Raw genomic sequence first — 72,089 nt, 5'->3', positions numbered from 1 at the left:
TGGATACCCCAACACACCAGAAAAACAAGAGTTAGATTTAAAAGCACTGCTAAGGATGCTGTTAGAGGAACACATGAAGGTCATAAATAAATCTCTTAAAGAAATTCAGGAGAAAAAAATGATTAAAAGCTAGAAACCCTTACAAGGGAAACACAAAAATCACTTAAAGAAATTCAGGAGAATATGGGTCAGAAGTTAGTATCCAATAAGGAGGAAATGCAAAAATCACTTAAAAAAATACAGGAGAAGTTTGATCAACAGGCAGAAGTCATGAAAGAGGAAACACAAAAATCGCTCAAAGAATTAGAGGAAAACACAAACAAGCAAATGACAGAACTGAGCAAAAACTTCCAGGATCTAAAAACAGAAGTAGAAACAACTAAGAAAGCACAAAGGGAGATAACTTTGGACATAGAAAACCTTGGGAAGAAATCAGGGACCATAGATGAAAATATCAACAAGAGAAACAAGAGATAGAAGAAAGAATCTCAGATGCCGAAGATACCATAGAAACCATGGACTCAACAGTCAAAGAAAATGCAAAATGCAAAAAGCTTGTAACCCAAAACATCCAGGAAATCCAGGAAACAATGAAAAAGCCAAATCTAAGGATTATAGGCATTGATGAGAGTGAAGATTTACCACTTATAGGGCCAGCAAATATCTTCAACAAAATTATGGAAGAAAACTTCCCTAACCTAAAGAGAGAGATGCCCATGAATTTACAAGAAGTCTACAGAACTCCATAGAGACAGGACCAGAACAGAAATACCTCCCATCACATAATAATCAAAACCCCAAATGTACTAAACAAAGAAAGAATACTTATGGCCATAAGAGAAAAAGGGCAAGTAACACATAAAGGAAGACCTATCAGAATCACACCAGACTTCTCAGAAGAGACCATGAAAGTTAGAAGATCCTGGGCAGAGCTCATGCAGACTCTAAGAGAACACAAATGCCAGCCGAGACTACTATACCCAGTGAAACTCTCAATCACTATAGATGGAGAAAACAAGATATTCCATGACAAAACCAAATTTACACAATATCTTTACACAAACCCAGTCCTACAAAGGATAATAGGGGGAAAACACCATTACAACAAGAGAAACTATACCCTGGAAAAAGCAGGATATTAAACTTCTTATCCAAAAGAAGATAACTACACACATATAAAATTAAAATAAAAAATGATAGGAAGCAATAACCACTACTCCTTAATATCTCTTAACATCAATGGACTCAATTCCCCAATAAAAAGGCATAGACTAACAGACTGGTTACGTAAACAGGACCCTACATTTTGCTGCATACAGGAAACACACCTCAATGTCAAAGACAAAAACTACCTTAGAGTAAAAGGCTGGAAGACAATTCTACAAGCAAATGGTCCCAGGAAACAAGCCGGAGTTGCCATTCTAATATCATATAAAATTGACTTTCAACCTAATGTCACTACTTGCTGGTCAAGGGAAAAATCCAACAGGAAGAACTCTCAATCCTGAACATCTATGCTCCAAATATAAGGGCACCCTCATTCATAAAAGAAACTTTACTAAACCTCAAAGCACACATTACACCTAACACAATAATTGTGGGTGACTTCAATACTCCACTCTCACCAATGGACCGATCAGGAAAACAGAAATGAAACAGGGAGACAGTGAAACTAATTGAAGCTTTGGACCAATTGGATTTAATATATATATATATATATATATAACTTTTCATCCCAAAGCAAAAGAATATACCTTTTTCTCAGCACCTCATGGTACCTTCTCCAAAATCGATCATATAGTTGGTCACAAGACAGAACTCAACAAATATAAGAAAATAATCCCATGCCTCCTATCAGATTACTATGGAGTAAAAGTGGTCTTTAATAACAATAAAAACAACAGAAAGCCCAAATACACATGGAAACTGAATAATACTCTACTCAATGATACCTTGGTCAAGGAAGAAATAAAGAAAGAAATCAAAGATTTTTTGGAGTTTAACGAAAATGAAGGCACAACATACACAAATCTATGGGACACAATGAAAGCAGTGCTAAGAGGAAAACTCATAGCTTTGAGTGCCTCCAAAAAGATATTCAAGAGAGCATACACTAGAAGATTAACCGAACAACTGAAAGCCCTGGAACAAGAAGAAGCTAATTCACCCAGGAGGAGAAGACAGGAAATCACCAAACTCAGGACTGAAATCAATCAAGCAGAAACCAAGAGAACCATACAAAGAATCAACAAAACCAAAAGCTGGTTCTTTGAAAAAATCAGCAAGATAGATAAACCCTTAGCCAGACTAAGCAAAGGGCACAGAGAAAGTATCCAAATTAACAAAATTAGAAACGAAAAGGGAGATATTACAACAGAAACCGAGGAAATTGAAAAAAATCATCAGATTCTACTACAAACGCCTGTACTCAACACAACCGGAGAATCTGGAGGAAATGGACATTTTCTGAGACAGATACCAAATACCAAAATTAATCCAGGATCAAATAGACCATCTAAACAGACCCATAACCCCTAAAGAAACAGAAGAGATCATAGATGATAGCCTTCTGACCAAAAAAAACTGATGGTTTCAGTGCAGAATTCTATCATACCTTCAAAGAAGACTTAACACCAATACTCTTCAAACTATTCCACCAAATAGAAACAAAAGGAACACTACCCAACTCCTTCTACGAAGCCACTATTACGTTGATACCAAAACCACACAAAGAGACAACTAAGAAAGAGAATTTCAGGCCAATTTCCCTTATGAATATTGATGAAAAAATACTCAATATAATTCTTGGCAACCGAATCCAAGAACACATCAATACGATCATCGACCATGATCAAGTAGGCTTCATCCCAGGGATGCAGGGTTGGTTCAATATATGGAAATCCATAAATGCTATCCACTACATAAACAAACTCAAAGAAAAAAACCACATGATCATTTCATTAGATGCTGAAAAAGCATTTCACAAAATTCAGCATCCTTTCATGCTAAAAGTCTTGGAAAGGACAGGAATTCAAGGCCCATATCTAAACAGTAAAAGCAATATAGAGCAAACCGGTAGCCAACATCAAACTAAATGGAGAGAAACTTGAAGCAATCCCACTAAAATTAGGGACTAGACAAGGCTGCCCCCTCTCTCCATATCTTTTCAATATAGTTCTTGAAGTCCTAGCTAGAGCAATTAGACAACATAAGGGGGTCAACGGGATACAAATTGGAAAGGAAGAAGTCAAACTATCACTATTTGCAGATGATATGATAGTATACTTAAGTGACCCAAAAAACTCTACTAGAGAACTCCTACAGCTGATAAACAACTTCAGCAAAGTGGCTGGCTACAAAATCAACTCAAGCAAATCAGTCGTTATATACTCAAAGGATAAGCAGACTGAGAAAGAAATTAGGGAAATGGCACCCTTTACAATAGCCACAAACAGCATAAAGTATCTTGGGGTGACTCTAACCAAACAAGTTAAAGACCTATATGACAAGAACTTCAGATCTCTGAAGAAGGAAATCGAAGAAGATCTCAGAAAATGGAAAAACCTTCCATGCTCACGGATTGGCAGGATTAATATAGTTAAAATGGCCATCTTGCCCAAGGCAATCTACAGATTCAATGCTATCCCCATAAAAATCCCAACCCAGTTCTTCATAGAGTTAGAAAGAGCAATTCTAAAATTCATCTGGAATAACAAAAAACTCAGGATAGCTAAAACTATTCTCAACAGTAAAAGAACTTCAGGGGGATTCAGGATCCCAGACCTTAAACTTTACTACAGAGCAATAGTGATAAAAAAAAAAAAAAAACCTGCATGGTATTGGTACAATGTCAGGCAAGCAGATCAATGGAATAGGATTGAAGATCCAGAAATGAACCAACACACCTTTGGTCACTTGATCTTCGACAAAGGAGCTGAAAGCATCCAGTGGGAAAAAGATAGTGTTTTCAACAAATGGTGCTGGTTCAATTGGAGGTCAGCATGCAGAAGAATGAGAATTGATCCATTCCTATCTCCTTGTACTAAGCTCAACTCCAAATGGATCAAGGACCTCCACATAAAACCTGGCACACTGAAACTAATAGAAAAGAAACTGGGGAAGACCCTTGAGGACATGGGCACAGGGGAAAAGAACACCAATACCTTATGCTCTAAGATCAATAATTGACAAATGGGACCTGATAAAACTACAAAGTTTCTGTAAGGCAAAGGACAGTGTCAAAAGGACAAAACATCAACCAACAAATTGGTAAAGGATCTTCACCAATTCTAAATCCAACAGAGGGCTAATATCTAATATATACAAAGAACTCAAGAAGGTAGGACCCAGAGAACCAAATAACCCCATTAAAAAGTGGGGGTACCGAGCTAAACAAAGAATTTTCACATGAAGAACTTCGGAAGGCTAAGAAACACCTTAAGAAATGTTCAGCATCATTAATCATTAGGGAAATGTAAATGGAAAAAACCATGAGATTTAACCTCACACCAGTCAGAATGGATAAGGTCAAAAACTCAGGAGACAGCAGGTGTAGGCAAGGATGTGGAGAAAGAGGAACACTCCTCCACTGCTTGTGGGATTGCAAGATGGTGCAACCACTTTGGAAATCAGTCTGGTGGTTCCTCAGAAAACTGGGCATGACACTTCCTGAGGACCCTGCTATACCACTCCTGGGCATATACCCAGAGGATTCTTCAGCATGCAATAAGGACACATGCTCCACTATGTTCATAGCAGCCCTATTTGTAGTAGCCAGAAGCTGGAAAGAACCCAGGTGTCCCTCAACGGAGGAATAGATACAAAAAATGTGGTATATTTACACAATGGAGTACTATTCAGCCATTAAAAATAATGAATTCATGAAATTCTTAGACAAATGGATGGAGTTGGAGAACATCATACTAAATGAGGTAACCCAGTCTCAAAAGATCAATCATGGTATGCACTCACTGATAAGTGGATATTAGCCTAGAAACTTTGAATACCCAAGACATAATCCACATATTAAATGAGGTCCAAAAAGAATGGAGGAGTGGCCCCTGGTTCTGGAAAGGCTCAGTGCAACAGTATAGGGGAATACCAGAGCAGGGAAGTGAGAAGGGGTGGATGGGGGAACAGGGGGAGAAAAGAGGGCTTATGGGACTTGCAGGGAGTGGGGACCCAGAAAAGGGGAAATCATTTGAAATGTAAATAAAAAATATAACAATGAAAAAATTAATAAAAAAGAGACATTGATTTATTAAAGTAGTAGCATCTATCAGAGTTGCAGCACATACACGGCCTCAAAATCCCAGAACCTGTTCTTTCAGTGAGTAGATAGCATTTGTCAGATAATGGGTCACCTTGAGAAAAATTTCTGACACCTGCCAATTAATTTAAAAATAACACATTGGGTAGGCTGAATCTTCTTAGTTGTTCTTGTAATCTTGATGTTGTTATTATTAATTGGTTAATGATTTCTAACCTTCCTGTTTCTAGGATTTTCACTTTAGAATGCATTTTAATTCATTTTTCTTGTAATAATGTAGTGTCTCTAGTACCCGTGGTTTCCAATAGTGCATGCCTTGTGTCCACTTTCCCATCTTTCATTCAAAGAGTATGCCCCTCACCTACCATTCAACCACATGCTATGCAATGTTAAAAGCATGCATATTTAATTGATGATTTGTTTCTTTAAAATTTGTGGTGATTATCAATCTTCTGAGTATTCTCCACTTATAGTCCTACTGTGAATTTTTTAGAAGGTAGCAGTAAATAAATTTTGGGTTTTGTTGTCTACACCATAGAAAGTATCTGAAAACTTTCTATGTTTTGTGGTCTTTTAAGATTTAGTCTTACATTGATGTAGATATAGAAAATATAGCTGAAATGTTACAGAAACAAATACAGTGATCATAGGATTATACAAATATAGGAAATGTAATTGCAGTGGGAAAATGCCAGAGTGGTAAAGATCATTTTTCAACATTAATTTCAAACCTATTTAAAAATAATTTTTAGTCTAGATAAATTTCAATCTAGATAGCTTAAAACTTTTTAACAACAGTGCAACCATACAATTAAAATATTCTTATTATCAGTTGAATATCTTACATTAAGAAATAAGTAGGTGTGAACATACCCATTAGGGTTTTTTTTTTTTTTTAGAAGAAACACAGGTTTTTTTTAGGATTCTAGATTAAATCAATATTTAATACTCAAAAAGGAGTTGTGAAATTCACAAAACATAGCCTACACCATCTAACTCAGGACTTTTGGGTATTCTGCTTCTCCACCTTGGCTCTGTGCTCAAGTTCTTCCTGTGCTAGGAGGGACCCACCAGTCTTCTCACTAGTACTTTAATCACTAGAGCATCATTAGTAGTGTGACCACTTCTCAAAAATCACCTCAATGAGATCTCAAGATTTTAAGTGTAATAAATGAATAATTTAGAAAGGAACTTGGTTTTTGGTAAACCAGAGATGGTAGAAATACTTAATTGTGAATTAGAGTACAACACATGTTATGTTGCTTTCTATTTAGGCTTCAGGAAATGTGCATGTCTTGTGCATTTGTTTTCTGTACATTGTTGTACACTCCTATTATGATAAAAAAATCATTGATTCTGTTTATAAAAAAGGAAAGATGTCTGAAGAGATGTCTGAGTGATTAGAGCTTATACTGGTCTTGCCTAGACCCCAAGTTAAGTTCCTAGCACCCATAATCAATGACTCCCAACTACCTATTACTCCAGTTCTGAAGGACCCAACCCCTTCTGACCTCTGCGAACACCTGCACATACATGTTCATTGTAGGTACAAAGTTACTGTGTACTATGCAAAGATTATCCTTGTAGTATTTTTCTACCACATATCTGGTTGCAAGTTTTATTCTGAAAATCTTCTGTCTCAATGTTGTGTAAACATTGCTTCTCAATTATTCTGATTGGTCAAAAAAAAAAAAAAGAAGTTCATCAGCCAATGAGTGAGCAGAGGAGAGAATGGGGCTGACTTCCTCCCCAGGAACACCCATCATGTGCCCAAAGTTCACTGGGTTCACCTCTCCTGAGGGAGAGGAAGGAGGAAGTGAGGATTAGCCATGGGGAGAGACTCCAGAAGACACAAGACAGGAAAACGCCTGCAGCAGAGAGAGCCAGGTCAGTGCTAAAATGAAAGTGTCACCAGGATTTTGGCTAAGAGGTAGTCAGACTAGTTTAGAGGATTAACATAGAGTAATACTGCTTAGTTGCTGTGCCCTTAAATTTTGTTAAATAAATCTAATAGTCCAGTGTCAATTATTTGGGATCTCTCTGGGTTAAGAAAAAAGCTTCAACACATTTATAGAAATAGCACTAACAGTGCACCCACCCACCCACCCACACATACACACACATGCATACATACGCACACAGAGAAATACATATTTTTAAGGAATAAACATCTCATAAGTACTGTAATTGTGTTTGATCATAACTGAAGCTGAAAGAGAAGAGAATGGAATCTAAATGGCCCCTGCTGCTGCTGCTGCTGCTACCACCTTGAAAAGAAGCTAGACGGTAACAGTCCAGAAGTAGGTTCTGTTTTCTAAACTTAACACAGAGCACCAGAAGAACTGTTAAGATTGCCTGGCGTTAACACTAGCTAGAGAAAAACCATGACTGGCAGTAAATTAAATATCTTAATTTGTTTTGAGTAATGACTTAACAAAGACATTACAACATATATTTGTAACATTGGAAGAGGATATAAAACTGAAAAGGGGTAGATCTGTAGAACCTAAGAAATTGTCTGAAGATGGAAAGATTTGAAGTAGATGCCTCAAATCAAATTGCAATACAAAATCTTACATTTAAATCCAAAGAATCCGTTGAGTCCTGTGATAATTCAACAATCTACAAATTCACAGCTCAGATAGGAGCAAAAACTATCAGACAGAAAGGGAAATGTTAGCTTGAGCTCAGGCTGTGTTAGTGGCAGAGCCTAGATTTCACAGAGATCATTCTCTGCACAGGTCGGTTTGTCTCTACTACAGGGTTTACCTTTAGAAGCCACTCTGGGGAGACAAGATGAACTAAATCATCCACAAAAAGCATAACCATAATGTTGTCAGATTTTAACATCATATGAAACAGTACTAAGGAAACATAATAAATTGGGATGTGTGTGCTACGTCTTTTCTAAACAGGAGGTTTTGTTAAGCAAGAGGAAGATTAGACTTATTCGCTTGGCCTGTAAAAGAGAGACAGGAAGATAGAAAAATATTTTAACTAAATGTGAATAAAATTATGTTATTCTGCCCAACACTGAGGGTCTTGCTCTGTGTGGTGGAAGAATGCTTTGTTGTCCAATGTATTCAATCAAGCAGGTGCTGAAAGGATTCCTGTATCAAATCACATTACGGCCACAGTATGCTAATTTCACTTCATAGTAAAAGTATATTAAATATAGTTTCAACTTATTAATAAAACTCTACAAATGGATTGGAATGCTCTTGGTTTTGCCTACATGTTGTTTAAAACACATAGACTGTAACCTTCAGACTGATGCTGGAAGGTGCTTGTAAAATCACCAATGAAATCATCATTTCATTAACTTCTTACTTAGCTACAGGTAAAATAGTGATGATTCACTTTTAAATCTGAGACCCAACTTTCCACAGACGTACGTGTTGAACAAGCCCTGTAAAATTGGTTTGAATTATCTACACCTTTTCAAATATGGCCATTTTAGGTTCGACACTCACAAATTCAAGATGCATTATTTCAAGATACAAAACAAAGCAAAAATTCACAATAGTCATAAGAAATATAAAATTTTATTCAGTTTGTGAAGTGTGACTGAAACTTAACAGAGGGAAATGATCTTGATTAACATAAAATGCTGTTATTTAAAGAGAAAATTCGTTATTGAGGAAAGCAGACACTGCGTCATGCAGTGGAGTGGAAAGTCTGCACACAATTTTACAGGAAGCATTCTTTTCATTCTGTCTTTAACAGAAACCCTGAGCTGGCTATGAACTGCTTACATGCCGTGCAATGGAAAGTGTGGCTGAAATCTGGAAGAAATCCAAAGATTAAAAGCATCACCTTAAAATATTTACTGAAGGGCCAGAAAAGTTCATTCTGAGGCTAAGTAGCTCACATCACAGAAAATTTTTATCAAAGTTTACTCTGGGGCTGGCTAGGCAGCACATGTGTATGGAATATCTAAAACTGAATGCATGATTAGGCAGCTAATGTCTTTGAAGTTGCATAAACTATTCGGTGGCTCCTTAGCATTCATCATGACTTGTTCTAAACATGAAATACTTTATGTTATTTTTAGTTCCCATGACCTAGTACATTTCTTCAACAGAACGATATTAAATTATTCCTGTGAGTAATTATTACAAAAGAAAATAAGATCAAAATATTTTTCTTGTACCTACAGACAAGACTTTTCCAGTCATATTTGAGTGGTTTTACTTCCCTTCATCTTTTAATGTTTCCTCCCACCCCCTGCCTCCTTGTATTTGCCCCTCCACCCAACCTACTCCCATCCCCCCCTGATTTCCCTTTGTTGGGGCATCTATTGGGCCTTTATCTGACCAAGGATCACTGATGCCCAACAAGTCATTCCTCTGCACATTTTTGGCTGGAACCATGTGTACCCTTTGGTTGATGGTTTAGTTCCTGGGAGTCCTGGGGTGTCTGGGTGGCTGACATCTTTGTTCTTCCCATGGGGCTGTAAACCCCTCAGCTCCTCCAGACCACCCACCCTACAACTCCTCCGCTGGAGACCCCACGCCCAGACCAATGGTTGGCTGCTAGCATCTGCCTCTGTATTTGTAAGGCTCTGTCAGGGCCCCTCCAGAGACAACCATAGCATGCTCCTTTTGGTATACACTTATAATTGTCCATAGTAGTGTTGGGGTTTGGTGACTGTGTATAGGATGAATCCCCAGGTGGGGCAGTCTCTGGGTGGCCTTTACTTCAGTCTCTGCTCCACACTTTGTCTCTTTTATTGATCCTGTGAGTATTTTCTTCCCTTTCTCAGAGGAACCTAAGCACCCTCACTTAAGTCCTCTTTCTTGAGCTTCCTGTGCTGATATCTTGCTTTTTAATTTGTGAATGTCTATGAGATTATTTCTGGAGGAGAAAACAAACTGAGTTGCATAAAAGACAAGGAGAGGATGTTAGGAAAGAAATTGCATCTTCTAGGGTATGATAAAGGTGCCTAATTAACTGATAGATTTAGGTAAACACTATTCTCATGGTATTCACAAATAGTTTATAAGACTATAAATACTTGGAAAGCATTTGTGGCAGTGTCTAATGACAGCTGGTGGGATATACTTTATCCCACTGATTCTGTGTAAAGGATTTTATTCTGAACTCATAACTAACTATTTTATATTTATTTAAAAATTCTCCAGGAAGCTCAAAAGCATCCAAAAGATAGTCAATAATGAACCAGAGATGCATATAATTGTCTAACTACTGAAGGAGGCACAACTCAGATTTTAAATTAGTATGTATGGTGGTTAGAATGTGCCTGGCCCAGGAGTTGGCACTATTGGAAGGTGTGGCCTTGTTGGAGTAGGTGTGGCCTTATTAAAGGAAGTGCATCAGTGTTGCCATTGACTTTAAGACCTTCATCCTAGTACCTGGAAGTCAGTCTTCTCTTGCTTACCTTCCAAACAAGATGTTGAACTCTCAGCACCTCCTATGCTGTGCCTGCCTGGACAATGCCAGACCCCCACCTTGATAATAATGGACTGGACCTCTGAACCTATAAGCCAGCCCCAATTAAATGTTGTCCTTTATAAGAGTTGACTTGGTCATGATTTCCGTTCACAGCAGTATAACCCTAACTAAGACCGCATGAGGGATATTTGAGTGGCATGACCAGATTAGAGTATGTCTTAGGTAAATATTTTTATGTCTTAAAATTTTGTGGAAAATAGTTATAACTATTGTCTTAGTTAAGGTTTCATTTCTGTGAAGAGAGACCATGACCAAGCCAACTCTTGTAAAAGGAAATATGTAACTGGGGCTGGGTTACAGTTCCAAGGCTTTAGTCCATTATTGTCAGGGTGAGAAGTTTGGTGGCAGACATGGCAGTGTGCCAGAAGACGTGGTGCTAGAGAAGGAGCCAAAAGATCTACATCTTAATCCACAGGCATAAGAAGAAAATTGTGCACTCCACTGGGTATAAGTTGAGGGTAGGAGACCTCAAAGTCTCCCCGTGCAGTCACATGCTTCCTCCAACAAGGCCACACCCCCTAATAGTGCCATATCCTATGGCCAAGCATTCATACACATGAGTCTATGGGAGCCATACCTATTAAATTCACCACAACTGTTAATACTGATTATAGATTTATTTGGGGTAGTAGGGAGTTGACTTGGATTAGTTGCTGATATAAAAACCTTTTAAAAATATTTTATGTTTTCTTTTTACATTAAGTAATAATCATTTAACTTTATAATATAAAGACAAATCTGATCATGTAAAAAGCACCGAGAAATTACTTCAAATATATAGAGTTTTAATGTTTGTATTTTAAAAGTTTAAATCATTTTAAGACCCGGTAGCCATAATTATTTCTATCTGCTATTAAGTCCTTTGCTGCCATCTTCTGGAACTCAGTAACTTTGCATACCCACAGGTTTCTTTCTCCTAGAGAAAGCTTCCCAGAGGAGATGAGATAATTGCATTTTCAAATCAGAGAAATGCTACCTGAAAATTGGCTTCTGTGAGTCACTGCATCCCAGGAGCCTACATTTGGCCTATGGACATTCCTTGAACATCTTGAAAATACTGGGTAATCATTTTGTCATTTTCTTGGACTTTCTTCAAAACTGAGTTTTGCTTATTTTGTTTCTACAAAACTTATATACTTAAAAATGTAAAAAAATTTAAATCATTTATGTATTTATTTATTTTAAACTCCAGATTAATATTCTTCTCCCAGTCCACCCTCCGACTGTTCCACATCCCATATACCTCTTCTCAGCCCCCTGACTCCACGAAGATGTCCCTTTCTCTCACCCCACTCCCACCCCATAAGACCTCTAAACTCCCTGGGGCCTCTAGTCTCTTGAGGGTTAGGTGCATCTTCTCTGCTTAAACCCAGAGCCGGCAGTCCTCTGCTGTGTATATGTTGGAGGCCTCATATCAGCTGGTGTATGCTGCCTGGTTGGCGGTCCAGTGTTTGAGAAACCTTGGTAGTCTATGTTAGTTGAGACTGCTGGTCCTCCTACAGGGTCTCAGCTTCTTCCAGCTTTCCCCTAATTCAACCACATGGGTCAGCAGTTTCTGTCCATTGGTTGGGTGCAAATATCTGCATCTTACTTTCAGTTGCTTGTTGGATCTTTCAGAGGACAGTCATGATAAGTCTTTTTTGTGAGTGTTCCATAGCCTCAGAGAGTCCCCACTCCAATTGTTAGGGAACCTACATGAAGACCAAGCTATACATTTGCTACAAGTGTGTAAGGGTCCTAGGTCAAGCCTCTGTGTGCTGTTTGGTTGGCAGTTCAGTCTCTGTGAGCCCCCATAGGCCCAGGTTAGTTGACTCTATAGGTCTTCTTTAGTGTCCTCGGCCCCTCCAGCTCACGCCATCCTATCCCCCACTCTTCCACCCCAAGCTCCACCTGATGTATAGCTGTGAGTCTCTGCATCTGTTTCCATCCGATGCTGGATGAAGCCTCTCAGGAGGTAGTTATGCCAGGCTTCTGCCTATAAGCACATCAAAGTACCATTAATAGTGTCAGGGGCTGCCTCTCTCACATGGAATGGGTCTCAATTCGGAGCAGTCATTGGTTGGCTCTTCCCTCAGCCTCTGCTCCATCTTTAAGCCTGTGTATCTGGTAGGCAGGACAAATTTTAGGTCAAAGGTTTTGTGGGTGGGTTGATGCCTCCTCCTTCCCCCGGAAGTCCCTTTCTGGCTATAGGAAGTGGCCACTTCAGTCTCTATATCTCCTGTTGGTAGGAATCCCAGCTTGGGTCAACTCCATAGACTTCTTATGCTTCACAGACTTCTTATGCTCTGATAGCATGTTAAAACACTTATGTACAAACAGTGTTTATTTGCTCTCTACAGTTCACAAAATAAAAAGCTCTGTAACTTCACACTAGATCAAAACATTCCCTTGTAGATGTTAGGGATCTACAGACTCATGAGAAAATTACAACTCATGAGGATCCCCTCCCCCAATATTATACAAGTAGCAAACAATGGCTGGGAGAGAAGAAACTGTTTGATGTAGCTGTGTGAGCGTTATAGAAGTAACTGTAATGATGCAGTTTGGGGATGCCACTGGTCATGCTGGAGTGGACTTGCTAGTGATGGATTTGCTGGAGTCATACATGTTTCTGTAAGTAAATCTAATAAACTCTCATTGGTTCAACAAGCTAGATATGGGACGAGTAATGTCGTTGCTCTGTCATTTGTTTCATCTGAAATGAGTAGATGGGGCTGCAAGTCTGGAGCATATAAAGGAGAATCCATAAAAGCTGGTGGAATCCACTCACTACGGTCCTGTGTCTCTCCAACCTCTGTTTTCACTGTGACCACATCTGGAATCCTGCACTTCTCCTGTGTAGATTCCTGTGGTTATATTGGTTCCTCCAAAATCATAGAGGATATTTCCTCCACTCTGTAATTATCAATCTAATTAAAAACAAATATATTTTACAGGTGTTAGAGATTAGACTGTGACCTTCCTTGGACTGCTAGTTAAGAGCACCAGTTCTACGTTAGCGTAACTGGGTCCGATTTTTCTCTATTCATTAATAACTGAAATAAATATACTGGGAAAAACTAAGTTTTCTAGACCTTTATTTTCTCACCTATAAAATGTGAATATACAAAAAGGAGATATTTCACAAGGGTAGATAAAGTTCTGATATCTCTATGTAATATGCAAAAAGTACGTAGTTATATTTATCAACTTGCTTTTCTCAAAACAGAGAGATTTTCCAAAATTAAAAAAGGGACTTGTGACAGCAGAACATTGTGATCAGAACATGTACATTATAGTCAAATTATGGAAGTATGAGAGGATGTTGGAGAAAAAGGACCAAAATAAGGTATTTTGAAAGAATAATCTTCAGTCTCTGATTAATAAAAAGTGTGATGTTATTTCCATTCTGAACAGACAGGTGCTGGCCGGATGTCCTGCAGAAATACTTCTATTCTGAGGTAGCATCTGAAGCTGAGGGTTATGCAGTCTTTAGTGGTATCAGTCAACCATGCAGAAGTCTTCTTTCACAACATAGGAGCATTATTTGCTTTTAAGGTTGACCAAAGTGACTCCATTTTTATTCTGATAATGTTGGCATTTCTTTCAAAATAGTGATGTTGAGTTTTTCCCACATACATGGAAAAACACACTTAAGTCACTATGATCACTACAGCGGGGTGACTTTCCTGTGAGTCCCTCCCTGGCCACAGTGCACTCACCCCACAATTCTACAACTTGTATCTGAACTCAGCCTTCATCCTGCAAGAGCTATGGGACTCATGTCTTATAGCACACCATCCAGTGCCCATAGACTGCTTCATTTATCATCCCTGTGATTGTGAGCACAGACCCTTGTGCCCTTAAAATTTTTATTTGATCTCTAACCTGTACTACAAGCCTGCTAAACGAGGATAAGTTGCTGTTGAATAAAAGTCACATCTCAATTTCTTTGTGAAATGAAAAGGGGGGGGGTCTTCTTCTACCCTGCATCCTGACCAAACACAAGCATACACACACACACACACACACACACACACACACACACACACACACACGCACACCAAACTCAACAGGCAGTAAAAGCTGAATAAATACCCACAGTGTACAATCTGCTAAAGGCAGTTCCTGTGCTTGCCCACTCAAGACTATGGTTGGGTGGGTTCCATATACTGGACTCCTGGTCCAGCCTTCTCTCCTATACTTAGTACTCAACTTAGACTCACATCTGTAACAACTGAAATGCTGCTAGGAAGAATTATCTTTAGAGCCTCTCCTTTTGTGCTTGTGGAAAACAATCATCCGAACCCATTCCCATTGTGTGCAACCATGGTAGCTGGGAACTCAGTGTTCTCCATCATTGATGTTGCTTAAGTTTATTTCTGTAAGTCATGCCTAAATTAGACTTATATCAGTCAAATGGATGCCAAATAATTATAATGGTATTTACACATTACCTAAAAATTAGTTCTTCCCATTTGGGTACCTGCCACGGTTACAGGGGCTTTAACAGAATCATATATGTTAATAAAATGTAGGATAGAAAAGTTGACAGTAACTGGTGAAAATGGAAAATCTTTTCCTTGTGCAGATAGTCACTTAAAAATAGTTAAAAACAACACAATTAACCAAAACAAATTTACCAAACAAGAACAAGTTGAAAAGCAAAAACTAGGCTTTTTAAAGGAGTTATTGCAAATATCATTTAGGAACCTTTTTCTCACTATACTTCATATTTATTTTTGTGTATTTAAATTTTCTATTTGCTGATTTATTAAATCTATTTGTTAGTGTTATTTTTAAAAAAATACTGTGGAGATACAGAAACAAGTTTAGTTACTAGTTAATGAATTGATTCTGACATACTTTTTTCAAGTTAAAAATAGGTGAAATCTGTGTAACTTTAAAAGTTTAAGTGTTTTGTGTATTAATATTAATAATTAAATGACAACGATATTGATTCTGTCAGCAGTATTTTGTCCAGCCTTCTCGCCTGTTTTTTATTTGCTGACTTATTTTTTAATCAGATTATCTGCTAAATATAGAAAGAGGAAACTTTCCATCAAAGATGTGAACCAGGCTCTGGGCTGCGTGTATATATGGGATACTTTAGCACATACAGCCTTCCTGCTTGTAGCCGCCCAGCTCCCCTGCTGCTGGAACTGCATTGGTTACAAGAAGCGACCACGCGTATTATTAACTGAATGCAATTCTAAACATTTCCCAATATTTCGCTATATATTCACCGCAATCCTTTAAGGAGGCAGTCTTATAATTATTAGTTTCTTATCAAATCATAGAGACCTTAAATTGTATAGACCAAGAATCAAACATGCAGTTTGACTCCGAAGATTGCAGACGTCACTTCCACGTCATTCTGTTGGGTCCGCTGACGCTGCACTGACTCACGCACTCCACTTCCTAACTAGCAAAAGGAAGCTTTGCGTCGTGGTCACGCAAGACCTGCCTATAAACAAGGACTCTGATCTGGAGCACTCAAGGTTCCTTGTGGCGTGATGGCAGAGGGCCGGTCTTGTTTCCTAGGTAACAGCCATTGCACACCAGCTGATAGGGCACCGCGCTCCCAACACCTCCACCAGTGATGTCACTTCCTTGGTCTGGGCGGTTGTCCCAGCGACGCAGGCGGAAAGGCGGTGTTGGGTACCCTAGAGACCAGGCAGTTGGAAGTCACTTCCTCCCGGGGACGCTGTTGCCTAGCAACTCCCTTCCGCCTCCATCTTTTGCCCCGCCTCCAGTTTATTCCAATACCTGGTTTCCGAGACCGCGAGGCCCGGGCGGTGGGTGACACTTGTGCTAGAGCATAGCCGCTGGGTTCTCAGGTGGTCACAGGGGCCCGGGTGCACGGGGAGCGGGGTGGATGCAGGAGGCGCGGGCCGTGGTACGTGGAGGAGCCGAGGGGACCGCGCTGGGTGTGCGGGGCCCTGGCGCGTGCTGGGCCGGGAGCCGCGCGGAGCTGGGGACGCGGACGCCACCTGGCCAGCCCGGGGCGCCCTGGGCGGTGGCCGGCGATCCAAAAGGGCCTCCGAAGTCACGCGCTAGAAAGAGACTTTAATGCAGCCTGATGTGATGCAGCTTAGTGTGGAGATGTCGTTGTGTGTCTATCTAAGAGCAAAGAAATGGCTTGGGAAAATGTCGCTGCTGCTTGTGGTTAAGCATTGTTTTGAATACTGTTATATGCAAGCCATTTCCGGGGCTGGGAACCTTGACAGTCCTCCGGGTTGCGGTTCCTGGTGGCAGCTGCAATGCTATATGTTTTTAATAATAGAAAGGTGAAATTGTTCAGCAACATTTTGTTATTATGTAGTTCATTTATTCTTAAAATAGGTGTAGAACAATAACTTCCTCATGCATTTTCTTTTCGTGAAAACAAATTGGTTGTGGAAATTTTATGTCCTTAACAAAAAACGCTGTTACATTTTTAGGTGAACATATTGTGCAATGATTAGAGCTATTTCTCTTTCTTTGGAGCAGGGTTGGGGGGGCACTAATCCCAGGGATAGAGTATCTCGGTCATGTAAAAAGTCTAATTCTTTTAAATATTTGTGTATATATTTCAGCCACCATCAGAAGTTGAATGAATTCTTTCAATTATTTATTGATTGTTGTATAAAAGTAGAGGAAAAGGATCCACCATGTCGGATGAAATCTTCAGCACAACTTTGGCATATACCAAGAGTCCAAAAGCTACCAAGAGAACTTCTTTTCAGGTAAAATATGGCAAAGCATTTGGTTTTGACTGTGCTATTACTGAGCACTTGGCGGTTTCTCACAGGGTCTGGCATGAAGCGGGAGGAGTCCTGGCTCAACTGTTAGTGTGTTGTAGGTCGCCTGTCAACTTTGGACTCCAGTATTATGACACCCATCTGTGGGATCCTGTCTTCAATATTGGCTTCCAGGTTGAAAGCCAAAGAGTGACTTCAGAGCTCATCTCTCTCTAGATTTTGGTTTCATTGTGTAAGCATAACAAGGTCTTACTGTGTGGACGCTGCCTCCAACTCTTCTTCTGAGTTTGTCACATCGATTATGCCCATCTCTGTAATACACTTAAAGGACCAGTTCGATGCTCAGGGCGTGCCTCAGTAGTAGGCTCTGTGCCCGCCATGTCTTTTCAAACCCAAACAGTTACCTCCCTCAAAATGTACACGTCTCTAACAGAATGTCAGTTTCTAATAAATCTAATCTAAATTGATACCCCTGTCATTCATTAGCATTTAGCTCAGATTGTAACCTGCAATTAATTTATCTAATACTAGTAGTCACTTCCTGTTTAACTACGAATCCCAGAGGAGATGGCACAATTCTGCGCTGAGTTTGATGACTTGGGTACATTGTATAGTGTAGACTTGGAGTAAAGTTAGGTGAATGAAACTTAAATGTGAATGCAGAATAATCGAGTATTGTTTGTTTAATGATCTCTTCTAAGTATGAGACAGCCCTGCTTGAATGGGAATTGACATTACTGATCTCATTGCAGGATGAGCTGATCAGAGCGATTACAGCCCGGTCAGCCAGGCAGAGAAGCTCCGAATACTCCGATGACTTTGACAGTGATGAGCTTGGTATGTAAGGGAGTAGCCAAATGAGCCGGTGTCCGGTGTTTTGCTTCCTTGGTTACATTTCACTTGTCCCGCAACCTCTCATGATAAATCTGCCTATGAATTCACTAGTTTCAGAATTCTATGTGTGCAGCGAGTTAGGAAGGCACTCTTAAGTTTCAAGAAGCGTACAAATTACCTCTGCTTATTTCTAGATGTGAGTTTAAAGTATTACTAGGTCTATAGTACAATGTTGTCTTAGGACTAAGCTATCTGAGGAAGTAGTTTCGTCTTTAAGAGTTCTACATTTGTATTGTGACCAGAGTTGAGGTTAAACAGTGGTGCTTCAGTAATGCTTTTGTGTCGCAGACCGACCTGGGGCTGTAAGAGCGAGTACGGTAACTGATTTTCTGTTGCTGGTATAAAGCACCATGAGCAAAGGTGACTTCAGAGAAAGAGTTCATTTCAGTTGACAGTTCAAAGTGATGTGAGTCCTTCGTTGGGGGGCGGACATGGCAGAAATTTGATGGATTGGAGGCAGGAGCAGGAAGCTAAGATGCTCCTTCAACAGCAGACACACAGAGCAGAAAGAGACTGGAATTGTGTCAAGGCTGTGACTGCTCAAAGCCCGCTCCCAGAGACATCCTTCATCCACAAGCCAGAACCTTCTCCACAAACGGTGCCGCCAACTGGGGACTGGGTAGTCAAGGTCCGGAGTCCATGGCAAACAGTCTCATTCAAGCCACCATATCCCACTTTCTGTAACCCGTAGATTCCTGGCCAATGCAAACTGCAGTTAGTTAAAATTCCCCCATAGTCTTTAACATTTTCTGCACTGTTTAAAATTCTTCTGAAGTCTCTCCTGAGACTCAGGGCAATTGATTAATTGTAACCTCCTGAAAAAAATCGAAATGCAAAATACATGCTTCTGTTATGTAATGAGCTAGGATATATGTACATACATACATACATACATACATGTAGACAGACAGACAGACATTACTATTCCAAACAAGAAGAATGGGGACATAGTAAGGACATAGTGGACTAAAGCAAGACTGAAACACAGCAGGGCACACTGGAAGCCCTGTGGCTCGGTGTCTAGTGTCTGGGACTGTAGCTGGCTCTGTTCCTCGAACTCCCCTGCCTGCTGCGCATGTCTGCCTTGCGGTTCTAACCCCGTATGTAACACTCTTTGGCAGAGCCCCCGTGTTCTGCATCTGTAACATCTTGAGGTCCCTAGCACAGCCCCAGCTTCACTTTCACACTTTCATGCAGCGGCCTTTTGCCCTCTCGGGGCTGACATGCATACACCGCCCTGCCTTAGCTCGCCTGGCCTAGGAGCCTCTCTACTACCCATAGGAGGAGAGTCTGTGATCCCCCCACTATTCCATACTTTGTGCCTCCAAAGTCAGTAGCAGGTGATGATACTGTCAGTTTGGCTGCCAGCTTGGGGCAGGCATCCACTCCCGTGAATCACACCCTTTTATCAAGTTGCTCTCTGGAAGCAGGAAATTCCTGAGGCCCTTTCACAACTGGAAACGTAGCTCCTTAGCTGGGAGGGGACTTAGCCTGAGGGCGCCTTTCCCTTTGCCCCAGTGCAGAGCTGGGGGCCTCTGCGCTCTTCCAGCACAAGCTGGGCGAAAACATTGTTTCCCAGTGATGCTTTCCTGTCCAGGCTGAGTTTCTTTCTGCCCTATATAGGCAAACCCAGATTCAACAGGATGCTGGCTTCAAGTTTTCTCTACTAAGAAATTATTCATTACTTTCTTTTTAAAAAAAAAAAATGTATTGAATATATTCTTCATTTACATTTCAAATGTTATATCCTTTCCCGGTCTCCACCCCCATCCCAGGAGACCCAACCCATCCTCCCACTCCCTGCCTTCAAGAAGATGCCCCTCCTCCCAACCCACTCCCACCCACCCCCCTCAATTTCTCTACTCTGGCGCATCTATTGAGCCTTCATAGGACCAAGGACCTTTCCTCCGACCAATGCCCGCCCAACAAGACAGGGCATTCCTCCTCCACACTTGTGGCTGGAACCGTGTGTACCCCTTGGTTGATGGCTTAGTCTCTGGGAGCCCTGTGGGGGTCTGTTTGGCTGACATCATCTTTTTAATTTAGTGTATTATTTTGCTTTCTGTGGCTGTGATAAAACTCTAGCCAGCACCAGCTTGTGGAGGTGAGGGCTTATGTGGTTTCCATTTTCCCATAATTCATCATGGAGATATGTCAGGGCAGGAACTCAGTCAGGAACCTAGAGCTAGGAACTGAAGCAGACCCGGTGAAGGAACACTGCTAAGTATCTTAGTCCTCGGCAGCTTGTTCATCTTGCTTTCTTATACTACCCAGGGATAACAGTGCTCACAGTGGGCTGGACCCTCCCTTGTCAATCATTAATCAAGAAAATGCCTTAGAGATTTGCCCACAGGACAGTGTGTCGGACACAGTTCTTCACTATGTTTTTCTCTTCATGCATACTCTAGTTTGTGTCAAGTTAACAAAAACTAGCCAGCACATTTATCCTCAGGCAAGCGCTCAAGACAAGGGCCAGATTCTTCACCAAGATATCACAGGAATGGCCTCTATCCTAGATGCCGTTAAAGTCCTTGCTTCCTCCAGAAACTTCCTGACCTTTACAGTTCCGATTATTCTCAGAACATCCATCTTTAAGGGTTTAAATCTATTCTAATCCAAAGTTCCAAGGTGTTCCACATTCCTCCAAAGAACAGCATGGTCAGCTTTATGACAGCAACAGTCCCCTCTCTGGTGCCAACCTCTGCATTAGTTACTTTTCTGTCACTGTGCTAAACCACCAAGACCAAAATGGCTTAAAGAAGAAAGTTTATTTAAATTTATGGTTAAAGAGAGAGGCCAGTCTGTGGTAGGAACAACATGGCAGAAAGTTGCAGGCCTGCGTGGCAGAGCTGGAAGCTGAAAGGGAACATCAACTGCAGACAGGAAGCAGAGAACCAACTGGAAATGGACCAAGGCTGTGGTCTTCCAAAGCCTGTCCTTAGTGATGCAGTTCCTCCACAAGGCAGTGGGAGATCTCCCCTCCAAACAGTGCCACCCACCGGGGTCCCAGTGGTAAAGTCACTGAGCCTTTAGGGAATGTGCTCAGACCACCAGTGTGGGTCATTTTGGGGGGAAAAAAGACGCTTCACATCAATACATTAACTTGGTTTCTTTTAAGTGAGCAAATCATTGTACTTTAGGTTTCCGGTATAATCATGTAGAATTCTGACTTTGAAGTTAAGTTTGTTATTTTGTAATATCCACTGGATAAAAGTTCTCTGTAAAAGTATTCTGAATAGCCATTAACTCCCGTGTGTCTGGCTAGGTTGGTCTTCTGTATTAGACTGTAGTCTTTTGGGATCGGTGCCATATTGAACAGCCTTTGAGGGGTGTTTCCTCCCCCAGTAAACCCCATGCTGTAGGCATTTGGTAAACATTTTGAATAAGTTAATGAAACTTAGACTATATTTGATAATTGCTAATGAGGCCGACGTAGGTTAGCTGGTTTCAAGAGTTACAAACTAAATATGGACCCATTTGGGGTTACAGGCTTATTTCTAGCTATTTCTGTTTTTGAAGGTAGACTTGCTTTTCAAAGAAATAGAGTATAACTTTTGTATGTTTAAAATGCACTGCTGAAAACACCTTTTCTTGTTCCTATTTCAGTTTCTTTAGGTGAATTTTCAGATACCTCAACAGATGAAAGTCTAGTTAGAAAAAAGATGAATGATTTTCATATATCTGACGATGAGGAAAAAAATTCTCCAAGACTGTCTTTTTTGAAAACGAAGAAAGTAAACAGGGAAATATCCAAAGATGGTGTAGACTCCGTCATTCTGGACAGTGAAGGCACATCACCAGATGCCCAAGAAGACATGACTGAAAACTCCTTCCCCAAATCTCAAAGTGATGATCGAGAAGTTGGCAGAGAGATCTTTACAGCAAAGCCTGCACCCAGGCTGCCCCCCATCAAAGGAAGTGCACTTTCAGGTAACTGGGGAAATTACTGTCCTGTTTCCAGAATATCCATTTCAGGATAACCTGTCACAAATGCTTTTTTGTGGTGGCTAATATATTTAACTTTCCAGCTTCTCAGCCATAACTTAGTAACATAGCTACAAAGGCCCATTGTATGATCACTCTGGAGTCTGTGCTGAGGCTGGAGAGAAGGCTCATGCTTTACATGGTAGTTGGGACCAGTAACATCAGGTAAAACTTTATTTCAGATGTATGTTAAAGGACGACCCTTCCATCCCTGTGCATCCTGGGAACCTGACAAGAATAAAAATAAAGCAGAGACCACCAGAAAAGTGGGCAAGGCATTGCTACATGTTAGCTGTGCGTGACTCAGGCAAAAGAGTTTCAGTTGCTCGAGCTCCGTGAGTGGGAGGGCAAACCTGCTTTTCTTGTCCTGCAAACTGCTTTAGGAATCTTTTGAAGTAGCCAGAAAAAGCCATCAAATGTAAGCTGACAGCAGCAGGAGGCTGGACTGACTTTTAACCTGTGCTTTCCAAGTGTGGTGGGGTAATCATAGGTGGAAAGGAACATAGTAGCTATGTTATTAAGACTATATAAGGACTCCGGGTATTGCACTGTGATCAAGTGCTTGCCCATCGTATGTAGCGAGTCCTAAATTTGATCCCAGAGCTGACTAGAGAGATAAGTTAAATAGGAAGACAGAGAAGAAATGTGAATATTGCAGCAAACTTTAGCCTGGGTGTGTATAATTATCAGTTTACTGTAGGTGTCAAACAATACGCCACCTAGTTAATGTGTTTTTAAAGCTATGGTAGAGCCTGATATTTTAGTGCACACTCGAAGTCCTAGCACTCTAGATCCTGAGACAGGAGAATTGCTGTGACTTTGAGGCCAGCCTGCCCATATAGATGTGGACTTAAAAATAAGACCTTGGCTAAACTCCTGGGTGGGGAAGCTACAGTAAAGGTGAATTAAAATGAGTAAGGCAATACTCCATTCTAACCACAAGGTGGCAGCAAAATCCGCATGCACTGGCAGGTGTGGATGGGTTCAGTTCCCCACCCCCCACCCCCAGCTGAAAACCACTAAGTAGAGAATTTCCTTAGGGTTGAGACAAAGCATTTCAAATGAAAAGAACTTACTTTTTTCCATGATCACTTGAAAGCATTTCTGGAAATAGAATTGGGGCATAAAATATACTAAAGTCATCGGGTGTTTTCAGCGCAAAGAATAACAATTGAGACTAGTGGCCCTAAAACATGTCAGGCACAGAGAATTCCTGAAGCATCTCAATGAAGGATGAGCACACGGCTAATTCATTCATGAAAACAGGAATGCACCTCCTGGCTTTAGCTGTACTCTCTAAGTCTTCGATATCTTCTTTCATGGAGTGTTTGGAACTTGATATTTGTAATGTGAGTCGTAGCTCAGTGGTAGACCATGGCCAAACCCTCGGGAAGCCTCTGGTTCCACCCTGCCCCATGAATTCCACTGATAGCTTTCTCCGCCCCTGCTTTCCTTTGTACGGACTGTGGTAACCAGACTCTGCCTGGCGGAGCAGCGGTCACAAGGACTGTCTTTGTTTGCTAGGGGCTCGCAGGTGCTGCAGTTAGCGTGTTTCTGCACTCACCTCGGGTCTACAGTTAGTGGAGCTGTTAGCCTTGGGCATAATTCAGCCTTGACCTCATTTATTCATTGTAAAAAGGAGATGTTAGTTTAAACACTTCTAAGAGCTTCAGTACTCAGGAGTTAAAACTCAACAATTAAATTATTTTCTACTTTTGAAGTGCTCAGAACAGTACTAGAATAAGTGAAATGTTATTAATATTTAGCACCTTTTCATTACAAGTTATCAATTTGTGTGCGTATTCAGAACTCATTGTGTTTCCTATGCGACAAACTGGTGATAAGCAAGAACAGAACTCGAAAACAGTTTACCAGTCGGCCAAGACCTTAGAGTTTAGTAAAAAAAACTATATAAAAGTTATAGTAAGAATGGCAGAAAGTGGAAGTCTGAGTGACCTGAAAACTTCAAGGGAGGTGGAGGAGGAGGAGGAATAAAATGTGTGGTGTGTGGGCTGGGGCCTGTGATAAATTAGCAGAGGGGAGGTGGGAAAGGTGGATCATGAAATATTTATTAACCTGAAAAAATGATATGGATGTTGTCAAGGAAAAGCTTCCCCCAGAGAATTACAACTGTGATTGACAAGCCTATGAATGAAACTGGAAGATGTCATTGCCACCGCCGTCAGTGCTTACTGGGCGCTGAGTGTTTGTCAGGCCCTGCCCTGTAGACTTGTGGTGTCTTCTCACACTGCCTCCACAGGAAGTTAAGGGAAAACCCTTGACTGAGTTTGCTTTCTGTTGCACCATCACTAGAAGCAACTTGGCAAGTGTCTTAATTATGGTTTCGATGGTCGTGAAGATATATATTACCATCATCACAGGAACTCCCATAAAAGAAAAGATTTAATTGGGACTGGCGAGGATCAATCCATTATCATCATGGCAGGAAACATGGGGGCATGCAGGCAGACATGGTGCTGGGAAAGGAGCTGAGAATTTACATCTTGATCAGCAGGCAGCCAGAAGAAAGAGAGAGACAGAGATTCCCATTGGGCTTGGCTTGAGCATTTAAAACCTCAAAGCCCACCTCCTGCAACACATTTTCTTTAACAAGGCCACACCTACTGCAGCTAGCCCACACCTCCAAGTGCCACTCCCTCCCATTCAAACTTGAGTCTTTGGGAGCTGATCCAATTCTAAGTAGCACAAGGAAGAAAGCATTTATTAAATTAGCATCCGCAACCTGGGATAGCCAGGGCAGGAGCCTCACTCGGGAGCCCAGGGCAGGAGCTGAAGCAGAGGAATACCTACTGAGCGCTCCCTTGCTCAGCCTGCTTTCTTATACAGCCCTGGAACGCTTGCCAAGAATAACACCATGCTCAGTGGGCTGGGTGTTTGCACACTGATCACTAATCAGAAAATGGCCACAGACTTGCCTGTATGTCAGTTTCTCAGTGGAGATTCTCTCCACACAGACATGTGTAGGTTGACAATATACGATCCACGCAGCTCTTCCCAGTTTCTACTGGGAAGCTAATGGAGACAAGTGTCAGAGCTAAAAGGAAAGCAGGGGGCCTCTAAAGGGGTCAGACTCACAGAAACTGAAAGTAAAACAGGAGTTGCTGGGGACTGGAGGAAGCAGATCATTGGGCATTTCTATTCTACAGTATACGGTATCCAGTCTGCAAGGCGAACACGTCCGAGAGATGAGTTCAACATTATGCCATAGTCAGTACTGTGCTGAGCATAAGCAAGTATTTTAGGAGCTAGCTCATGACACAATGCAAGCAAAAATAACTTAACGGCTTCTTGGCACAGTGATTGGAGCTGAGGCTCAAACACCACGCACATCTGTTAGAAGAGAAGCAAGGAGCAGGTGTTTTAGGCATGGACATGTGCCTTGAGAAAGATGTGATTGTCGAGAGTCTGTGCCTGCCTGCAAATCAGATATGGTCCCCGTGTCCCCAGAACACAAGTTCCAAAGTGGAAGAGCCAGGAAAGAGGCAGCACCGGTGGTCAGCAATAGGACAGGGACACCTTCGATGCTGTTCACAGGACACTGAGCATTGCTGTTTTAGGGTTGGATGAGGAGGAGCCCCAAGGACTCTGTAGAGAGGAATGATGGGGTTTATTGTCAGTATCAGAGAAGCAGTATTTAGAAAGAGGTAAGATCCAGGAGTGGGGAGGACACAGAATAAGGGAGACCAGTTTGTATTGGTGGACCCTTTGAGTATATAATGCATTGGTTGTGATCTCCAACCACATCTTTCTCAAGGCACGTACGTGTCCATGCCTAAAAGGGAAAGTGACTTAGGCTGGCTCTTACCTGCTGGGTTGAATACTGGCCAGAATTTATGAAGAGCTAAGACAAGCAGTGGGGCACAGTGGCATCATTTTGACATGGCTTCGGAGTCTTCTAGCAACATTCATGAGACATTCCTAATCCCCGGTGAGGTGTGTGTTGGATTAGCTCAGTTTTAAAGTTATAGAAGAATAAATTGGGAGACATAAATACATAGGACTGGCAAAATTTAGCTTAAAAATAGTAAAATCTCCCCATCAATGTTTGGTAGCTGAAAGTATGCCAGCCACAGATTGTTTACATTTTAAGAAAGAATAGAATTCACTGTAAGAGTGGCTTGTGAAATTTCTCTTCTGTATCTAAGATGCCGGGCATTGAACTCACTTTTCCTGGGTGCTAAGCACCTTGTGCTCCACCATCACCACTGATTGTTAAGTGCCTGTTAGACCGTCGTAATTGCTAATTCTGGATGGAAGAGCTCTCTCACGGCAGAGCTGCCTGCATCTCTTCCTTCAGTGAGAGGCCTCCCATCCCCTGAAGGGCAGGATCTTTCTCTGCGTGATTGGAACAACACTTACCTTTGCCTTGCCCAGTTATGTACAAAGAATCCTAGCCTTTGTCTCCCTACAAAGCATTTGGACGGAGACCTTGCTCCGGAATGGTTAAAAGGCTGGTGGTGCATGGAGGGCCTGGCTTCAGAGCTTTCATTTTGTAGAAAGAAGATGGTATGGTGGTTTATGTTTTGGAAAATGTTTTTAACACTATATGAACTCATAAAGCCAACATGGACTTTTTATAAAACTGAATTACACTAATTAGCTAATTACAGGATGGAAACCTTTCCAGGATTTTGATTGTGAACTCTCAGCTCTCTGGGCTGTAGTTGGTGGAGAAGTGTGTGCTCACTGGATTCCCTGAGCACTGTGACATCTCCTGGAGGGGAGCTGAAGCTGCGGTCAGCTTCATACACTCGTTTTCTTTTTCAGGGGAAAACAGTCTCAATGCAGATGGCCACTTTAAGCCTTCTCCCCGGCCAAGGAGCATGGTGAAAAAGAGCAGCCACATCAAGGAAGGAATCAGACCAGGAGTTGATAAAGAACATTCCTCAAGTGAAGACTCTGCTCCCACACCTTCCCTTCCAAGGCAGAATGGCCCAGAGTTGCAAACTGAGGAAAAAGTATACTCAGAAAACCTGGATCTTGAGGTTGGCATAATGTGGAACTATTGAATTGTACTTCACTTCAGACCTGTTTTGTGTGTGTGTGTGTGTGTGTGTGTGTGTGTGTGTGTGTGCGCTGAGTGTCTGTGTGTGTGTGTCTGTGTGCTGTCTGTGTGTGTTTTTCATTTTTTTTTTTGCAATTGGTAAAGAAATCTCATTTCTTTAGTACACTAGATCCTATTGAGCCTAAAATTCCCTTAACTGAAAATGTAGGATGGTTTTACATGCCACTCGAAAGCTATAACATATCAATTATAGTGAGATGCATCCGATTTCAGAGAAGGTGAAATATTAAAATAATTTTCCCTTTCTGGATATTTATAGTGTAGCCTATTTGAATGATAATAATTTACATGATTATGTATTCATCTTTGCTTACATAACCTTGGCTAAGGACGTTTTAGTTCACTTCCTTCATTTGGCTGGATTTGCTCTCAGGGTACTGCTCTGTCTCCTGTGGGACCTGATACATTCCCAGGTTTCTATGAGGCGCTATGATTTCGGTGTCACCAGGGAGATCACCTCTCTGTAGTCCACTGTGAAAAGCTAACTTCACGCTCATGTCTCAGACAAGTACATTTCTTGGGATCTGCTTGGGCAGACCCAGGAAGATGAGCAGGAAGCAGCCTGGCCAGGTTTCCATCTCTTTCCACTCATCTGCAGTGTGGGTGTGGAAGGGTGAGCTCAGAGAGGTGGTGTGGACAGACCTCAGGACCCTGAGTCCATGGATTTCCACCTGTAAGTCAGACCCCAGAGTCAAGTCTCCTTTAGAGCTGACAGTGATCTGTGGCTAGGTTTTAATTTTGTCCTAAAAAAATCAGAGAGGAACCCAAACAGTGATTTTATATATTTAATATAATTACCTGCTCAAGTGAATATGGTTTGTTTCCCTGTAGATGCTGGAACAAAATACCATATGCCAGGAGACTGAGAGTGGAGGAAGTTTGTTTTTGTAGTTCTGAAATCTAGGTTTCAGGCTACCCTCCCTAAGGCCCTAGACAGGACTTCTCTTCTTACCTCTTGCACCTTCTGGTGGGTGCCAGCATCTGTTGGCCCTCCCTGGTCTAAAGAGGCATCACACCACCCTGCCTTCATCACCAGGCCCTGTGCCTCTGTATTCCTCCTCTTTTCCTAAAACAGATACTGTCGGAGTTAGGACAGTATGCCTTCATTGTAACTACAATCACATTTGCAAATATGGTACATACAGACACAGGTCACTGGGTGGACATGAGTTGGGGAAGGAGGCTCAGTTTATAGAGGTACAGAGTCTTAACCATAAGTGTTGCTCTGTATTCCCATACGCCCTAACCGTAACGACCGTGATGTGTGTGTGCACTCCTTTTTGTTTGGAAGTAACAGCACAGTATGACAAAAGCCTCCCAAGAACGTAAGCCGCATCTCCCCACGGCCCCAGCCCAGCTCTCCCCGCAGGTTTTCCTCAGCCTTGTCAGCACATGGCTGGTGTTTTAGGTAGGACTTCGTGTCTGTAAGTCACGGAGTGTTTCCATGCTCTGAGGTGGCCTTGAGGCCTCCTTCATGTGGTCTGACATAACCCATAATGAAGAACTTCTGTCTTGCTGGACACTATTTTTAGCAAATAAATGTTCCCTATTGCTCACTGTAAGTCTCCCTGGCTCTTCTCTCATACTTTAAGGTCTCTCTCAGGACTAGGCCAGAGCCTCTCTCCTGGGTGTGGAACTGTTGTCAACCTACTGCTTGGTTTCAAGTGCCCACTGGTTCTCAAGCTCCCTCATGTCTGTGTAAGCTCCCATAGTGCCTCACCTCCTCCTCAGCCCCAGATATCATGCCAGATACTGACACCGAGGAGGTGAGAGTGAGGGACATTGGCTTCCTCTCTGTCCTCCCCTTGCCTTTCTTCAGAGTGCAGACCAGGTGCAGGGGGGATGCTCATGTTGCTCCTACATGTTCCTCACTGAAGCCATGATTGGTCAATTGTCATTTTTGTGATTTGGTTTGTTACCCTTTTGTTAAACCTCTCGTGTGTGTGTGTGTGTGTGTGTGTGTGTGTGTGTGTATTTTAAGGATATTGTTATATGAGTTTTTTTTCAAGATGTGATCAGGTTTGAATGTTAGTCAGATGGGATTATCTGTTACTGTGTTTGTGTATCTGTGCCTTCTCTCTTTGTTACAAGTTTGTTATGAAACACACAGTTTGAAAAGTTAAATTAGAAGTTTCACCTGAGTTTTCTTTGCAGAGACATTGTGCCATCAACTTTGTTTTTGTTTTTTGTTTCTTTCTTATTTCTGTCTTGTTTTACATTGCATCTATTTACTATTTTTATTCATTGCCTCCGTGCACCTGTGCATGCTTTGGCTTGCCTGGGGTGGACAGAGGACAAGTTTGTGAAACCTAAAATCTTCTGGCCTCTTGTGGGTGGGGATTGAACCCCATGGGTCAGGCTCGTGAAGCAAGCGTTTCATCTCCTGAGCCATCTTACTGGCCCTTGGTGTTTCCTTCCTGAGAGTTTGGCATGTGCTGTCCAGGGCATAAGGGAATGTCAGGTCCACAGGAGCTGAGGTTACAGATGGTTGTGAGCTGCCCACATGCATTCTAGGAGCTGAGCTGGGGTCCTGTGGAAGAGCCTGTGGAAGAGCAGGGAGAACTCTTAACCTTTGAGCCAACTTTCTAGAACTAACTACAGCATGAATGGTTCTCTTGCCTCTGGGAGTCCTCGGGGCTAACCTTATCTGGTAATACTTTTTAATAGGACTCGCTCTTACAAAGTCTGACCTCATCTTCCCTCAAAGAAAGCCCTGGAGATGGCGCGTCACCAGGACCTCAGGAAAAGGCACCCATGAAAGGTAGTGACACATCTTACTATACCTTCTGTGTGAGCTTCATATTCCTTAGTCTCCTGTATTTCGATTATTTATGGGAAAGGTATTTTTGTTCTTCGAGTTTTAATCTTGACTATGCAATTGACTGGGTGACTTCAGAACACAGAAGTTAATTTCCCAGTGCCTCTGATTGTCCAATGTTCCTGTTTCAAAAGGCTCTTTTGAAAATTAAGTGTTAACCTGCTTTTATGCCTCCAACATACTGGCAAAGACAGCTGGAGAGATCATTTAAGGAGAACCTGTATTTTGTATGTGTTGCTTTAACCATGCAGATAACAGAACATAATACCTGGACCTTTTGTCCAGACATAGACACCTGGACAGAGTAGCAAGCCTCTCTGGGCCTGTGAACTACCCTTAGATGGCCATGGTTGTGACAATTTTAAAAATCAGGAATGCATATGGAGCCCTGAGATCACTATGAGAGTACACACATACCTGTGTGTACCTGTGTACTGTTAATGCCATTTCTTTTGTTAGTGTTGTAACATGTGTAGCTCAGTACAACTGAAAGCAAGGCTTGTCTGTAGAGACTGTGGTGTGTGGCTAGCATTCCTGAAGTGGTTTGTTTCAGTCACCCTGACACATGGCTAGCCATGGCTCAGAAGGGAGAATCTCAGTTGAGGCGATGCTTCCATCAGAGTAGCCTGTAGGCAAGCCTGTGGCTCGTTTTCTTTATTAATTAATACGGTAGGAGCCACCCCATTATGGGTGATGTCACCCCCGAAATGGTGGTCTTGAGTTGTATTTTAAAAAAAGCCGAGCCAGCCATGAGTGCAAGCAAGCGAGGTATAGCTTTCTTCCATGGGCTCTGCTCCAGGGCCAGCCTTGAGCTGCCCTGGCTTCCCACGTGGACTGTGATCAGGACACATAAGCCAAATAAACTCTTTCCTTCCCAAGTTGTTTTGCTGAGTATTTTATCACAGCAACAGAGAGGCAAACATGGATAAATACTTACTATATAGTGTAATTTTTGTCATTTTACAGATAAAAAAACAAATACAAAAAAACTGAAGTGCAGAGCTATTGAGACACACACCTAAGGTCAGTGGTGACACCTAGTTTGACTCTGACTCCTAAGTCCTGGTTCCTTTCACAGCTCCAAAGATTGCAACAGTGAATCCAGTCGTGGGTGCTCTTCAAACTGGAACACAGCAGCTGTAATGAGGAAGTGGTTTTTAAACTTAGTTGTACCCCCACCCCCAGTAGCTGCGATGAACGCAGCAGAACTAAGACTATGCAGTGACTGGAAGTTAGATCTTGGTGGAAATCAAAACTGCTATCAGACAGGGACTGTTGGCTCCTTCTGTTGGATGTCTCAAAGAGTCATGGAGTCCGCATAAATAGAAGCAGTTCTGTGAAAGCTGAATTTAGTCTTCTGACGTGGCCCTTGAGCCTGTACTGAGGAGGCCTGAGTGTGTAACAAGCCAGGCCTTGGTGCCTTCTTTATGTGAGGATGGCCTGCCTCTGACTAGATCTCTGAGATGAATTACAGCAATCTGTGTGTCTTAGGGTTTTATTGCACGTTAGATACACCATGATCACGGTAACTCTTCTAAAGTCAAACATTTAATGGGCTGGCTTACAGTTTCAGAGGTTCAGTCCATTACTCCAGGGTAGAGAAGCATGGCGGCATGGAGAGACATGGTGCTGGAGAGGGAGCTGAGAGTTCTCCATCTTGATGCACAGGCAGCAGCAGAAGACTGTGTGCTGAACATGCATTAGTGTGGGAGACCTCAGTGTCCATCTCCGCAGTTCCACATACCCTCTAACAAGGCCACACCCATTCCCACAAGGCCACACCTCCTAAGGGCCAAGCATTCAAACACATGAGTCTATGGGAGTCATGCCTATTCCCACCACCACACTGCTTCTCCTCCAACCTGTGCAGTGCACCTGAGCTGTTTGCCTTCCTCATGCTCTTCTAGCTTCAGAATCGTGGACTTTATGAATGGATAGTGGAGTCTCAGGTACTTGATTTGCACATACATCTTCTTTACTTGGGATAATTATTCCATCCTAATCATGCATCTGATGTATTTTCGAAGTATGAGACTTGTGAGATGTTTAATTAGATTGAATAAGCATTTTTGTGTTCATAAATAGAGTGTGTTCAAATTTAATTAGATAACTTGGTTTTGTAAGAAAAGAGAGATTATAGCCAGGCATCATGGCGAACATGCCTACAATTCCAGCACTTGGGAGGTAGAAGAAGATGAGTCAGGGGTTCAAGGTCAGCTTCAGCTGTATAATTCCTCTCTCCAAAAGAAGAGGTCAGCTGTTAAGAGCATGTAGTAATAGCTGTTAATAGCATATCTGTTATTTCAGAGAACCCAAAGCTGTTCCTAGCACCCACATCAGGGATCTCCCAGCTGCTGGAGATTTTGACTCATATGACCTCTGAGAAGGGCATCTGCATTCATAGTCTCACACACACTCACACACACACACACACACACACACAGGAATACACATACACACATGCATGCATTCACTTAAAAGTGAAACATTTTAGAAAGTATGATGACACTTGCTTGAAGCAGAGTAACTGGATCTGTCATGCGCTGCATGGAATGAGGATCTAGTTCTGTGCTCTGCCTCCAAACAGACCTCGATGGAGAACCTACTGAAATCTGGGATTCCTTGATATCAAATGGAAATGAAGGAAGTTCAGTTTTGGTGAACTGTGTTACTCCTGAACTTGAGCAGCCCAAGGAAGGTCAGGTGGCAGCTGACGATCTTGAGGAAGAAAGAGAGAAGGGTGGATTTACAGAAGATGACCTCACCACTGACCCACTGCTCTCCACATCCCCGAGTGTCATAACACCCACTGAGCCAGCAGAGCCGGCCAAGGTAAGGTGGTGATGTATACTATGGTTCTGCAGTGTCACACATGAAATAGGACCATCCAGTGTCTTGTGTCTGTTTTTGCACCTTTCTGCCTTCTGATAGTGCTATTGTATTTTCAGGTAGATGTTACTCGAGTCAATTGACTTTCAAGTTCAAGGAAAGTTTGCCCTTGGGAGAGTGAAGCCAAGTGTTCACTGGAAACTATCAGACACAGTAGTATAATTTAAAATATTACAGAACCATATAGTATATGTGTCTGTAAGTATATGCTTCCTTAGATCAGATCATGCAAAATGCAAATGTCTAGAACAGCTACTCAGTTGTTACACCGGTGAAATTTTAATATCACTTCAAAATATAAACAGTTTTAATGAACAGTGTGAAGAACACTCTGGCTGCAAAGTGAATTCCAAGCCAGGCCAGTGTTTCCCAGTGTCCTTTTTATATCTTCAGGACAGAAACATTATTATAATGTTAGGAACAGATTTGTGTTTTGTATAATAACTGTGATTCTCTATGATAGGATATGTCAGACTACCGTGCCTTTAAATTTTACAGTGTGGCACTGTTAGTCTTTATTTCCTCTGAATTTAATCTTAACCTATTCCAGCATCAGACCGCTAATGACCATGCCTCGCCATTATGAGTGGCTAAGAACTGGTTTATATCATGCATACTGGTGCCTTACATAATACAAATAGGAACATAATGCAAAACCCAAAGTTTAATCAAACCTTATCAAGGAGGCTCATGCGGACACAGTGCAGAAGCACCCGTGCACCACAGGTCTGGGGCTCCGCTCACATTGGCACCCTCACTGTTCTGCTAGGCCATTCCCACCTGTGTGGGACAGGGAGCTGTGTGTCACAAGCGAGAGTCTATTGTAAAATATACACGGGGAATTAGAACAGGGACAAGTCTAAGTTAAAATACACAGTTTACACACCACAGGAAGGTCAGAGTCTTACGAGGTGGTGCTTGGTTTTCTTCTTAGGCTTTTTGAGTGATCCTTCCCACTTTGAACCCAACAGCCCCCCTGGTACAGTTCATTTGCTATTTCCGGCGGCCATGAAAATGACAACCATGCTCCTTAGCACCATCTGATGAGCTCACAAATCCTCCTTTGAATGCAGCTCCTCGTCCCGGCTCCCTAAACTTCAGCATCCTGTCTCTGTGTGCAGTGCTAACGGCAGCCAGGCACGCATGCGTTTCTTCTTCTCTGTAGACCTTCCCATTGTCCTCCACTTTCTCCTCACCCCCATCATGCTTCCAGAGTCCTCTCCTGGTTAGCTTCACCTGAGCAGCCCCTCATCCCTGCTCTAGTCACCCACTGTCCCCAGTGCTGTCTGTGTCATGAGCCACATTACTTCTGTGATGGTGCCATCCGTGCCTGTGATGTTCAGGAACCTGGAGACCACCCTGCATACTGACCTACACCAGTGCCTCAAGTGCTTGACACACTAGAGCAGAGGTTGTCCGCCTGTTGGTCTCCCTCCCTTTGGGGTCAAACAACCCTTTCATAGGGGTCGCCTAAGACCATCTACATAGTAGATGTTTGCATTATGATTCACAACAATAGCAAAATTACAGTTTTGAAGTAGCAATGAAAATAATTTTATGGTTGGAATCACAATACCCTGAGGAGCCGTGTTAAAGGGCTTCGCTTGGCCTGAGGAAGACGGAGGACCACTGCTCTGGCTGCAGCCTTTTGCTGCTTTTCTCAGTTTTGCTTCCCGGCCTGACGTCCTCATGGTGAGTTGTCTGTTTCTGTGTTTTCCATCCAGAAAACAAATGAAGACAGAAACACGAAGAATAAAAAGACAACGAATAACAGAGTGTCCAGTGCCTCGGGCAGGTAAAAATCTGACTGGGCTCTAATTCTGGCAAAACTCACCGTAATCTAGAATCCATGTAACGGATTCCACTTGCTGTCATGGATTTTTCTAGTCATTTCCATCATCAGCTGGGATGGATACTTAATGACAAAACTCTGTGTCGCTTTTACTCTTTCATAGAAAAATCATCATTTTAGGCAATCTTCTTGAGGTTTTCCTCTCCAGCTGTGTTTTTATTTTTTTCTGTAATCTGACGCATGGCTCCTTGTCTAAAGCTCTGGTATTTTGATGAGCAGGCTATATAAATAGCTGAAGATCAGAACTTTCTTTTCCTATTAAGTTTTTTTTTTCAAACATGAGAAAAAAATTGGACAATTTTCACCGGTTAAATGGGTTTATTAAAATTATAAGAATTAAAAAAATTATAAGAATTTGAAGTTAAGCATGTTGGCACATAATCCAGCACTCTGTATGCTGAAACAGGAGGATTGCTGTGAGTTCGGGACCGCTGAGGAGTGTGCAGATAAGAGACTAGTCCTGCCATGTAGTAAGCCTTATTCACCACCAGAGAAGCTAGGCTAGATTTTTTAATAAATATCCTAAATGCAGGGTCTTATGCTTCCATATTTATAGTTAGAGCATATCAAGTAGCAGAATAATACACTAACGTAGTCAAACATGGTTTTTGAGATGTGGTCTTGTTTCTTTTAAAGGCTTTATAAGTATCCAAGAAGAGAGCTATAGTTCAAAGTTATAAAGTTTAAATTATGTGGAGTGGAGCTAAGCAAACATGACTTATTTTAACTGGATTATTTTCAAAGCAATTATATAATTCATCACATCCAGTCATAATTTTGTTTTATTTTGTTTGAGACAGGTTTCCACACTTAGCCCAGGGTAAGCCACTGTGTATATCAGGCTGACCTTGAACTCATGTTAATCCTCCTGTCTCAGCCTCCTGAGTGGGGCAGTTAGGTGTGAGGTGCCACACCTGGCTTTAGACTATAGTTTTTAATAACTGCCAGGTGCGGTTCTAACACATGCTTTGGTGTGTTCGGAACTTTCCAGGCTGATGACCTCTGAGTTTTTAAAGAGATCCAGTGCCACAAAAAGAAGTCCATCTGCAGCTACCTCCTCTCACTATTTAGGGAATTTGAAAGTCTTGGACCAGAAGCCAACACGGAAGCAGAGCCTAGAGCCAGACAAGGCTGATCGCATAAGGGCAGCTGTTTATCAGGTAAGAGGGGAATTATTTCCTAAACGAGGATTGATTGTTTTCACAGCACCTGCACATCCAATAATAAGGTGACCACCCAAATTGATGGCTAGACACTCACTGTCATTGGGGAGAAGTTTTTTCCTTACAAGTGTGTGAGAAATCCTAACAGGTCTTTCTCAGTTATTTGCTGCCACATTTTGTTTAAAATATAAAAAGAGTGTTTTTAAGGAAAGAGAAGGTATTGTTGTAATTTATAGAAATATAGCTAAAGCCAGTCTGTAGTAAACTCTACAAGCATTTTGTTGTGCACTTATGAACATTTATGTTTGTCATGATCAACAATTTTTTGTAAGTTTTTTCTTTCCTGAGATTTTGCTAGATTTCACAGACTAATTTACCTAATTTTTTCACAATTTCAAGAAATATCCTTTTTGTTTTGTTACACAGAATAAAATCTATTATGGAAATTTTTACACTTGAATTTTAGTGTGAAATACTGATATACTTAACCATTATAAGAAACATTTAAGTCTTGGATTAAAGAAAGATGATACACATGTGATTTTCTTAAGCAGCAATATTCATTTTCATGTTTTACAGTATTGTTGGAAAGAGAATACTACTGTAGATAAAACATTAATTTCATAGTTTTTTTTAAACTCTCAACAAATACTTCAGATGAAGATAAAAATTCCATGCCATTTGGAGAACATATAGCATCATATAACCTTCTTTTCCTTAATTTCACAGGAGTGGTTAGAAAAGAAAAATGTGTATTTACATGAAATGCACAGAATAAAAAGAATTGAAAGTGAAAACTTAAGGATCCAAAATGAACAGGTATCACAAAAGACAGAATCTTAAAAGATAGAATTTTATGTTGTCGGTAAAATGCCTCTGGATATTTAATGTTAGTGAATTAACTATTTTTAAGTGGCAAAATGGACATAATGAAGAACCGATTTCATCTTTTCAGTTTGGGTTCAATTTCACTTTTACATAAAAACACATACATTATAAGTTTTCTATGCATAGGCTAGAAACAGCAGGGCTGACTGTGAACTTGGGATTTGTGTGATGAAGAGATTCAGTCACAGAAATTGACTTGGATTAGAGTTTAGTCAAGAACTTAATTGCTATACATTGGTTTTCCAGTTCTGTTTTCCAACCCCTGCTCTGGCCCCTGACCCGCATTCCTCTCAGGCCTGAGACTCTTGTCCAGCCCTGGCTGTGATTTCGCTTGGTTCCTCTCACCTACCTGAGAGCCCGCGGATCTTCTTCCCTTCCCACATCACTGTATCGGTCCCCATTAAAGCAAGTGGACAGGGAAGCATTCCTGCAGTGGGCAGCACTGGGGCCAGTTAGCTCTTTGTGCAGTGTCCTCCAGGGGCTGCGCTTCTGAGCGTCTTTTTGCCATTAGCTCTGCTGTGTGTGCCCTTGGGTTCTTTTCCTTCTGAATTATCTCACCTCTATGATGTGATCTAGGTCTTCTAAGGTTGAACAGTATTTGAGATTCAATATTGGCCTTAATGAGGTTAGAGAGTAAAGTCGTTATGTTGGTAACATAGCAGCTGCAGTGCAGCCCCTCCATGTTTTACAGTGTCATTCCCTTACATAACATTTGATATATGTTCATGTTATAGGGAAATTGGCCTAGATATCACGACAGGGATCAAACCGAGCATTGCACCCAGTGTGCCTTTGGGCAACTTACCTTTACAATCTTTAATTTTCTTGATTGTTTTACTAAACATTTTAGAGGACCAGTTAGCCTGCCGTAGTTTATTTTGAAGACATTTATTTAGCATCCTCCCAAGGTCAATAGACGCTTCCTTCTCATGAATACTAAGTAGCTCAAGGAGAAAGTGCTTTGACATTGCAAAAATCAGGGAGTGACTGGAGTAACAATTTTTGTAGATCAACTTGTCCCAATCATTCTGAATAAGTTACCTGCTTTGTAGCTTCCTTGTATGATAACTGTTGGGACAGTAAAGACAAGGCATACACCACTGTGTAGACGCATCACTGTATGCTTTTTTTGTTTTTGTTTTTGTTTTTTAATCAAAATAGAAAAAAGCTGCTAAGAGAGAGGAAGCATTGGCATCATTTGAGGCCTGGAAGGCCATGAAAGAAAAGGAAGCAAAGAAAATAGCTGCAAAAAAGAAGCTGGAGGAAAAAAACAAGAAGAAAACAGAAGAAGAAAACGCCGTGCGGAAAGGCGAGGCCCTGCAAGTGAGTGTGTGTGACGTGGCTGCTCTGCTCTCAGCGCCTGTCGCCTGTCTGCTGTCGCAGGCCGCTCTGCTCTCAGCACCTGTCGCCTGTCTGCTGTCGCAGGCTGCTCTGCTCTCAGTGCCTGTTGCCTGTCTGCTGTTGCAGGCAGCTCTGCTCTCAGCGCCCGCCCTTCAGCGCTGGGCTTGAATGCAGGAGCTCTTGTACTTAGGCTGATCTCAGCAAAGCCATGGCAAGTAAGAGAGTCACTCTGAACTTTTTTAGGCATTTGAGAAATGGAAAGAGAAAAAGCTAGAATACCTCAAAGAGAAGACCAGGAGGGAGAAAGAGTATGAAAGAGTGAAGAAACAGAAAGAAGAAGAAGCGGTTGCTGAGAAAAAGAAAGACAGTTTAACTGCTTTTGAAAAATGGTAATTTCCCCACGCTGCCGCCGTTCGGTGGTTTCACGTTAATGCTTGAGGCTTCCCTAGGAACTAATTACTGCTTACAGGTCTCCTCATCCCTCTCAGCCTCATTGCTTTCACAGCTCCAAGAGGACATGGCAGGTGTATCCTCGCCTTTAACCCCCCAGTGTTTCCTGTTCTCCTCCACAGGACTGAGAAAAAGGAAGCTCTCCTCAAGCAAAAGGAAAAGGAGAAAATAAACGAGAGAAGAAAGGAAGAGCTGAAGAGAGCAGAGAAGAAAGACAAAGACAAGCAAGCCATCAGTGAATACGAAAAGTGGCTGGTATGTGCGCATGTGCGTGCCGATGCACTTGACCCTGTAACTGCCTTCTCTGCTTCTCACTCCGTCTCCTTCCTCCTGGCCTGCACCTCGTTGAGCTCAGCCTCTCCTCCTCTGCAGATCAGATTCCCCTGTGGCCGCTCAGCTCATTTCTGTCCTTGCTTCTGAGCTTGACTCAAGCATCTGAGCTTGCACCAGTTGTGATGCTTTAGGCCTGCATCCCTGCCTCAGTCCCTTCCCATCTTGGCCATTCTTGCTTCTGTGCTTTGTGCCTCTGACCTCATAGAAAGAAGACACATGCGCAGAGGGTAGAGTCTTGTAGATGCGCTCAGCCGTAGCACTGAAGTTAATGGCGAGGAACGTAGTCTGTTTCTCATACTCTTTGGATGTCACTGGTGATCTAGGGAAGGGGTTTCACGTAGGCGTTGTTTAATGAAAGGGACCAACTGTGACGCTGGAAGGTACAGTATCCAGCTGCCCTACATGGGTGAGTAATAAAAATTTGGTTTTAATTTACATATGTTAACAAGTTACTTTTGGTTACTTTCAAGAAAATTACAGTTTTCTATTTTAAAACAAATACTCATTTTCTTAATTTTAAATAAATAATACCCATGAATATTGAACTTTGTGCAGTTAGATGGCATGCTTATGACTAGATTACATAAAATTTCTCCACAATCTATCTAGCAGGGTTTTGGGGATTTTTGTTGTTTGTTTTTATTTCATAGCTAATTTAGCTGAACTCATCCCCATCTGCTTCCAAAAGCATCAGGGTTGGTTTGGTTTGGTTTGGTTTGGTTGGGTTGGGTTTGGTTCTGACTTGCATATCTCAGATTGAACTTGAACATGTTTTCATTTATAAATCTGTATTAGGAATGTATATTCTCTAAACTGTCACATCATAGACACATTTTTCTCTTGAATTGCCTTCTTCTTACTGATTCTAGAAGTCTCTGTAGTAGGGAAATTTACTTATAATTTCTGACAAGAAGATGCAATTTCCCACCCACTCTATTCTTGTTTTGTCAGCTTTGCTTATTACTGTCTTAGGCCATGCCAGTTTCAGTTTTATTTTGGATTTCTCAGTCTTTTGACCTCTGATTCTCAAACCTAGGTGAAAAGACCTTCCCATAGTTTGAAGCTGCCTAGTCTCTCTCATTCTTTTGTGGCTCCAATATATCTTTCCATTTCCCCTGCCTGCCCCTCAAGTTATTTTCATGCATGACAAGAAATTTGATTCCAACTTCATTTCCCCAGGATGTGTGTTTTACAAATCAGTGCATCTTCTCCTGTTGGTGCAAGAGCTCATCTCTTCGGTCTCTCACTCCCTGTTTCTTGACCTTGTGCTCCATTGGCTGGTCTCATTATATCTGTAACTTTTCTAGTACTAGCAGTTCCATGACGAGGCTTCATGTATTGTACATCTGGGTGATAACCCCCCATCACAGTTCTTCCACAGTGTTTGGCCCTATTTTTCTTGCACATTTTAGAATTAGCACTCCCTACATCGCACACCTAGGCCAAGTCTTCAGGAAATGCAGCACAAAGCTCTGGGATAGAAATGACCTTAAACTAGTGATAGAAATCTGTCTGTTCTCTCCAAGTCAGCAGTCTTGACTGAAAAACAAACATCATTTTCCAGTTTGTGGGGACTCTGGTACTGCTTCATGACAATTCCATGCAGAGAAATGACAAAATTAGATGGTCAGTATTAGCTTACAGTATTCACTTTAAGAAAAAGTGAAATATTTGAATGAAATGGTTGGTGCTTCGTGATGAGCTTTTAAGTTAAATTCTTACACAATGCTTGATTCACTTTTTGTAAAATTTTAGACTACTTCTCATATCAAACAATCTGTGTTACTGCTGATATCATTTGGGTAATTAAATTTCAAAGTTTGAATTTTCCATTTTTTCCTGTATTTCCTTGAAACTAGAGTAGCATTCCCATTCTTGAGCTCACCAGAGTTTTGAACCATTATTAGATTAGAATGTGTTGACACATTCCTGTTCTCACCAGTACTTGGGAAAACAAAACATTCTCAAAGCTTTAAGAGCTACTAGCACATTGCACTGTGCAGTAAAACCTCACCCAGGAGTGCGCTCAGAATGCGCACATGCACAGCTCACTGGTGACAGCTCTCCAGCTTACCCATGTGCTGTTTTAAACTTTCTGCTGGCAGAAGAAACTATGGTGACGACAAGGAAGGAGCCCAGATTCCCACAACTGACAGAAAGCATCTCCAAATTCTTTTACCCATTCTAACCTTGTTGTCTCCTGTTACCTGATAGTGAGCATAAGAGCTACCTACTTCCTCTCCTGGATTTTCAGCATCCTATTTGTAAGGACAAACTCATTTCAGGTTTTCTCTTGGAGATAGGTTGGAGAAAAAGAAGTGTAACTATATCAGATGAAGTAACAACAGCCTTTCCTTCTTTTTTTAAAAAAAAATTTTTATTATATGTTTTATTTACATTTCAAATGCTATCCCCTTTCCTCATTACCCTTCCGAAAACCCCCATCTCATCCCTCCTCCCCCTGCTCACCACCACCCCCCCACTTTCCTGACTTGCATTCCCCTACTCAGGGGCAACGAGCCTTCACAGGACCAATGGCCTCTTCTCTCATTGATGTCTGAAATAGCCATCTTCTGCTACATATGTAGCTGGAGCCATGGGTCCCTCCATGTGTACTCTTTGGTTGGTGGTTTAGTCCCTGGGACGATAGCCTTTTCTTTGGAAGGTTCTGAACAATTCCTCTTTGCTTCAGTAGGAGGACCAAGCAGTCAGACATCTTCGGGAGCAAGGCTATGAGTGTTAAGACCTCACTTCACTTTTCTTGACTTACAAACATTGTCTTCAAATGGAGCTCTTATGTTGTCACATTGTTCTCATGATACATCTCAATCTTCACATGTACTGATGAAAGAACGCAGACAGCCAACATCCACTCTAGTGTCTGTCTTCCCCAAGCCATCAGCCTGCAGAGACAAAGTTGTCTAAGGTTCTCATGGAAACTGCTGCTTTTCTGAGGCATAGGACAAAGCCAGAAAAGAAGAACTTCCGAACATTTTCTTAACAGGGAATCAGAATCAGAGAGGCAATCTAAGTTTGGGAAGAGCAAATGTTGTTCAAACACTAAGGAAAATGTATTTAGATAAATGATCGACTTTTCTTCAAAAGAAGTATAAATAAGAAGGGGCTCAAATTCACCTGCTGTAACAATATAGAAACATGAAAGATAGCAGAAATGACACTAGTAAAAGTACCTTCTAGTCTGCTGTTGTAATTGCTTACTGCCTGCATCTGCTAACCTAGGCCTACACCCAGAAGCTTCTGGCCACTGTACCATCTTATCTAGGCCTACAGCGCTTTCAGGCTCTGAGGCTTACTGCTGAGTAAGCTCACCCTGCCTAGTTCTTTCTGATGGCTGCCTTACTGAGTCAACTCGGCTGTTGTGGCTCAAACTCCTCTCCAGGACTGTATTTGCCTTCGCTCGGTTCTGACTGCCCTGCTTGGCTTCAAACTAACTCTGTCCATCTCTTCTAGTCCTCTGGCTCCGTCTCATCCTGTGGCTCACTGTCTTCACCTGTGTCTAGCTTATTCTCTCTCTGCAACCTGTCCCTGTATGACTATGCCGGGAAAGCCGCCTCCTCTCCTCTCTCCTCCTCTCTCTGCACTGCTCTCTTTTAGGTTGCCTCTCTTTTCTCCTCTCTTCTCGTGACAGTTGGCCATAACCTGTTCTGTCACGTCTTTCTCTCATTCATCACATTGTCTGACACTCAATTAGAAATCAGTTTCAAACTTGGGTGCTTTCTTTTACAAATTAACTTTACCTTCATTGTTTGGAATTAAGAGTGTATACAAAGGTCATGTGTGTGTTCCAACCAGAGGGAGGAAAGGTGTGTGCTAAGGGCTGAGACACCCCACAGCTAGAAATAGTTTGGGTTGGTTTTTTTTTTCATAAATAACACTATCTTGAGTTTCACAATGCCATCAAATATCTAACAACAGCCACTAATTCTCTTTTCAACCAATAAAATAGAAATATACTATGCCTCCCCTTTGTGAAGCTGCATTCTTTCTATCTCTCTGAGTTACCTGCCTCATATGTCCCAGAACTTAATCAGAAATAAAAATGAAATCACAAAGTCTCTACTCAACAGCTCCTGCCCACTCTGGTTCCTAGTATTCCGTTTGTCTTTACTTTTCTAATGTGCTCAAAAGCTGGTGGACACTTCCGGGATTGCTCACGCTTTGCCGAGGTGCCCCTCTACCCTTGCTTTTTCCCTGTCATCAGCATAACCAAAGCTAAAGTAGAAAAGTTCTTGGATCTGGCAAGCCACCAAGCATTCTAACACTTGGTTCACTGTCCCTGTGTGATGGTAGCACGCTCACATAAACACACACACACACACACACACACACACACACTCAGTGCTCCTCCCTCTGTATGTCCTCCCAATCGTTCCCAGCACACGCCCCTAGTTGCAGTCCTTTACCACCTAAATTCTGGATAGTACCATAGCTTACTGTTACTTGTGTGCCTTTATTCTCATGTCATGACTCTGGTCCCTCAAGCCTTGGTCACAGTGGTTTCCTTTCGTTTTCTCCAACATCACCAGCTTTCCCCCAGATTTCTCTGAATTATTACTCTTAACACCTCTCTGCTTGAGACCTCTTCCCCCAGTGAGTCCCCACACACTGTCTCCTTCCAACAAGTGTCAGCTTAGACGGATGCTCTTTTAATCCACGGTTCTGTGGATGCGTGTTGCTCCTCTATCCTCTGTTTCATAAGAACTCACACAATTTTGGATTCTGTGTTATCAATTTGCTTGTTTCTCACCTGTCCGTTTTGAACGTTTTCTGAGCAGCAGAAAATATATGTGTCTGTGTGTTTGCCTTGAAAAGTACTCTGAGTGTGACCCCAAGTAGAAGGTGACTACTTGACATTTGAATGAAGGAACAAAAATCACAGTGTCACGGTGGCAGAAAAGTAAAAGCTGCATCCGGACCTCAGGCCTATCCCCTGTGAGAACGTGAGATGTGAGGAGCGGCACACATTAGTGGTGTCAACACACCTGCTATTGGTTAATGCCTTTGATATTTAGACTTCCAAGCTTTGCTTCACAGCATTAAAAAAATGTTGAAAGGATTAGTGCAATAACTAGAAACTTCCAACTTATTACCAAAACTAAAATAAAATGAAAGACAGTTTCTATCCAGTCTCCCGGGTCTGACATGCCTTCTAAACCTTCAATTGCTCAGAAGAGTCATCAAGGAATAAAGCCATGTTATCAAATTGAAAAGCAAGGTAACATAATCTAAGACTCAGTGTGGATGCTGCGGGCAGGTCAGTGCCCACAGCTGCTAAAGAGAATAAAAGGTTGATCAGTGAAATTGAACATGGTAAATAGCAAAAGCTTAGGGAAGGGAAGATGTGATGAGGGAGCTGAGGGCGCTGCCACAGCCCGAGAGCTGGTCCTGCTCGGTGGCCACTCGTGTTCCTAAGATATTCCACCGCTTTCTGAGGCTGACTTGTGTCTTAAGAACGTTCTGTAAAACCAACACTCAAAATAGCAAACAAAACACACAAGGACAGTATATCATTTGAAAATACCCAAACTACTAAAAATTAAAAGCACTGGTATCTATGCAGTTAGATAAGTCAAACAGTTGAACAAAAGACTCACCACGGCAAGGGCAACAAATTGTTTTATGATGTGCACAAGCTCAATAACAAATAAAATGTGAGACTAGATCTTAAGGCACCTGGGATATCCTGCGTTGCCATGGCATGGTCAGGCACGGCTCTCTCCCGTCTCCTTCCAGAAGTGTGTTACCCAAAGGTCAACACTAACTTTTCAAAATCACGGTGTTTGTCATAAAACTGTACACTCACAGGTTTCCTGTTTGGGTTTCTGAAGCATAGTGTTGCTGTGTAGACAGAGCTGGTCTCCAACTAATAATACTCCTCTCTCAGCCTCCCAAGAGCTGGGATTGTGTATGTATCCCCATACTGAGAACTTTACTTCACTACTAACATCCTTTCTTCTCCTATCCTCCTATGACCATCATCATCATCATCATCACCATCACCATAGTTATCATCATCATCATCTACTTGAGGCAAGGTCTCACTCTATAGCCCAGGCTGTCTATGCAGCCCAAGCTAACCTCAAATTCAAAGCAATCTGGCCTGAGGCTCCTGAATATTAGGTTTATAGGTATAAACTTCCATGACTAGTTGGACATAATTTTTATTATACCATCAACATTTTGAAAAGTAGAGTGGAGCCAGGCATGATGGTTCACTCCTTTAATCCCAGCAGTTGTGAAGCAGGAAGCTGGAGAGTTAGAAGTCCAAGATCCTTCTTGACTATGTAGTGATTTTGATGCTAGGCCATGCTTTATGAGACTCTCTCAAAGAAACCAAAATGATGTGACATTAATATGGACTAATAGTAAATCTGTACACAGTCATACAAATCCGCAATAGTCCCTAGCTACTTGTTTATAACTATCTAAACAACTAATTGTATACAGAGATCTTATAATTCATTATTTTCTTCCAATAATCCAATTTAATAGCAAGTTCACAGAGTATATGTAACCTTAGAGTTTTCTGTTTTGTTTTTTCCCCTTTAGGAAAAGAAAGAAAGGCAAGAAAGAATTGAACGGAAACAAAAGAAGCGCCACTCCTTCCTTGAAAGTGAGACACACCCACCATGGAGCCCACCAAGCAGAACTGCGTCCTCAAAAGTATTTTGACGTTTCTGGTTCTTGATTTTTTTTTTTTTTTAGTCCACCAACTTTGCCCATGGATTTAAAATCAGTCATCTCATTATTTGTGGTTAGAAGACTCTATCTCACTTCCCTGCAGGAGCTTCTGTGGAGCATGAAAGAGATACTTTGCAGTTTAATCAGTGGAAACATTTTCTGAAGTGTCCTCATCAGATTGCTGGGACAATCCAGATGCATGTAGCTTTATCATGTCCTGAACAGTCTGGAGTGGGGTGATGCGTGGTCACTGTCACTGAGTTCTGAGTCTTTTTGAAGCATGTTTGATCCCACTAATGAAAGAATGCCGGCTAGATGCCATAGTCGTAGAGATGATTCAGTCTGTGGAAGCGTGTGCTTCTAGAGTGTAGCTTGGGTGTTGAAGATCCCTGGAGACTTTGGACATGTTATTCCTTCTAACTCCAGCTCTTCAGGTCAGAGAAGTGTCTTTGTTGTGCAGGTTAGAGACTCGCTCAGTTGAGGCCACAGAACTCTAGTCAGTCACTTTATTTAAGAACTTTGCCTAAGGGTTTAATCTTGGTGCGTGTTGCCTACATGAGGCTTACCTGACAATCACAGCCACTTCTATAGAACGGGCTCGCTTCTGGAATGTTCTTTCTAAAGCCCATCTCAATCACTTTATTATTTGATTGACACAAAAAGCATCGGTTTGATAGTAGTGGTTTCTTATCGAGTAATTATGAAAACTTCAGAGTGACTATTAAAGTTTTTCTAGACTAAAATGATAAAGGTAATGAAGGTAACTCCCATTTTCTTAACTAATTAAGAATGGTTCAACATGCAGATAGAAGTGGTTGAATAAGAAAGTAAAATTTAAAAATATTCAAGACTGTTTATTTATTATTTATTTATTTATTTATTTGGCCTTTGCTTCTCGCTGTATCAACTGGCCCTGTACCCCGCCCATCTCTTAAAGCAGACAAATAGTTGGCCTGCTGCTATAGGCAATCCTGCAGCACAGAGACAATCAATGGAAACCATAGTTACTACGGTTCTCTTAGCTCTGATGTCATCATCTCTGCTGGACCTTTATAGATGGAATTTATCAACTTTGTTGCAACTGTGCAGGGTAGGTATTATTAGCTTTATTGTGCAGATAAAAAGCCTAAGACTTAGAAAGTCCAAACTAACTTGCCATACAGCTAACACGTGAGTAGTGGGGACCAGAACCCAACATCACCCTTGAAGCCCATGTGAATTCAGAGACTGTGACCCTTACTTCTTTGTTCGTCAACCTTGCAGATGCTTGTCACTCCCAAGGGCGTAAAATCAGGCAGTGCTGGTGAGGCATGCCCCTTCCCTAGTGTTTCCTTACATCTATAAAATGAAACGAGGAGTCATGGGATTTAAGATATTCAGCAAACATCTGATAAATATCAACAAAGCCAGCAGCTTATGTAAGACTCACTAAGCAGCATTGAATCATGGGATGCACACAGCACAAAACAGGATGTCATGAGCTGCTTCACAGCATCACGGAGCAGGTGGAATCACATATGGGACATCTACAGAAGTGGTCACTGAAAGATGATCAGCAGTGTGCCGTCTGTCTGGGATCACATCGGTGTGGTTTCCTACAATTGCACACAATCAAGCCTGCCAGAATACAGTGATAAGGGCGTCTTGTGTCAAAGTAAATCGGAAGTGATAAAAAAAATGTTTGCACACTGTAAGGAACTCAAAGGAAAATCAGACAGAGGTGTAGCTGGATCAGAAACCTGAGGTGTGCATGTTGTGATTTCACACCAGGTGTGTACTTCTACTCCCGGACAACTTTCTACAGTGTTGTGTTTGTTTCTGCTGTTAGCTCCTAACTAAATCATGTTGAATGGCCAATTTAAGTTAACTAAAGTATTTGGGACCTAAGGACTCCATAAATATTCATCATTATCATTTATTTACTCCATCTTCCTACCACAGATGTGAGATCAGTGTGGGATGAGCAAAACAGTAGTCATCTGGCATACATTTTTAGCATACAGAAGAGTGCAGTCTTCTGGTCCATCTTTGATGTACCAGTCTCAGTCAAGCACTGCCTGGACAGGACCCTCTGAGAAGACAACTCAATACAACTCTTGAGATCCGCCTCCAAAGAAAATGAAGTGACAAATGAAGATGGGCCCAGTGCCCCCAAATGCCACTTCCTCAAATGTGATTTCAGATGGGTATATTTATAGAGCAAGTAATAGCTTTTTCCCAACCTTCTGGTATTCAACCTGTGTGGGATTTATAGTTAAATAAGATTACCCTTTCTACTGCAGTAAAAATAAAGCCGAGCTTTTTGTACAGTGGGTGAACATCCAGTTCTGTAATGTGGCAGTCTGAATTACAGAGGGAAGAGGCAAACCTGGGAAGAATATCCTAATATGTTTGCCTATTTAAGAAATAAGACATTTTCTGCATTTTCTTTAAAAGTACCAAATGTCAGTATAGATTAAGTTATAATAATAAAAAACAAAACTCTGATATGAAAGTTAGTTACATAATAGCAAAAAGATACCACACACATCACAAGGAATAAAACGGTTCTTTAGAAGAGTTAAAGTTTCCTTAAGGAAATCTGCCAGGAACAGGTTGGAGTAACAGTATTCCAGTAGCCTGTGTGTCACACTCGAAGGTGCTGGTTCACTAGTTTTAGATTGTCAAGATAGCTGCTGGTTTTACTGGTTTTGCTGATGTTTATACAGACAAAGCACTACCTTGTAGGAGCTTGATAGCCACAGTTGGATGTTCCTTGGAGTCATGTAGCTTGTACTCAATCTAGACTAGACTCCATTTCTATGTTGAATTATCTGATGCCCAACACTTTTGAGTTTGCCAACCTCAAATGCCTAGGGCTATCGTCCAGGCTGACCGCAGGCCCTTTGCCCCTCTTCCTATAGCTGTGGTCTGCTACAATACTCACACCAACTTCGTTTAACTGTGGTTATTGCTCCTGTAGCTGGTTGTTACTGTCTCCCATTTCCCCTTTCTCCCCAGCCTTCCAGGAGAAATAGCTGTGTGGCTTCTCACACTGCTATGAGAAGATAGTGGCACTTACTTAAAATCCTATGTCATGGCCTCAAAAAGCAACAGAGACAGGATGTTTCACAGATCAGGGGAAAGTGCATGCTAGTCAAGATTATTCTCAAAAATAAGATAGTACAGGAACCACAATTGCCTAATTTAACTTGACTCTTAGTTCAATTGTACTATCCTGAAAGGCGTTTAAAAACCCATATGTGTCCATTCTATACAAAGCAAATATGTTACTGATTTTCCTCATTCCTAGTTACACTGACCAATAGAATAGTGAAGTGCTCTGTGGGTGCAGAACGGGAGGCTTTTCCAAGCCCTTTAACTTAAACGTGTCATGTGATACTGCTCTTTTGGAATGCTGTGCTACACGTAGTGGTAATTGTATAAGGTTAATCAGAGTATGTGAAATTCTTGGTGCTGAATTTAGGATGTTTTTGGGATTATTGGGGAAATACATTTAATGCCTGCTCCTTAGTAATACATATTTGTTTTATACTTAATTTATTCAAGTTAGCCATTTCCATTTAGTTTATTGAGTGTTATAATTTATTAGCTATGTACCAGGTGTTAATAAGTGGATGTATGTTTATTTCTGAGCTAAGATAAAATATGTCATGTTGATATATCTTTCACTGGAAATGAATGGTGGACAGGAAGTAATTTTCAACTTAAGGTTTGGATATGAAACTGATTTTACTGTATGGATTGCAGCGTAATAGCTACTTATTGGTAATATTATTAAGTGATTGGAAAAGGCAGATGAGTGAGGTCACCATGTTTCCATCTCCATGATGACTGCAGTTAATGCGGTATTTCCATTCACCTGTCTGTTTTCTAGTGAGTTCTCTAGTGTTGCTGGGCATAAGGGGATGAAGGAAGGAGCTCCTATTCTATTCTGCTAGTTCCCTGTCTCTCGCCTCTCCCTGTCTGTGTAATCTACGTGTATATACATATATGTATGTATTTATAATGGGTACCTGATCATTGAAATAAAATAAGATTGAACCACATTTTGGTAACTGGAATTTTTATTAAACAATTTATCAAGGACATATTTCCACACTAATATACCTTTAATCATTTTTATGATGTACCTACTATTTAATTCTGATTAATGTATTCCCTTAAAGTGTCATAAGCAGGTAGCCCATATTTTTGTGGTAAATTATGTATGTCACCTCTTCCGTAGATTATCTCACCAAGCCTTTTCCTCTTCACTATGAAGTCACACATGTTACACCTTCAGTGTGTGTGTGGCTGTGTGTGTGTATGTGTGTGTGTGTGTGTGTGTGTGTGTGTGTGTGTGTGAAGAACAGAACCCAGGACCTCTTCAAGCGTGGCAAATGTTCTACAGCTGAGCCACATTTCCAGTCCTCCATTTGCTTCACTTGGGAGCCATCTCTGTGGGTCCACTTCCACCCCTAGTTTTCTGATGATGCAATTTAATTTAGTTCTGACTGTCTTTCTAGCCCATCATGCAATATGACTAATGTGGCGATAGCTGCAGTAGTAGAGACCATGGGCCTGAAGAGGCAGGCAGCACAGGGAGGATGGGTGGGAAGGGAGCTTGGCAACAGCCAAAAGTATCCAGGGTAAAACTTCTATAAATATCACTAGCCATATCAAACGCAACTCTCGGCCCTGACTCTGGAAGGGTCAAATGAAACATATAAGGCTTCCAGGTTTCATTCTCCCCTGCATCCTTCAGCAGTTCTTAACTGAATGTGCCAAAGGTTCGCACGTGAGCCAGAGCTCTCTGATAGACACATTCTATGGGCTGTGTCTGCCAGGGCAGCGAGGGGAACATGGCCAGGGTCACTTTGGAGTCGGTGACCTCTGGCCATGAACTGCCTCATAGGAGCTTGGAGAGCGTCATCTTGGGGACTTGGGCTGCTGATATGTCACTCTGTACCTACACATTGATACAAAATGAGGAGCACTCAATAGTAAGAGTCACCCATGGCATTGACTACGCAGGTCAGCTACATTGGATGTCATTTTACCTGTCTGAACTCTAAGGGAGCCAAATTCTAAATCAAGAATTACAGTTGTAGGGCATTCATTGGCCAGCTAGAACTAAGGAAGGTAGGTGTCACCTGGAGACTAGGTGGAGTCTCCCAACAGGTGCAGCTCCCTGCCTTGATGAATGTACTGGCTGCCAAGACTGAGGGTTTTGTTTTTTTTGTTTGTTTGTTTGTTTTTTTTTTGAGGGATGAACCTCAGCTGCTGGAAGAGTGAAGGAGTCCTCACAAGGTGTGAGCCTGCAAATAGAGCCTCCTGATAATTGGGCAAACTTCAATAAAATACTCAATATGACTTAAAATCCATTTACCTTCTCACAAGAAATTTTAACATTTCAATAGCCAATAAAAGAGAAAGTTGCTTGGTTTTTGATGCAACATATGTCTTCAAAAACCTCCTTGAACTACATCTACATAAAACACTTCTGTTCAGCAAAGGAGACATTTACCAGAAGGAAGATGCCACATACACAACGCCAAGAAATACTCAAACTATTCATCAGATTGCTCATTGGATTGCCCAGATGCAGACAGCAGTGGGCTCCTCTATTTCAGTAGGCGACTGTAGCTTTGATGCTTTGTGCCTTTGAGAAGTTAGAAGTCGAATGTTTTACCCTAAAGGAACTATAAGCTCGTGTGGAGATATCTATTATTATTACCCTGATGAAAGTGTACAGTGTATTTCATATATAGCCCATTCATGCATATCATTTTTATGTTCTTACAACTTTATATTAGAAATAGCATGTGAAACATAAGACTGAGATGGGTATTGTTTAAAATGTTATCCTAAAATGGTGAAAATATAAGATTTTAAGTAAAATTTCTTCTATAATTCTTTCTATTACTATCTATATTCCATAGACATGTTTTCCATCAAAGATAGAAAGTGGTCTACGTGTCCTTAAAATACTTTTATCATTTATTCAGACACAAGCTGTCTTGCCTCAAGGGTAAATAATTAGGAGGTATTGTAATATTAATTATGTTGGTCAGGATTCTATGCAGACAACTCTGGTAATAAAATCAGATAGAAAAATACTAAATCCAAGTAGCTGATACAGGACTCCTACACATCTTAAGCCACTTTAATTTTTAGCTTTTATGTGAGTTCAGCATTTAACTTAACCCATAATATAGGATTTTTACTTTTATGCAAGGAAAATGCAATTCTGCTAACCCAGCCTGCTACAGGACCCTATGCAGGGATACACCAATAATAACAATGATTTCCTGGTCTCACATGAAAATGTTTGATGGCGTGATTTTATCTTTTCCCTCCAAGATCAGAGAGCTCATGTCTCAGAAATTCATAAGCAGAGCCACATAACTCTCTGGGCAAAGATTTATCCAGCTGTATTTATTATGCCATGCTAATTAGAGATTTAGATGGCAAAGCAACAATTTTTTGTTGTTGTTGTTAAATGAAACAAGTGAAAATACTGAATTTTACTCTGAAGTGAAGCAATTAAGTTTAACATTTCTAAAAATTCAAAGTGGAAAAACTGGCATTGCCAGGCTTCATAGGAATGACTGTGGGTCAGTCACGCTTCTGTGACCTATAGATGCATAGGCTGTGTGCCACTGGCTAGCCTGGATACTAAGAATTATGGAAGGATGAAGCCAAGTTCATTTCCTTATGTAGCTCATACTCCAGGAGCTAACCAGGGCACTGGACAGGTGAGCATGAACACATGAAGCACATGTGCCAGTGGTTATAAGTCTAATAACCTGCAGGCTGGGTAAGGGACAGAAGGATAGTCACTCTCCTAAAGGATTAGCACACATCTGTAAAGAAAAGGATGGTGAGCAAAATCCCAAGACAAGTAACTGAGTAAAAACAGAGCCTTAAGGGCTCATTGGCCAAGACAGAGACTTGGGTATTACCTTAAGTTACAGGTAAAACCAGAACATTAACAGCAGGGACCTCATAAGATCTTACAGACAGTGACCTTTAACCATGGCACATGCAATAGACATCTGAGGGCAAACATGGAGGGCCAGAGAGCTAAGGGACTATTAGGGAGGAAAGAGAAAGGTGGGAGTGGTCCTAGGGGATCTGTGTCATCAAATTCAATGTATATATTGAGGAAGAAGATATAGGATCTACTAGAGGGTTGAGTTGGAGTATGGAGAAAAAAAATAGAAAAATCAAGGTTCCATTGACCACCTTAATGAATTATGAAGCCAGTCACAGAAATGAGGAGTACTGGGAAAAGTCAAGATTAAATGAGAAAGCAGTATTTTGCAAATGTTAACTACCTGAAGAGTTAACAGGGCTATTTTGAATATTCAAATAGAGTAGAGAAACCCCATAAATATAGATATGTTTGTGACACCATGGACTTGCTGGAATCAGCTAGTCAGTGAGTATATATAAAGAAAAAAAGAGGGTCCCAGAAAACACCCTATTTAATCAATATTTATAGGCTGGAAAGAAAAGGGACCAGCACGTGTCATAAAGGAAAGCTGGGTCAATTAGAGGAAACCCAAGTGTTACTGGAAGTCCTGAAGGTGATTGCAAAAGAGGTGCTTGAAGAACAGTGACAAATATTCATGGTAGATCAGGGTCCAGGATACAGATGGTTTATGTATTTGGTAATATGGATGTCAGTGATGGCCCAAGAGAACAAGATGTCAGCTGAGCACAGAGATGACTGTTCGTGTACATCTTAGAAATGGGAAAGAGAGGAAACAGGATCAGTGTGCCTGAGAAAGTGGTACTGAAAACGCAGAGTGGGAATCACAGGGGGAGGGACGGGCCTTGGGGAATCTAAGGTGAGCTTTGCTTGTTTTTAAGATGGAAGAGTCTGCAAATTGTAATATTTAGCAAAAGTAAAATAGAATTGTTTCCTTTATGCTTTTTCAGAAAGTATATATTCTATAACTGAAGAATTCAACTAACATAAAATTAGCTCTGCTATTTGGACATAATATTCATAATTATTCATAATCTCTTATCACATAGTATATAATAACCCATCTTAAAGAATGAAATGAAAATACAATGCTTATCACATAAACATGTAAGATAAACATTGGTTAATCTTACATATTTCTGTCCTGGTTAAAATTATACTGACCAGCCATAGGAGTTGGAATTGGTGAGCATACTGGAGAAATAATGACAGATAAAAATAAGTACACTAGTGAGATGTTCAGATTTCTAGATGTAGAAAACATTTGATGTGGAAATTAAATAATTCTAACTATGCACATTAACATATAGTAATGAAAATTTATTCCATATATAAGCTTAGACAAGAGTTTTCTTATGGTGAAAGAGATACAGAGAAAATAAGTAGAGCCATGCACACTCTGATTACATATGTAGCTCACTAAAGCTGTTGACATTTCCTGGGTATGTTAGCTTAAATGACCCTCACATCAAGTAAAAAAATGAATAGAGAAAGAAAATGTCACCCTTCAAATAAATAATAATCATTATCATCCTAGAGCTATGACAGCAAGTAAAATCTGTCACAAATATCACATATGAAAGCAGCTTCCAGATGTTTCTGACTAGGCCAAAATATATGTTTTATTTATGAATCATTCTTCAGAGTTGCTTCATTGGAAATTTCCAGCACAACAAAGCAGAATAGACTCAATGGAATTGTTTTCATTGTGATTACACACTCAAACTAGATGAGACTACTGAATTTATCAACACCAAAATTAAAATTAAATTGAAACCTGAAAATTGGATAGAATAAGAGAGTACATGGAAGTCTTTGAGAATTTTTTTATGACCTTAGAATTTGACATGTTTTTCCACCATTTTATCCCAACATTTTGAGAATATTTCTGCACTTGTCTCCTTTTTAGTTTTTTTTCTTTGCTTAGAATCTGGAAAGTACAAGTAAGTTCAATCGAAAGCTAGGTTTGAAGGGTCCAGTGGTCTCTTCATAAACGTGGGCATCATAAATTTATTACAATACATCCCTATCAGACAGATATTTCTGTCGCCTTCATTGTTTTTATCGGTCTTTATATCTCCTGCATTGACAAATACTCAAAGCTAAAAATCGGATATGCAGAGTTCTTTGTTATACTTATATGGTGAAGACATGGACAGTTACCCTGCCAGTATCCCTGCCTCAATTATTGCTTGGTAATGGAGCTGTGGTTAAGTGGGTAGGCTGAAAGGTACCCAGTTTAAACATTGATTTTTCATCTTTCCCATACCAGTTCCCATGGTGACAGCCGATATATTTCTACCAATATAAATAGCATACTGTGCTCAGAAACTTAGGTGAATATTGAAATTCCTGATAAAAAGACACAGGTAGAATTTAATTTGTTGCTTTTCCTTTGAGTGTAGATAATGGTTGGAGCTATAGTAGCTATATTATCATCATGAGAGACTAGCAAAAGACTTATCTCTCTATATCTAATCTAGTAAAGTAAGCTAGTACTTGTTACCTCTGAACCCAAGTTCTCATAAAAATAATAACTAGATCTTCAGTCTGTGGACAACAGGTCTTCAATAATTTGTAACCAAACAAAAGAGCACACTTCATTCTCTTAAATGTACAGAGCAACAGAATGAATCAGATCTTCCCCAGTGACACAGTATTGAGGCACCATAAGCATGCTGGTTACTACAACCAGCAAATCCCAAACTTCAGTGGCCTATGGACATTTGCTTTTTGTACAGTGATGTCCCTAGGAAATGAGATCAGGAGTGTAAGGGAGACTGAGATGGCACTCAGCCTCAGCAATCTTGGCCCTTCTCCCACAGTGGCTTCCATCATCCAGTTGGATGATTGGTAGAGGAGGCAAACAAACTCTAGGGAGGATTTCACAGCCACGCCTACAAGAGGTGCACATTCTCCTGGCTGGTTCTCAGAGCCTTTCTGTCTGGGTTAGAGAAGTATATGCTCAGAAACCACCTGTGAACCAGGATGGGCAGAAACTGATTTGGTGCTCAGCCAGTGGCTGCCTTCAGCAGCGAGAGTTTAATGAATGTCCACCAAACTTGCCTCCTGTTTTACTGCCTATGATTAGATCAACTGTAAATAATATTATCCACATACACCCATGCTTTATTAATGGTTTAAAATAAATATATTTTAGTTGATATGTGTGTATATGTCTTGAATATATGAATGCACCCCACATGTATACACGTGCAGTCAAGAGATCCCCTAAAATTGGAAACACAGACAGGTGCTATGTGTGCTGGGAACCAAAACCAGGGCTTCTAAAAGATCAGCAAGTTCTCTTGTCTGCTAAGACATCTCTTCAAATATTATCCCACTGCTTCAACATATATTTTATTGAAAAATAATTCACAGACAGCAAAATAGTCATAATAAGATGTCCAAGGTTTTGATGTCTTGTATGTATGTGCATGTACACATGTATTTGCATATAAATGGTGAACATTTATATACACACTCTCCTTCTGACACATCAACACAACATCCTACCACCCAGAGAACCTCATATTCCTTCCCAATCCAACCAAGGCCTCACAATTCTGCTCTCTCATTTGTCTCTGTGTCACCCACATCAGAAATATACACAAGCAAAAATTACAGGTTTGCCATAAAAGGTTTTCTTCTTCCATGGAGCATACATACATCTCTGAGATTCCTCTGTACTGCTGGAGGCGTTATCAGTCTCCTTCCTCTGATTTCTAATAGAATACTACTGTGCATTGTATATATAACAAGTGCCTGGTTTTAGTGTTTGGGATTCTGAATGCAGCCACTCTAAGGTCCTTCATCCAGGCTCCTGGGGAACTTCATTTCTGGTGAACAAATGCCTTTAACATGAGCTGCTGGGTCATAGTAAAAGTGATTGCCTAAGCACTTAAAAAATGATTATCAAATTTTATAGAGTGATTAAATCTCCTTTACAGTCATTTTCCCTGTTATACGCCTCTAAGTGATGTCATTTAGGAATCTTATTCTAGAAATGGAGACTATATACATATTAGAAGCGTTTGCCTCAAGGAAAGTATGTATGAGTTTAGATTCTGTCATAAACAATTGTATTCAAACCAATTAACTAACCTTGTGACTATTAACCTGTCAGATTGTGAGTCCCATTGCCTGAACCTGTCATCAATAGAACATGACAAGCCATCACTAGTTTTGTTTACTCATTCACAAAGCAGTCAAAAATAATGTAAAAGACAAGGCAACTGTGCATTGACTGTAAAGGAGATTGAATCACTCTATAAAATTTGATAATCATTTTTTAAGTGCTTAGGCAATCACTTTTACTATGACCCAGCAGCTCATGTTAAAGGCATTTGTTCTCCAGAAATGAAGTTCACGTTCCCCAGGAGCCTGGATGAAGGTCCTTAGAGTGGCTGCATTCAGAATCCCAAACACTAAAACCAGGCACTTGTTATATATACAATGCACATTATTGTATGCTATGATTTTCGCCTCTTTTCCTAGTGGCAGATAACTTCAAGTGGTCTTTAGGGTAGGGCTAGGAACAACTAATATTTCCATGTTTGAGTATTCTTGAATATGGTTTGTAAGTATTATTTTCATAATTTTCAAGTCTATATTTACTAGGGAGATTGGCCTGTAGTTTTGGTTTTTGTTGAATCTTTATCTGGTTGTAGATATCAAATTAATACTGACTTCATACAGAATTTAGAGACACACCTTCCTTTTTTATTTTACAAAATATTTTGAGTAACATTGGTTTTAGTTCTTTGAAGGTCTGATGGAGTTTTTATGATGAATCCATCTGGCCTTAGCATTTTTATCTGTGAGAGATTTTTAAATTATTATGCCTATCTTAGTGATTATTATAGATTTTCACAGTACTTTTTATCAGTGATGAAAATTTCTATCCATTATCTGAAGACCTCCCTTGTACATTTTCTCTCTCTCTCCCACACAGTTGCTATTAGAAATACCTGCTCACTGAAAACATTTTCTCTCCTAACACACTTAGTTTCAGTGTCAGTCCTACAGTTAAACAAATCCTGCCTAACTGCTAATCTTTTTGCTTTGATTTCTACAGTCATCCTTGGGTTTACTCAGGTCTATCTGTTTTATCTTATGGTATTTTATACAAAATAGTTGATAATTGCAATACTGAAAACTTATCTAAGAAGTTGTAGTGTTATATAACAGTTGTACTTGAGTGAAGTTATGCTAGATTAAAATTTGGAAGGTTTTCCATCCTTTCTTGGCATACTCAAGACTTAGTATTTTCCTTCTCTGAATGTGCTCAGGAGTGGGTGTGAGCCTCACCAATTTTCATCCCATAGTGATAACTGCTATGGACTGAGTGCTGCTGGTTTAACTCACCCCTGGTGTTACTTAATGCTGAGCCATTTGGTATGTGATTATAAGATGTCACATGAGTGGGGCCACAGAATGCGATTGCTATCTGCAGACACCAGAGGTGACTCCCTCTTTCTCTTATGAGGGAGGACAGACACAGTAAGAGGGGGCTTTTTGCAACCAAGGAAGAAATCCGTCACAGAAGACAATCTTGTCTGCATCATGATAACACTTAGTCCTTGGACTCATTAACTATCACAAAGTAAGCTTAAATTGTGTTGGATTATTCTAAGATAACCAGATCATGAGTGCAATAATACATATGGCTTCGCGTTCATTCCATTGTTCTATTTGTCTGAGGCAAATAACATTGCTAAAAAGCATAGATGTTAAGTCACATAAATAAGGAACATTTTCTTAACTTATTTATTAGAATTTTATCTCATATTTGCTAAATTAAAGAACTCAGATGTATACAGATTTTCTTGTCTGTATTGTATATATGGGTCATATATACAATATTTTTCAATGATGCTTTGTGCACTTTCCTATTACTTATTATCCTCTGCCTTTTCTCATTTGTGCCCTGTGGGTCATTTGTTCTGACGAAGGCAATGTGTACTGGTTAGTTTTGTGTGTCAACTTGACACAGGCTGGAGTTATCACAGAGAAAGGAGTTTCAGTAGGGGAAGTGACTCCATGAGATCCAACTGTGGGGCATTTTCTCAATTAGTGATCAAGGGAGGAGGGCCCCTTGTGGGTGGTGCCATCCCTGGGCTGGTAGTCTTGGGTTCTATAAGAGAGCAAATCAGGGGAAGCAAACCAGTAAGAAACATCCCTCCATGGCCTCTGCATCAGCTCCTGCTTCCTGACCTGCTTGAGTTCCAGTCCTGACTTACTTTGGTGATGAAGTGCAACATGGAAGTGTAAGCTCAATAAACCCTTTCATCCCCAACTTGCTTCTTGGTCATGATGTTTGTACAGGAATAGAAACCCTGACTAAGACACAGTGTGTCTGTACTATTCTCAGGTTGATTCCTACTGTCACGTTCTGCCACAGTATTTGCCCACTGGGATCTCAGATGCTATAGTTCCATGTCCTTTTGCATTGTTTCCATATCTCATCTCTCATGTTTAGAACTCTGCTTCATGGTTTGTTGTTAATTTTATTATGGCCTAACAAATAGGCTGACAATCCAATGGAGATAACTTTTCTCATTTCTACTTATTTTTCTCCATTTTAGAAATGGTAGTGGTTGTTTATACTTATTATTTCTATTTTGAACAATCTAAGTCAATTCTGATGACTTTATTTTTGGAAATTCATAGTTAGAAAAAATATCCAATATAGCAAAGCTGGCAGAATTTTAGCCTGATCCCCTGAGGAGCCTTTTCTTCTGTAAAGTAGTACATATGTGCATGAATTTCTCTGGCACGTTGTCTTACCACCCTCGGAGACAGGCATCTGTGAACTCCTTGCAGCACGGCATCTCCACACTTCCCTGCAGTCCTCAGAGCAAGTCTGCCATCTGACAGTTTACATTTTCTCTCCAAAAGGCAAATCTCCTGTTACTCTTGAGAGCCATACAGTCTTGGGGAGCAATCTCACTGTTGACACATACACCTTGTTACAGCAAGCTGCTTTATTGCTAAGGGTTCTAACCTCAAAGTATACTGCTACCAGAGAGATGAAGGCATCTCAGAAGATTATTTAGACTCTGCAGTGGCAAGAAATCAGATTACAAAGGAAGCATTCTGTCTGCTTATGTCAGTGTGACCGTGGGAGATTTTTTCTCATGACTTACTGCCTGGGCCCAGATTTCTTCCCTCTCTATCAGAATACAACTTTATATTTTTTAATAATTTTGGTTTTTCACTGCAGATCTTGAAATCGAGTTCCCGAGCATCACCCCCAGCTTGGTGGCAGCTGCCTGCTGTGGGCTCTGCTCACTCTGTATGCCTGCTCCCATTTCTAGGGAACTGAGCAGATCCTGGTGGATATCCTGCTTTTTATCTCACCTGTGGACCACCCTCTCCCCCAAGAACTGCTCCTCCCAGCCTATTCTTACTTCCAAATGTTAGCTTGATTATTCAGAAACATGTTTTGACCAGAACCCCCAGCAACTACACCTGTCAGTATTCCAGGAGAATTACCTGCCAGGCAACACATATCCACCAAAGCCTTTTAAGAACCAGAGAGGGCGAGAGAAACCAAGAAAAAAGCCCACCCACCCAAGAAAGTCAAAGCCACATGTTAGCACCTAGAATTACATATTCCCAAACCTAGACATTGAGACACCAGCAGAAGAAAACAACCATAACAGTCAGGATATTAAGTCTCCACTAGAGGACACAACCTTACCACAGCAGGCCCTGAGAATTGCAACATAACTGAATAACAAGACAAACATGTTAAAATGGCCTTTATGAATATGACTGAGGTCCTTAAAGAGGAAATTAGTAAGTCCCTTAAAGAAAACATGAACAATGAAAGGAAATGAACAGAACAGTCCAAGACCTGAAAGTAGAAGTAGAGTTAATAAAGAAAACCCAAACTTTTGGAAATATAGAAATGAAAATTTTAGGAACTTGAACAAGAGCTGGCTATTCTCATCCACAGAAAATAAGAAATGCAAGTGAGAATCTAAGGCATTGAAGGTACAATAGAAGAAATGGATAACTAGCCAGGCAGTGGTGGCACACGCCTTTAATCCCAGCATTTGGGAGGCAGAGGCAGGTGGATTTCTAAGTTCGAGGCCAGCCTGGTCTACAGAGTGAGTTACAGGACAGCCAGGGCTACATAGAGAAACCCTGTCTCAAAAACAACAACAACAACAAGAAATGGATAACTAAGTCAGGGAAATTGTTAAATCTAAAAAATCCTGCCAAAAACCATTTTGAATACTTAGGACTCTAGGGGCAGAGAAAAAAATCTAAGAATAATAGGTATATATGAAAGAGAAGAAACCCAGATCAAAGGCACAAAAATATTTTCAACAAAATTATACAATAAAATGTCCCTAATCTAAAAAGGAGATGCTTATCAAGATACATGAAGCATACAGAATACCAAATGAACTGGACCACAAAAAGAACATCTCCTTGCTACATAATGATCAAAACACTAAATGGACAGAAATAAAAAAAGAATATTAAAAGATATAAGTGATAAAGAACAAATAACATATAAAGGTAGACCTATTAAAACAACACCAAACCTTTCTAAAAGAATTCTAAAATCCAGAAGGAGCAGTATATATGATCTACAAACTCTAGTAGAACTCAATGCCAGATCAGACTACTATCCCCAACAAAACTGCTAATCACAATCGATGGAGGAGGAAAGACATTTGGCAGTAAAACCAAATTTAATAAGAGAAACATACAATTCCATCTTTAAAGAGGAGGTTAGGTAGAAAACTCCAATCTGAAGAGTCTAGTCCCACCCAAGAAAACTCAAGAAATCACTAATTCCAGACCAGCGAATCAAAAGAGTGGAAACACACACACACACACACACACACACACACACACACACACTACAACAACTGCTACTACATAAAAATAACAGGAATCACAAAACACTGCTAATTTGTATCTCTCAACATTGTTTGTTTTAATTCCTCATAAAATGACACAGACTAACAGAATGGATGTAAAACTAGGATCCACCCTTCTGCTGCATCCAAGAAACACACCTTATTTAACATCAAGGATAGACATCAAATGAAGGATGAAATGAGATATTCCAAGCAAATGGGCCTATAAAGTAAGCTAGTGTAGCCATTTAAATATCTGACCAAATAGACTTCAAACAAAACTAGTCAGAAGATATAGGGAAAGACACTACATACTCATCAAAGAAAAAAATCCACAAAGGGAACAATATCAATTCTTATCATCTATACTTCAAATAAAATGTTACTCAAATTCATAGACGAAATACTGCTATGGCTTAAATCACATATTGACCTTCATACTCTGAGATATCAACACATCACTCTCAATGATAGACATGTTATCCCCCCCCCAAAAAAAACTAAATAGAAAAATGTTGGTGCTAACAAATGTTATGAAGTAAATGTACATAAACACATTTACAGAGCATTTCACCCAAATCCAAAGAACACACCATTTTCTCAGTACTTCAGGCACAGTTTTCCAAAACTGACCATATACCCAGAAACAAATCAGTATCAACAGATACAAAATAATCATAATAATACCATGCATCCTATCAACAATAGCAAGCTTACAAACTCAGAGAGAGTGAATAACTCACTACTTGAAGAAAAGTGGGCCAAGACAGAAGCAAGAAAGAAAGACTTCTTAGAATTGAATGAAAATAATGATACAGCATATGCAAACTTATGGACACAATGGTGGCAATAGAGGCAAGTTCACATCCCTAAGTGCCTACATTTTAAAAATGGGGATATGGGAAATGTCATACTAATAACAGTACACCCAAAATCTTTAGAAGAAAAAGAAGTAGGCACACCCAAGAGGAGTAGAAGGCAAGAAATAATCAATCTCAGGCCTGAAAGAAAATTTTAATCAATGGAAGATCTAGGAAGGTCCCTGATGTGAGTAATGTGTATTCTCCCAGCAAAATCTCTGAGAACTTCCAAACCAAGTGTCTACTACTGTACCCAGACAGAAGATTTCCTTTCCATCCACTGGAATGGAGAACTTTTATTTATATGCTTATGATCCTTGATGAGAAAATGGACTTATTACCTTAAAGTTTCATTTTGATTGGGATTTTTTGATCTTTCTAGGGTTGTCAGACCATAAAACCACATACCAGAAGTTTTATTAAGCACACACAATATTTATCAAAGTGTTTTCAGTAATAAAACTTGCTCTAACAGGCAGGGGATTATTCTAAACGATGAATGAAAGCTTGGAGCTATCATCAGTATTGCGTGGAGCAAAGAGCAATGAGATTATGTGAATGGAGAGACCTCTCCCCTGATAGCTGTGCATTTGCATGGCGCCTGTTCCTGCAGTGCAGGGATACTAAGACAGACACATCAGGGTAAATCAATTAGCCACAATAAGGGGAAGCACTCCCTTTTTTGTTGGATCTGGACTGAGTCATGGAGAAAACAGTCCTTTCTGTTTTCAGATGCTCTGTGTTGAGACCTGGAAAGGCTGGGGTCCTGACCAGACAACTAGAGTGTCCCTTCACTCCTAAAAAACTAATATCTGCACCCTGCCATTCATAGTAGAAAAGGAGCCTCTGCCACATAGCAGCTGTCCCCCAGAATGGCAGTCTTGTCCTGTCCTTGTGCATCTCCCCAGGGGGATAGCCACAGAATGTCTGTATGAGGTAAAATCAAATAAAGTTTCCATCCATCCACTTAGCTGAATACAGAGAGCTTTTTAATCTATGAGCATTAACATCTGGTTAGGTTTTCCCCAGACTGTTCTGACTAAAGAAATCACTGAGGAATTACATCTCCTTTGCTAATTCTCAGAGGTAGTTGCATCATTTCACCATCTAATAAAATTCTTGAGTTTCAGGGATAACTGCCTTAGAAATATTCAGGAGGTTCTCTGGGGGGAAATCAGGATGTGAGGCAGGATTCTTAATCTTTGACTCTTATCTCTGAATGATCTTTATGCCATTCTGGACTTCCACAATGACTGTACTGTCTTGTCTTTTATTGTCCTGTCTCCCTGGGAGACTGTATGATTCTATTGAAATCAACCATGATTTATGAATGAACCCACTGTGCATCCTTTTAAACACACAGCTTTGATAGGTGACAGTGATGCGGTAAGGATACCATAGAGTACTCACATCTCTCCCTCTCTCCCTCTCCCCCTCTCTCCCTCTCTCCCTCTCTTCCTTTCTCCCTCTCTTCCTTTCTCCCTCTCTCCCTCTCTCCCTCTCTCCCTCTCTCCCTCTCTCCCTCTCTCCCTCTCTCCCTCTCTCCCTCTCTCCCTCTCTCCCTCTTTCCCTCTCTCCTTCTCTCCCTCTCTCCTTCTCTCCTCTCTCCCTCTCCTCTCTTCCTCTCCTCTCTTCCTCTCTCCCTCTCTTCCTCTCTCCCTCTCTTCCTCTCTCCCTCTCTCCCTCTCTCCCTCTCTCCCTCTCTCCCTCTCTCCCTCTCTCCCTCTCTTCCTCTCTCCCTCTCTCCCTCTCTCCCTCTCTCAGTCTCTCCCTCTCTCTCCCTCTCTCCCTCTCTCAGTCTCTCCCTCTCTCCCTCTCTCCCTCTCTCAGTCTCTCCCTCTCTCTCCCTCTCTCTCTCCCTCCCCCTCTCTTTCCCTCCCTCTCTCTCTAGATTGAGGGTTAGGTGTGTCATCTCTGGATGAACACACACCTGGCAGTCCTCTATTGAATGCTTGCTAGGGGCCTCATACCAGCTGGTGTATGCTGCCTGTTTGGTGGTCCAGTGTTTGAGAGATGCTGGGGGTCCAGATTAATTGAGACTGCTGGTCCTCCTACAGAGTCACCCTCAGCTTCATTCAGCCTTCCCTAATTCAACAGCAGGGTTCCCCTGATTCTTTCCATTGGTTGGGTGCAAATATCTGCATGACTCTTGCAGCTGCTTGTTGCGTCTTCTGGAGTGCAGTCATGCTAGGTCCCTTTTTTGTGAGTGCTCCATAGCCTCAGTAATAGTGTCAGGCCTTGGGACCTCCCCTTGCACTGGATCCCACATTGAGCCACTGGACCTTCTTTTCCTCGGGCTCCTCTCCATTTCCATCCCTTTAATTCTTTCAGACAGGAACACTCATGAGTCAGAGTTATGGTTGTGGTATGGCCCCTCTTCTCCTTCATTTGAAGCCCTGTCTTCCTGTTGGAGGTAGGCTTTATAAGTTCCCTCTCCCTACTGTCAGGTATTTTACTTAAGGTTCCTCCCTTTGAGTACTGAGAGTCTTTCATCTCCCAAGTCTCTGATGCATTCTGGAGGCCCCCCCCCCCAACCTCCTATCTCCCAAGTTTGCCTGTTTCCATTCTTTTTGCTGGCCCTCAGGGCTTCAGTCCTTTTCCATCCCCCAGTGAGAGATCAGGTTCCCTTCTCCCCCCTCCCCATCCCCCATATCTCTCTTCTCCCCCATCTCCCCCCATCTAGTCTACTTTGCCTCCCAGGTCCCTCCCTTCCTCCCCACTTGTGGTTGTTTTCTTCTCCCTCCCAAGTGAGACTGAGGCATCCTCACATGGGCATTTTAGCTTGTTGACCTTTCTGAGTTCTGTGGAGTTTATCTTGGGCATTCTGTAATTTTTTTTGGGGGGGGAGCTAATATCCACTTATTTTCTAGTTCCATTCATTTGGCTGCAAAACTCAAGATGTCCTTATTCTTAATAGTGGACTGGTATTCCATTGTGTAAATGAACCACATTTTTCTGTATCCATTCTGTTGTGGGACATCTACGTTGTTTCCAGCTTCTGGCTATCACAAATAAGGCTGCTATGAACAATGTGAAATGTGTACCACTGTGGCATGGTGGGGAATTTTTTGAGTATATTCCCAAGAGTGGTATAGCTGGGTCTTCAGGAAGATCTATTTCCAATTTTCTGAGATACTTCCAGATTGATTTCCAGAGTGGTTGAACCAGTTTGCAATCCCACCAGCAATGGAGGACTATTCCTCTTTCTCCACATCCTCTCCAATATGTATTTTCACTCGAGGTTTTGATCCTAGCCATTCTGATTGGTGTAAGGTGGAATCTCCGGGTCATTTTGATTTGTATATCTCTGATCACTAAATACTTTGAACATTTCTTTAAGTGCCTCTCAGCCATTCACGATTCCTCAGTTGTGAAATCTTTGTTTAGTCCTACACCCCATTTTTTGATTGGCTTGTTTAGTTTTTTGGTGATTAGCTTCTTGAGTTCTTTATAAATTTTGGATATTAGCCCTCTATCTGATGTGGGGTTAGTGAAGATTTTTTTCCCATTGTGTAGGTTGCCGATTTGTCTTATTGACTATATCCTATGTCTTACAGATGCTTTCCAGTTTCATGAGATTCCATTTATCAATTCTTGATCATAGAACATGAGCCATTGGAGTTCTGTTTAGGAAGTTTCCCTCTGGGCAATGAGTTCAAGGCTCGTTCCCACTATCTCTTCTATTAGCTTCATGTATCGGTTTTATATTGAGGTCTTTGATCCACTTGACCTTGAGCTTTGTGCAAGGTGACAAAAATGGGTCTATTTTCATTTTTCTACAAACAGACAGCCAGTTAGACCAGCACAATTTATTGAAGATGCTTTCTTTTCTCCATTGTATATTTTTGGCTTCTTTGTCAACGATCAAGTATCCTTAAGTATATGGTTTTATTTCTGGGTCTTCAATCCTATTCCATTGACCAATGTGTCTGTTTTTTTTTTTTTTTAACATTTATTTCTTTTTTTTTTTTGTCTTTTTTTTATTCGATATATTTTTTATTTACATTTCAAATGATTTCCCCTTTTCTAGCCCCCCAGTCCCCGAATGTCCCATAAGCCCCCTTTTCTCCCCCTGTCCTCCCACCCACCCCTTCCCACTTCCCCGTTCTGGTTTTGCCCTATACTTCTTCACTGAGTCTTTCTAGAACAAGGGGCCACTCCTCCTTTCTTCTTGTACCTCATTTGATGTATGGATTATGTTTGGGGTATTCCAGTTTTCTAGGTTAATATCCACTTATTAGTGAGTGCATACCATGAGTCACCTTTTGAGTCTGGGTTACCTCACTTAGTATGATGTTTTCTAGCTCCATCCATTTGCCTAAAAATTTCATGAATTCATTGTTTCTAATGGCTGAATAGTACTCCATTGTGTAGCTATACCACATTTTTTGCATCCACTCTTCTGTTGAGGGATACCTAGGTTCTTTCCAGCATCTGGCAATTATAAATAGGGCTGCTATGAACATAGTAGAGCATGCATCCTTATTACATGGTGGGGAATCCTCTGGGTATATGCCCAGGAGTGGTATAGCGGGATCTTCTGGAAGTGAGGTGCCCAGTTTTCGGAGGAACCGCCAGACTGATTTCCAGAGTGGTTGTACCAATTTGCAACCCCACCAGCAGTGGAGGAGTGTTCCTCTTTCTCCACACCCTCTCCAACACCTGCTGTCTCCTGAATTTTTAATCTTAGCCATTCTGACTGGTGTAAGGTGAAATCTCATGGTTGTTTTGATTTGCATTTCCCTAATGACTAATGAAGTTGAGCATTTTTTAAGATGCTTCTCTGCCATCCGAAGTTCTTCAGGTGAGAATTCCCTGTTTAAATCTGTACCCCATTTTTAATAGGGTTGTTTGGTTTTCTGGAGTCTAACTTCTTAAGTTCTTTATATATATTGGATATTAGCCCTCTATCTGATGTAGGATTGGTGAAGATCTTTTCCCAATTTGTTGGTTGCCGATTTGTCCTTTTGATGGTGTCCTTTGCCGTACAGAAACTTTGTAATTTTATGAGGTCCAATTTGTCAATTCTTGATCTTAGAGCATACGCTATTGGTGTTCTGTTCAGAAATTTTCTCCCTGCACCAATGTCCTCAAGGGTCTTCCCCAGTTTCTTTTCTATTAGCTTCAGAGTGTCTGGCTTTATGTGGAGGTCCTTGATCCATTTGGATTTGAGCTTAGTACAAGGTGATAAAGATGGATCAATTCGCATTCTTCTGCAAGCTGACCTCCAGTTGAACCAGCACCATTTGTTGAAAAGGCTATCTTTTTTCCATTGGATGTTTTCAGCCCCTTTGTCGAGGATCAAGTGGCCATATGTGTGTGCGTTCATTTCTGGATCTTCAATCCTGTTCCATTGATCTGCCTGCCTGTCACTGTACCAATACCATGCAGTTTTTAACACTATTGCTCTGTAGTATTGCTTGAGGTCAGGGATACTGATTCCCCCAGAATTTCTTTTGTTGCTGAAAATAGTTTTAGCTATCCTGGGTTTTTTGTTATTCCAGATGAATTTGTTAATTGCTTTTTCTAACTCTGTGAAGAATTGAGTTGGGATTTTGATGGGTATTGCATTGAATCTGTATATTGCTTTTGGCAAAATGGCCATTTTAACTATATTGATTCTGGCGATCCATGAGCATGGGAGGTTTTCCCATTTTTTGAGGTCTTCTTCCATTTCCTTCTTCAGAGTCTTGAAGTTCTTGTCATAAAGATCTTTCACATGTTTGGTAAGAGTCACCCCAAGATACTTTATACTGTTTGTGGCTATTGTGAGGGGGGTCATTTCCCTAATTTCTTTCTCAGCCTGCTTATCCTTTGAGTATAGGAAGGCCACTGATTTGCTTGAGTTGATTTTATAACCTGCCACTTTGCTGAAGTTGTTTATCAGCTGTAGGAGTTCTCTAGTGGAGTTTTTGGGTCACTTAGGTAGACTATGATGTCATCTGCAAATAATGATAGTTTGACTTCTTCCTTTCCAATTTGTATCCCTTTGACCTCCTTATGTTGTCGAATTGCCCGAACTAGTACCTCAAGTACAATATTGAAAAGATAAGGAGAGAGGGGGCAGCCCTGTCTAGTCCCTGATTTTAGTGGGATTGCTTCAAGTTTCTCTCCATTTAGTTCGATGCTGGCTACCGGTTTGCTGTATATTGCTTTTACTATGTTTAGGTATGGGCCTTGAATTCCCGTTCTTTCCAAGACTTTAAGCATGAAAGGATACTGAATTTTGTCAAATGCTTTTTCAGCATCCAATGAAATGACCATGTGGTTTTTTTCTTTGAGTTTGTTTATGTAGTGGATTGCATTGATGGATTTCCGTATATTAAACCAACCCTGCATTCCCGGGATAAAGCCTACTTGATCATGGTGGATGATCGTTTTGATGTGTTCTTGGATTCGGTTGGCAAGAATTTTATTGAGTATTTTTGCATCGATGTTCATAAGGGAAATTGGTCTGAAGTTCTCTTTCTTTGTTGGATCTTTGTGTGGCCTTGGTATCAGCGTAATTGTGAAGGAATTGGGTAGTGTTCCTTCTGTTTCTATTTTGTGGAATAGTTTGAAGAGTATTGGTGTTAACTCTTCTTTGAAGGTCTGCTAGAATTCTGCATTGAAACCATCTGGTCCTGTGCTTTTTTTGGTTGGAAGACTTTCTATGACTCCTTCTATTTCTTTAGGCGTTATGGGACTGTTTAGATGATCTATTTGGTCCTGATTTAATTTTGGTATTTGGTATCTGTCAAGGAAATTGTCCATTTCCTCCAGATTCTCCAGTTGTGTTGAGTACAGGCTCTTGTAGTAGGATCTGATGATTTTTTGGATTTCCTCAGTTTCCGTTGTTATATCTCCCTTTTCATTTCTAAGTTTGTTAATTTGGATGCTTTCTCTATGCCCTTTGATCAGTCTGGCTAAGGGTTTATCTATCTTGTTGATTTTCTCAAAGAACCAGCTCCTGGATTTGTTAATTCTTTGTACGGTTCGCTTTGTTTCCAATTGATTGATTTCAGCCCTGAGTTTGATGATTTCCTGCCTTCTATTCCTCCTGGGTGAATTGGCTTCTTTTTGTTCCAGGACTTTCAGGTGTGTCATTAAGCTGCTAGTGTATGCTCTCTCCATTTTCTTTTTGGAGGCACTCAGGGCTATGAGTTTACCTCTTAGCACTGCTTTCATTGTGTCCCAAACATTTGGGTATGTTGTGCCTTGATTTTCATTAAATTCTAAAAAGTCTCTGATTTCTTTCTTTATTTCTTCTTTGGTCAAGGTGTCATTGAGTAGAGTATTATTCAGCCTCCATGTGTATGTGGGCTTTCTGTTGTTTTTGTTGCTATTGAAAATCACTCTTACACCATAGTGATCTGATAGGAGGCATGGGATTATTTCGATCATCTTATATTTGTTGAGGTTTGCCTTGTGTCCAATTATATGGTCGATTTTGGAGAAGGTACCATGAGGTGCTGAGAAAAAGGTATATTCTTTTGCTTTAGGGTGAAATGTTCTATAAATATCAGTCAAATCCAATTGGTCCAAAGCTTTAATTAGTTTTACTGTGTCTCTGTTTAGTTTCTGTTTTCCCGATCGGTCCATTGAGGAAAGTGGAGTGTTGAAGTCCCCCACAATTATTGTGTTAGGTGCAATGTGTGCTTTGAGCTTTAGTAAAGTTTCTTTTACGAATGAGGGTGCCTTTGCATTTGGCGCATAGATTTTCAGAATTGAAAGTTGTTCTTGGTGGATTTTTCCTTTGACCAGCAAGAAGTGTCCTTCTGTGTCTCTTTTGATGACTTTAGGTTGAAAGTCAATTTTATCTGATATTAGAATGGCTACTTCTGCTCGTTTCCTGTGACCATTGGCTTGTAAGATTGCCTTCCAGCCTTTTACTCTAAGGTAGATTTTATCTTTGACACTGAGGTGAGTCTCCTGTATACAGCAAATTGTAGGGTCCTGTTTCCTTATCCAGTCTGTTAGTCTATGTCTTTTTATTGGGGAATTGAGACCATTGATGTTAAGAGATATTAGGGAATAGTGATTATTACTTCCTGTCATTTTTGATGTTCTTTTTATATTTGAGTGGTTATCTTCTTTTGGGTTTGATGAAGGAAGGTAACTATCTTGCTTTTCCCAGGGTGTAGTTTCCCTCCTTGTATTGGAGTTTTCCTCCTATTATTCTTTGTAGAGCTGGGTTTGTGGAAAGATATTGTGTAAATTTGGTTTTGCCATGGAATATCTTGGTTTCTCCATCTATGGTGAATGAGAGTTTTGCTGGGTATAGTAGTCTTGGCTGACATTTGTGTTCTCTTAGAGTCTGCATGAGATCTGCCCAGGATCTTCTAGCTTTCATGGTCTCTGGTGAGAAGTCTGGTGTGATTCTAATAGGTCTTCCTTTATATGTTACTTGGCCTTTCTCTCTTACTGCCTTTAATATTCTTTCTTTGTTTAGTGCATTTGGGGTTTTGATTATTATGTGACGGGAGGTATTTCTGCTCAGGTCCAGTCTGTTTGGAGTTCTGTAGGCTTCTTGTATATTCATAGGCATCTCTCTCTTTAAGTTAGGAAAGTTTTCTTCCATAATTTTGTTGAAGATATTTGCTGGCCCTTTCTGTTGTAAATCTTCACTCTCATCTATACCTATAATCCTTAGGTTTGGTCTTCTCATTGTATCCTGGATTTCCTGGATGTTCTGGGATACAAGCTTTTTGCATTTTGTATTTTCTTTGACAGTTGAGTCAATGGTATCTATGGTATCTTCGGCATCTGAGATTCTTTCTTCCATCTCTTGTATTCTGTTGTTTATATTTGCATCTATGGCCCCTGATTTCTTCTCAAGGTTTTCTATCTCCAAAGTTGTCTCCCTTTGTGATTTCTTAGTTGTTTCTACTTCTGTTTTTAGGTCCAGGATGGTTTCGCTCAGTTCCATCACTTTTTTGTCTGTGTTTTCCTGTAATTCTTTAAGAGATTTTTGTGTTTCCTCTTTCATGACTTCTGCCTGTTGACTCAAGTTCTCCTGCATTTCTTTAAGTTTTTTTTGCCTTTCTTCTTTATTGGCTTCTATCTCTTGGGCCTTATTCTCCTGCATTTCTTTAAGTGTTTTTCTGTGTTTCCATTATACGGGTTTCTAGCTTATTCATGTTCCTCTGCATTTCTTTAAGAGATTCATTCATGTCCTTTTTGTGTTCTTCTAGCAGCATCATGAACAGTGATTTTAAATCCAAATCTTGTTTCTCTGGTGTGTTGGCATAACCAGGACTTGCTGATGTTGGAGAGTTTGGTTCAGATGCTGCCATATTGTCTAGATTTCTGTTAGTAGCGTTCCTGCGTTTGCCCTTTGCCATCTTGTTCTCTGGAGCTAATTGGTCTTGTCTCTGGCTGGTGTTTCAGCCTCCTGAGAGGCTCTAGGGCTATTTCTGCACCACTGGAGGGCAGGGTTTCCCCTGTTGCAGATTGTTAATGTGCTTTCCTCCTCTTGGGTGCCCTTGCAGCCCTAGTGTTCTTTGCCCCAGATTGTGTCTGT

At 40.9% G+C, this 72,089-nt stretch overlaps 1 protein-coding gene across 3 annotated transcripts; it reads left to right on the top strand.

Annotated features, from left to right (window-relative positions):
* Positions 1–16,357: 16,357 nt before the first annotated feature.
* On the top strand, positions 16,358–49,905 carry Map9 (microtubule associated protein 9). Of its 3 annotated transcripts, none has more exons than XM_052180301.1 (14): positions 16,358–16,521; positions 17,302–17,451; positions 18,219–18,303; positions 21,967–22,290; positions 27,133–27,350; positions 30,098–30,191; positions 32,836–33,080; positions 34,862–34,932; positions 35,981–36,149; positions 36,882–36,971; positions 38,202–38,363; positions 38,625–38,770; positions 38,954–39,086; positions 45,735–49,905. In XM_052180301.1, exons 2-14 carry the CDS (start codon positions 17,377–17,379, stop codon positions 45,855–45,857), a joined length of 1,935 nt encoding a protein of 644 aa, XP_052036261.1. In that variant the 5' UTR covers positions 16,358–16,521; positions 17,302–17,376; the 3' UTR covers positions 45,858–49,905. The 3 variants fall into 3 exon arrangements, with proteins under 3 accessions (XP_052036261.1, XP_052036260.1, XP_052036262.1); XM_052180300.1 differs by having other exon boundaries at positions 16,358–16,563; XM_052180302.1 differs by lacking the exon at positions 36,882–36,971 and having other exon boundaries at positions 16,358–16,563.
* The last annotated feature ends 22,184 nt before the right edge of the window (positions 49,906–72,089 follow it).

The sequence above is a fragment of the Apodemus sylvaticus genome, chromosome 4 (assembly GCF_947179515.1).
Source record: "Apodemus sylvaticus chromosome 4, mApoSyl1.1, whole genome shotgun sequence".
In the NCBI taxonomy this organism is placed as follows: Eukaryota; Metazoa; Chordata; class Mammalia; order Rodentia; family Muridae; genus Apodemus; species Apodemus sylvaticus.
Note: the sequence above shows the minus strand (reverse complement) of the source record. Positions and strands in the feature narration are given on the sequence as shown.

What these genes read in the sequence shown, in the direction of transcription:
- Map9 (XM_052180301.1), top strand. Translation starts at nt 17,377, where the DNA reads ATGTCGGATGAAATCTTCAGCACAACTTTGGCATATACCAAGAGTCCA. An exon ending in CAAAGGAAGTGCACTTTCAG is followed by an intron (nt 22,291 to 27,132) that starts GTAACTGGGGAA and finishes TTTCTTTTTCAG; the next exon opens with GGGAAAACAGTCTCAATGCA. An exon ending in TTAACTGCTTTTGAAAAATG is followed by an intron (nt 38,771 to 38,953) that starts GTAATTTCCCCA and finishes TCTCCTCCACAG; the next exon opens with GACTGAGAAAAAGGAAGCTC.